We start from the raw sequence: 69,377 nt of genomic DNA on the forward strand, positions 1-69,377 counted from the left end.
CAGGGTCCCCCTGCTCTCCTGAAGGTGCTGACTCTCACTGGGGTACAGCTTGCCTCCTCTCCTGAAGGTGCTGACTCACACTGCGGTACAGGGTCCCCCTGCTCTCCTGAAGGTGCTGACTCTCACTGGGGTATAGGGTCCCCTGCTCTCCTGAAGGTGCTGACTCTCACTGGGGTACAGCTTGCCTCCTCTCCTCAAGGTGCGTAATCTCACTGGGGTACAGACTCCCCCTCCTTTCCTGACGGTGCTGACTTTCACTGGGGTACACACTCCCCTCCTCTCCTGAAGGTGCTGACTCTCACTGGGATACAGACTCTCCCTCCTCTCCTGAAGGTGCTGACTCTCACTGGGGTATAGGGTCCCCCTGATCTCCTGAAGGTGCTGACTCTCACTGGGGTACAGCTTGCCTCCTCTCCTGAAGGTGCTGACTCACACTGGGGTACAGGGTCCCCCTGCTCTCCTGAAGGTGCTGACTCTCACTGGGGTATAGGGTCCCCCTGCTCTCCTGAAGGTGCTGACTCTCAGTGGGGTACAGCTTGCCTCCTCTCCTCAAGGTGCGTAATCTCACTGGGGTACAGACTCCCCCTCCTTTCCTGACGGTGCTGACTTTCACTGGGGTACACACTCCCCTCCTCTCCTGAAGGTGCTGACTCTCACTGGGATACAGACTCCCCCCTCCTCTCCTGAAGGTGCTGACTCTCACTGGGGTACAGACTCCCGCTCCTCTCATGAAGGTGCTCTCACTGGGGTACAGACTCTTCCTCCCCTCCTGAAGGTGCTGACTCTCACTGGGGTACAGACTCCCCCTCCTCTCCTGAAGGTGCTGACTCTCAATGGGGTACAGACTCCCCCTCCTCTCCTGAAGGTGCAGACTCTCACTGGGATACAGGGACCCTCCTGAAGGTGCTGACTCTCACTGGGGTACAGACTCCCCCTCCTCTCCTGAAGGTGCAGACTCTCACTGGGATACAGGGTCCCCTCCTGAAGGTGCTGACTCTCACTGGGGTACAGACTCCCCCTCCTCTCCTGAAGGTGCTCTCACTGGGGTACAGACGCCCGCTCCTCTCCTGAAGGTGCTGACTCTCACTGGGGTACAGACACCCCCTCCTCTCCTGAAGGTGCTGACTCTCACTGGGGTACAGACTCCCCCCTCCTGAAGGTGCTGACTCTTACTGCGGTACAGGCTCCCGCTCCTCTCCTGAAGGTGCTGACTCTCAATGGGGTATACTCCCCCTCCTCTCCTGAAGGTGCTGACTCTCACTGGGGTACAGGGTCCCCCTGCTCTCCTGAAGGTGCTGACTCTCACTGGGGTATAGACTCTCCCTCCTCTCCTGAAGGTGCTGACTCTCACTGGGGGACCGACTCCCCCTCCTCTCGTGAAGGTGCCGACTCTCACTGGGGTACAGACTCCCCCTCCTCTCCTGAAGGTGCTGACTCTCACTGGGGTAGAAACCCCCTCTTCTCCTGAAGGTGCTTATTCTGACTGGGGTACAGGGTCCCCTCCTGAAGGTGCTGACTCTCAATGGGGTATACTCCCCCTCCTCTCCTGAAGGTGCTGACTCTCACTGGGGTACAGGGTCCCCCTCCTCTCCTGAAGGTGCTGACTCTCACTGGGGTACAGACTCCCCCTCCTATCCTGAAGGTGCTGACTCTCACTGGGGTACAGGGTCCCCCTCCTCTCCTCAAGGTGCTGACTCTCACTGGGGTACACACTCCCCCTCCTGTCCTGAAGGTGCTGATTCTCACTGGGGTACAGAGTCCCCTCCTGAAGGTGCTGACTCTCACTGGGGTACAGGCTCCCGCTCCTCTCCTGAAGATGCTGACTCTCACTGGGGTACAGACTCCGCCTCCTCTCCTGAAGGTGCTGACTCTCACTGGGGTACAGACTCCCCCTCCGCTCCTGAAGGTGCTGACTCTCACTGGGGTACAGACTCCCCCTCCTCTCCTGAAGGTGCTGACTCTCACTGGGGTACAGACTCCCCCTCCTCTCCTGAAGGTGCTGACTCTCACTGGGGTACAGGGTCCCCCTCCTCTCCTGAAGGTGCTGACTCCCACTGGGGTACAGACTCCCCCTCCTCTCCTGAAGCTGCTGACTCACACTGGGGTACAGGGTCCCCATCCTCTCCTGAAGGTGCTGACTCTCACTGGGGTACAGACTCCCCCCTCCTGAAGGTGCTGACCCTCACTGGGGTACAGTCCCACTCCTCTCCTGAAGGTGCTCTCACTGGGGTACAGGCTCCCGCTCCTCTCCTGAAGGTGCTCTCACTGGGGTACAGCTTGCCTCCTCTCCTGAAGGTGCTGACTTTCACTGGGGTACAGACTCCTCCTCCTGTCCTGAAGGTGCTGACTCTCTCTGGGGTACAGACTCCCCCATCTCTCCTGAAGGTGCTGCATCTCACTGGGGTACAGATCCCGCTCCTCTCACTGGGGTACAGACTCCCCCTCCACTCCTGAAGGTGCTGATTCTCACTGGGGCACAGACTCCCCTCCCCTGAAGGTGCTGACTCTCACTGGGGAACAGACTCCCCCCTCCTCTCCTGAAGGTGCTGCCTCTCACTGGTGTACAGACTCCCTCTCCTGAAGGTGCTGACTCTCACTGGGGTACAGGGTCCCCCTGCTCTCCTGAAGGTGCTGACTCTCACTGGGGTTTAGGGTCCCCCTGCTCTCCTGAAGGTGCTGACTCTCACTGGGGTACAGCTTGCCTCCTCTCCTGAAGGTGCTGACTCTCACTGGGGTACATGGTCCCCCTCCTCTCCTGAAGGTGCTGACTCTCACTGGGGTACAGACTCCCCCTCCTCTCCTGAAGGTGCTGACTCTCACTGGGGTACAGACTCCCCCTCCTCTCCTGAAGCTGCTGACTCACACTGGGGTACAGGGTCCCCCTCCTCTCCTGAAGGTGCTGACTCTCACTGGGGTACAGACTCCCCCCTCCTGAAGGTGCTGACCCTCACTGGGGTACAGTCCCACTCCTCTCCTGAAGGTGCTCTCACTGGGGTACAGGCTCCCCCTCCTCTCCTGAAGGTGCTCTCACTGGGGTACAGCTTGCCTCCTCTCCTGAAGGTGCTGACTTTCACTGGGGTACAGACTCCTCCTCCTGTCCTGAAGGTGCTGACTCTCTCTGGGGTACAGACTCCCCCATCTCTCCTGAAGGTGCTGCATCTCACTGGGGTACAGATCCCGCTCCTCTCACTGGGGTACAGACTCCCCCTCCACTCCTGAAGGTGCTGATTCTCACTGGGGCACAGACTCCCCCCATCTCTCCTGAAGGTGCTGACTCTCACTGGGGAACCGACTCCCCCCTCCTCTCCTGAAGGTGCTGCCTCTCACTGGTGTACAGACTCCCTCTCCTGAAGGTGCTGACTCTCACTGGGGTACAGGGTCCCCCTGCTCTCCTGAAGGTGCTGACTCTCACTGGGGTATAGGGTCCCCCTGCTCTCCTGAATGTGCTGACTCTCACTGGGGTACAGCTTGCCTCCTCTCCTGAAGGTGCTGACTCACACTGGGGAACAGACTCTCCCCTCCTCTCCTGAAGGTGCTGCCTCTCACTGGTGTACAGACTCCCTCTCCTGAAGGTGCTGACTCTCACTGGGGTACAGGGTCCCCCTGCTCTCCTGAAGGTGCTGACTCTCACTGGGGTATAGGGTCCCCCTGCTCTCCTGAAGGTGCTGACTCTCACTGGGGTACAGCTTGCCTCCTCTCCTCAAGGTGCGTAATCTCACTGGGGTACAGACTCCCCCTCCTTTCCTGACGGTGCTGACTTTCACTGGGGTACACACTCCCCTCCTCTCCTGAAGGTGCTGACTCTCACTGGGATACAGACTCTCCCTCCTCTCCTGAAGGTGCTGACTCTCACTGGGGTATAGGGTCCCCCTGCTCTCCTGAAGGTGCTGACTCTCACTGGGGTACAGCTTGCCTCCTCTCCTGAAGGTGCTGACTCTCACTGGGGTACATGGTCCCCCTCCTCTCCTGAAGGTGCTGACTTTCACTGGGGTACAGACTCCCCCTCCTCTCCTGAAGGTGCTCACTCTCACTGGGGTACAGACTCCCCCTCCTCTCCTGAAGCTGCTGACTCACACTGGGGTACAGGGTCCCCCTGCTCTCCTGAAGCTGCTGACTCACACTGGGGTACAGGGTCCCCCTCCTCTCCTGAAGGTGCTGACTCTCACTGGGGTACAGCGTCCCCCTCCTCTCCTGAAGCTGCTGACTCACACTGGGGTACAGGGTCCCCGTCCTCTCCTGAAGGTGCTGACTCTCACTGGGGTACAGACTCCCCCTCCTCTCCTGAAGCTGCTGACTCACACTGGGGTACAGGGTCCCCCTCCTCTCCTGAAGGTGCTGACTCTCACTGGGGTACAGACTCCCCCCTCCTGAAGGTGCTGACTCTCACTGGGGTACAGTCCCACTCGTCTCCTGAAGGTGCTCTCACTGGGGTACAGGCTCCCGCTCCTCTCCTGAAGGTGCTCTCACTGGGGTACAGCTTGCCTCCTCTCCTGAAGGTGCTGACTTTCACTGGGGTACAGACTCCTCCTCCTGTCCTGAAGGTGCTGACTCTCTCTGGGGTACAGACTCCCCCATCTCTCCTGAAGGTGCTGCATCTCACTGGGGTACAGATCCCGCTCCTCTCACTGGGGTACAGACTCCCCCTCCACTCCTGAAGGTGCTGATTCTCACTGGGGCACAGACTCCCCTCCCCTGAAGATGCTGACTCTCACTGGGGAACAGACTCCCCCCATCTCTCCTGAAGGTGCTGACTCTCACTGAGGAACAGACTCCCCCCTCCTCTCCTGAAGATGCTGACTCTCACTGGGGAACAGACTCCCCCCTCCTCTCCTGAAGGTGCTGCCTCTCACTGGTGTACAGACTCCCTCTCCTGAAGGTGCTGACTCTCACTGGGGTACAGGGTCCCCCTGCTCTCCTGAAGGTGCTGACTCTCACTGGGGTATAGGGTCCCCCTGCTCTCCTGAAGGTGCTGACTCTCACTGGGGTACAGCTTGCCTCCTCTCCTGAAGGTGCTGACTCACACTGGGGTACAGGGTCCCCCTGCTCTCCTGAAGGTGCTGACTCTCACTGGGGTATAGGGTCCCCCTGCTCTCCTGAAGGTGCTGACTCTCACTGGGGTACAGCTTGCCTCCTCTCCTCAAGGTGCGTAATCTCACTGGGGTACAGACTCCCCCTCCTTTCCTGACGGTGCTGACTTTCACTGGGGTACACACTCCCCTCCTCTCCTGAAGGTGCTGATTCTCACTGGGATACAGACTCTCCCTCCTCTCCTGAAGGTGCTGACTCTCACTGGGGTATAGGGTCCCCCTGCTCTCCTGAAGGTGCTGACTCTCACTGGGGTACAGCTTGCCTCCTCTCCTGAAGGTGCTGGCTCACACTGGGGTACAGGGTCCCCCTGCTCTCCTGAAGGTGCTGACTCTCACTGGGGTATAGGGTCCCCCTGCTCTCCTGAAGGTGCTGACTCTCACTGGGGTACAGCTTGCCTCCTCTCCTCAAGGTGCGTAATCTCACTGGGGTACAGACTCCCCCTCCTTTCCTGACGGTGCTGACTTTCACTGGGGTACACACTCCCCTCCTCTCCTGAAGGTGCTGACTCTCACTGGGATAGACTCCCCCCTCCTCTCCTGAAGGTGCTGACTCTCACTGGGGTACAGACTCCCGCTCCTCTCCTGAAGGTGCTCTCACTGGGGTACAGACTCTTCCTCCTCTCCTGAAGGTGCTGACTCTCACTGGGGTACAGACTCCCCCTCCTCTCCTGAAGATGCTGACTCTCAATGGGGTACAGACTCCCCCTCCTCTCCTGAAGGTGCAGACTCTCACTGGGATACATGGACCCTCCTGAAGGTGCTGACTCTCACTAGGGTACAGACTCCCCCTCCTCTCCTGAAGGTGCAGACTCTCACTGGGATACAGGGTCCCCTCCTGAAGGTGCTGACTCTCACTGGGGTACAGACTCCCCCTCCTCTCCTGAAGGTGCTCTCACTGGGGTACAGACTCCCGCTCCTCTCCTGAAGGTGCTGACTCTCACTGGGGTACAGACACCCCCTCCTCTCCTGAAGGTGCTGACTCTCACTGGGGTACAGACTCCCCCCTCCTGAAGGTGCTGACTCTCACTGCGGTACAGGCTCCCGCTCCTCTCCTGAAGGTGCTGACTCTCACTGGGGTACAGCTTGCCTCCTCTCCTGAAGGTGCTGACTCTCACTGGGGTACAGACTCCCCCTCTTCTCCTGAAGGTGCTGATTCTCACTGGGGTACAGGGTCCCCTCCTGAAGGTGCTGACTCTCACTGGGGTACAGACCCCCCCTCCTCTCCTGAAGGTGCTGACTCTCAATGGGGTATACTCCCCCTCCTCTCCTGAAGGTGCTGACTCTCACTGGGGTACAGGGTCCCCTGCTCTCCTGAAGATGCTGACTCTCACTGGGGTAGAGACTCTCCCTCCTCTCCTGAAGGTGCTGACTCTCACTGGGGTACCGACTCCCCCTCCTCTCGTGAAGGTGCCGACTCTCACTGGGGTACAGACTCCCCCTCCTCTCCTGAAGGTGCTGACTCTCACTGGGGTAGACACCCCCTCTTCTCCTGAAGGTGCTTATTCTCACTGGGGTACAGGGTCCCCTCCTGAAGGTGCTGACTCTCAATGGGGTATACTCCCCCTCCTCTCCTGAAGGTGCTGACTCTCACTGGGGTACAGACTCCCCCTCCTATCCTGAAGGTGCTGACTCTCACTGGGGTACAGGGTCCCCCTCCTCTCCTCAAGGTGCTGACTCTCACTGGGGTACACACTCCCCCTCCTCTCCTGAAGGTGCTGACTCTCACTGGGGAACAGAGTCCCCTCCTGAAGGTGCTGACTCTCACTGGGGTACAGGCTACCCCTCCTCTCCTGAAGGTGCTGACTCTCACTGGGGTACAGACTCCCCCTTCTCTCCTGAAGGTGCTGACTCTCACTGGGGTACAGGGTCCCCATCCTCTCCTGAAGGTGCTGACTCCCACTGGGGTACAGAATCCCCCTCCTCTCCTGAAGGTGCTGACTCACACTGGGGTACAGGGTCGCCCTCCTCTCCTGAAGGTGCTGACTCTCACTGGGGTACAGACTCCCCCCTCCTGAAGGTGCTGACTCTCACTGGGGTACAGTCCCACTCCTCTCCTGAAGGTGCTCTCACTGGGGTACAGGCTCCCGCTCCTCTCCTGAAGGTGCTCTCACTGGGGTACAGCTTGCCTCCTCTCCTGAAGGTGCTGACTTTCACTGGGGTACAGACTCCTCCTCCTGTCCTGAAGGTGCTGACTCACTGGGGTACAGACTCCCCCCTCCTCTCCTGAAGGTGCTGACTCTCTCTGGGGTACAGACTCCCCCATCTCTCCTGAAGGTGCTGCATCTCACTGGGGTACAGATCCCGCTCCTCTCACTGGGGTACAGACTCCCCCTCCACTCCTGAAGGTGCTGATTCTCACTGGGGCACAGACTCCCCTCCCCTGAAGATGCTGACTCTCACTGGGGAACAGACTCCCCCCTCCTCTCCTGAAGATGCTGACTCTCACTGGGGAACAGACTCCCCCCTCCTCTCCTGAAGGTGCTGCCTCTCACTGGTGTACAGACTCCCTCTCCTGAAGGTGCTGACTCTCACTGGGGTACAGGGTCCCCCTGCTCTCCTGAAGGTGCTGACTCTCAGTGGGGTATAGGGTCCCCCTGCTCTCCTGAATGTGCTGACTCTCACTGGGGTACAGCTTGCCTCCTCTCCTGAAGGTGCTGACTCACACTGGGGTACAGGGTCCCCCTGCTCTCCTGAAGGTGCTGACTCTCACTGGGGTATAGGGTCCCCCTGCTCTCCTGAAGGTGCTGACTCTCACTGGGGTACAGCTTGCCTCCTCTCCTCAAGGTGCGTAATCTCACTGGGGTACAGACTCCCCCTCCTTTCCTGACGGTGCTGACTTTCACTGGGGTACACACTCCCCTCCTCTCCTGAAGGTGCTGACTCTCACTGGGATACAGACTCCCCCCTCCTCTCCTGAAGGTGCTGACTCTCACTGGGGTACAGACTCCCGCTCCTCTCCTGAAGGTGCTCTCACTGGGGTACAGACTCTTCCTCCTCTCCTGAAGGTGCTGACTCTCACTGGGGTACAGACTCCCCCTCCTCTCCTGAAGGTGCTGACTCTCAATGGGGTACAGACTCCCCCTCCTCTCCTGAAGGTGCAGACTCTCACTGGGATACATGGACCCTCCTGAAGGTGCTGACTCTCACTAGGGTAGAGACTCCCCCTCCTCTCCTGAAGGTGCAGACTCTCACTGGGATACAGGGTCCCCTCCTGAAGGTGCTGACTCTCACTGGGGTACAGACTCCCCCTCCTCTCCTGAAGGTGCTCTCACTGGGGTACAGACTCCCGCTCCTCTCCTGAAGGTGCTGACTCTCACTGGGGTACAGACACCCCCTCCTCTCCTGAAGGTGCTGACTCTCACTGGGGTACAGACTCCCCCCTCCTGAAGGTGCTGACTCTCACTGCGGTACAGGCTCCCGCTCCTCTCCTGAAGATGCTGACTCTCACTGGGGTACAGCTTGCCTCCTCTCCTGAAGGTGCTGACTCTCACTGGGGTACAGACCCCCCTCCTCTCCTGAAGCTGCTGACTCTCAATGGGGTATACTCCCCCTCCTCTCCTGAAGGTGCTGACACTCACTGGGGTACAGGGTCCCCCTGCTCTCCTGAAGGTGCTGACTCTCACTGGGGTAGAGACTCTCCCCCCTCTCCTGAAGGTGCTGACTCTCACTGGGGTACCGACTCCCCCTCCTCTCGTGAAGGTGCCGACTCTCACTGGGGTACAGACTCCCCCTCCTCTCCTGAAGGTGCTGACTCTCACTGGGGTAGACACCCCCTCTTCTCCTGAAGGTGCTTATTCTCACTGGGGTAGAGGGTCCCCTCCTGAAGGTGCTGACTCTCAATGGGGTATACTCCCCCTCCTCTCTTGAAGGTGCTGACTCTCACTGGGGAACAGAGTCCCCTCCTGAAGGTGCTGACTCTCACTGGGGTACAGGCTCCCGCTCCTCTCTTGAAGGTGCTGACTCTCACTGGGGTACAGGGTCCCCCTCCTCTCCTGAAGGTGCTGACTCTCACTGGGGTACAGACTCCCCCTCCTCTCCTGAAGGTGCTGACTCTCACTGGGGTACAGACTCCTCCTCCACTCGTGAAGGTGCTGACTCTCACTGGGGTACAGGGTCCCCCTCCTCTCCTGAAGGTGCTGACTCCCACTGAGGTACAGACTCCCTCTCCTCTCCTGAAGGTGCTGACTCACACTGGGGTACAGGGTCCCCCTCCTCTCCTGAAGGTGCTGACTCTCACTGGGGTACAGACTCCCCCCTCCTGAAGGTGCTGACTCTCACTGGGGTACAGTCCCACTCCTCTCCTGAAGGTGCTCTCACTGGGGTACAGGCTCCCGCTCCTCTCCTGAAGGTGCTCTCACTGGGGTACAGCTTGCCTCCTCTCCTGAAGGTGCTGACTTTCACTGGGGTACAGACTCCTCCTCCTGTCCTGAAGGTGCTGACTCTGGGGTACAGACTCCCCCATCTCTCCTGAAGGTGCTGCATCTCACTGGGGTACAGATCCCGCTCCTCTCACTGGGGTACAGACTCCCCCTCCACTCCTGAAGGTGCTGATTCTCACTGGGGCACAGACTCCCCTCCCCTGAAGATGCTGACTCTCACTGGGGAACAGACTCCCCCCTCCTCTCCTGAAGATGCTGACTCTCACTGGGGAACAGACTCCCCCCTCCTCTCCTGAAGGTGCTGCCTTTCACTGGTGTACAGACTCCCTCTCCTGAAGGTGCTGACTCTCACTGGGGTACAGGGTCCCCCTGCTCTCCTGAAGGTGCTGACTCTCACTGGGGTATAGGGTCCCCCTGCTCTCCTGAATGTGCTGACTCTCACTGGGGTACAGCTTGCCTCCTCTCCTGAAGGTGCTGACTCACACTGGGGTACAGGGTCCCCCTGCTCTCCTGAAGGTGCTGACTCTCACTGGGGTATAGGGTCCCCCTGCTCTCCTGAAGGTGCTGACTCTCACTGGGGTACAGCTTGCCTCCTCTCCTCAAGGTGCGTAATCTCACTGGGGTACAGACTCCCCCTCCTTTCCTGACGGTGCTGACTTTCACTGGGGTACACACTCCCCTCCTCTCCTGAAGGTGCTGACTCTCACTGGGATACAGACTCTCCCTCCTCTACCGAAGGAGCTGACTCTCACTGGGGTATAGGGTCCCCCTGCTCTGAAGGTGCTGACTCTCACTGGGGTACAGCTTGCCTCCTCTCCTGAAGGTGCTGACTCTCACTGGGGTACAGGGTCCCCCTCCTCTCCTGAAGGTGCTGACTCTCACTGGGGTACAGACTCCCCCTCCTCTCCTGAAGGTGCTGACTCTCACTGGGGTACAGACTCCCCCTCCTCTCCTGAAGGTGCTGACTCTCACTGGGGTACAGACTCCCCCTCCTCTCCTGAAGCTGCTGACTCACACTGGGGTACAGGGTCCCCCTCCTCTCCTGAAGGTGCTGACTCTCACTGGGGTACAGACTCCCCCCTCCTGAAGGTGCTGACTCTCACTGGGGTACAGTCCCACTCCTCTCTTGAAGGTGCTCTCACTGGGGTACAGGCTCCCGCTCCTCTCCTGAAGGTGCTCTCACTGGGGTACAGCTTGCCTCCTCTCCTGAAGGTGCTGACTTTCACTGGGGTACAGACTCCTCCTCCTGTCCTGAAGGTGCTGACTCTCTCTGGGGTACAGACTCCCCCATCTCTCCTGAAGGTGCTGCATCTCACTGGGGTACAGATCCCGTTCCTCTCACTGGGGTACAGACTCCCCCTCCACTCCTGAAGGTGCTGACTCTCTCTGGGGTACAGACTCCCCCATCTCTCCTGAAGGTGCTGACTCTCACTGGGGAACAGACTCCCCCCTCCTCTCCTGAAGGTGCTGCCTCTCACTGGTGTACAGACTCCCTCTCCTGAAGGTGCTGACTCTCACTGGGGTACAGGGTCCCACTGCTCTCCTGAAGGTGCTGACTCTCACTGGGGTATAGGGTCCCCCTGCTCTCCTGAAGGTGCTGACTCTCACTGGGGTACAGCTTGCCTCCTCTCCTGAAGGTGCTGACTCACACTGGGGTACAGGGTCCCCCTGCTCTCCTGAAGGTGCTGACTCTCACTGGGGTATAGGGTCCCCCTGCTCTCCTGAAGGTGCTGACTCTCACTGGGGTACAGCTTGCCTCCTCTCCTCAAGGTGCGTAATCTCACTGGGGTACAGACTCCCCCTCCTTTCCTGACGGTGCTGACTTTCACTGGGGTACACACTCCCCTCCTCTCCTGAAGGTGCTGACTCTCACTGGGATACAGACTCTCCCTCCTCTCCTGAAGGTGCTGACTCTCACTGGGGTATAGGGTCCCCCTGCTCTCCTGAAGGTGCTGACTCTCACTGGGGTACAGCTTGCCTCCTCTCCTGAAGGTGCTGACTCACACTGGGGTACAGGGTCCCCCTGCTCTCCTGAAGGTGCTGACTCTCACTGGGGTATAGGGTCCCCCTGCTCTCCTGAAGGTGCTGACTCTCACTGGGGTACAGCTTGCCTCCTCTCCTCAAGGTGCGTAATCTCACTGGGGTACAGACTCCCCCTCCTTTCCTGACGGTGCTGACTTTCACTGGGGTACACACTCCCCTCCTCTCCTGAAGGTGCTGACTCTCACTGGGATACAGACTCCCCCCTCCTCTCCTGAAGGTGCTGACTCTCACTGGGGTACAGACTCCCGCTCCTCTCCTGAAGGTGCTCTCACTGGGGTACAGATTCTTCCTCCTCTCCTGAAGGTGCTGACTCTCACTGGGGTACAGACTCCCCCTCCTCTCCTGAAGGTGCTGACTCTCAATGGGGTACAGACTCCCCCTCCTTTCCTGAAGGTGCTGCATCTCACTGGGGTACAGACTCGCCCCTCCTCTCCTGAAGGTGCAGACTCTCACTGGGATACAGGGACCCTCCTGAAGGTGCTGACTCTCACTGGGGTACAGACTGCCCCTCCTCTCCTGAAGGTGCAGACTCTCACTGGGATACAGGGTCCCCTCCTGAAGGTGCTGACTCTCACTGGGGTACAGACTCCCCCTCCTATCCTGACGGAGCCGATCCCAAGGGAAGAGATAGGACAGGGAGAGGGAGAGTCCAGATACTCAGTGGAAACAGCAATTGGCAGGGTGATTACCCTGGTGCCGTCGCTGTGTCGGGACAGAGCCTGGTACCCAGTGCATTGCTCACAAACCTCCCCCCCCACACACACACACTCACGCGTGCTCGCCCTCCACCAGCAGAGTGTCCGCTGAAGGAATATTTACACCATAAATAACGGCAGCAGCAACATGGCTGGTTTATTTGCAGCTATAAGCACAGTTTCAGCAGTCAGTACCCCCCCCCCCCCCCCACCCTCTCACACAGGAAGCATGTTGAACGTTGACAGGGCACCAGCTGAACTTCAGCACCTTCAGGAGAGATGGGGGAACCCTGTACCCCAGTACCGGGGCGGCACGGTAGCACAGTGGTTAGCACAATTGCTTCACAGCTCCAGGGTCCCAGGTTCGATTCCGCCTTGGGTCACTGCCTGTGCGGAGTCTGCACATCCTCCCCGTGTCTGCGTGGATTTCCTCCGGGTGCTCCGGTTTCCTCCCACAGTCCAAAGACGTGCAGGTCAGGTGGATTGGCCAATGATAAATTGCCCTTAGTGTCTGTCGTCTCCGGGTGGAAGGGCAGATACCGCGACAGGCAGCCTTGTCTGTGTCTCTGCGGAGGACCACACACCCACCCCCACCAATCACAGCTGGAGTCTCCGAGGACCCATCTCGCCCTCAGGGGCCACCCCGCTCCCCGCACCCCCCCCCCACCCACCCACCCATCACCACCTGACCAGGGCTCCACGGCTCGAGCCTCATTGCTTCCCCCGCCAGGCCGGGGATCATTCTGCCTGCCTGTGTAACTGTTCCCACAGGCAGGCATTCCCCCCGGCCGCTGCGGCAGAGAGAGAGAGACAGAGAGAGAGAGAGGGACAGAGAGACAGAGAGAGAGGGACAGAGAGAGTGGGAGAAAGAGAGAGAGAGAGAGACAGAGAGTGTGGGAGAGAGAGAGAGAGACAGAGAGAGAGAGTGGGAGAGAGAGAGAGAGAGAGAGACAGAGACACAGAGAGTGGGAGAGAGAGAGAGAGAGACAGACAGAGAGAGAGAGAGTGGGAGAGAGAGAGAGAGAGTGGGAGAGAGAGAGAGAGGCAGACAGACAGAGTGGGAGAGAGAGAGACAGAGACAGAGAGAGAGACAGAGAGAGTGGGAGAGAGAGAGAGACAGAGAGAGAGAGAGAGAGAGACAGAGAGAGAGAGACAGCGAGAGCGAGAGACAGAGAGAGTGGGAGAGAGGGAGAGAGAGAGAGAGACAGAGAGTGTGGGAGAGAGAGAGAGAGAGAGTGGGAGAGAGACAGAGAGAGAGAGACAGAGAGAGTGGGAGAGAGAGAGAGAGACAGCGAGAGAGAGAGACAGAGAGAGTGGGAGAGAGAGAGACAGAGAGAGTGGGAGAGAGAGAGAGACAGAGAGAGAGAGAGAGTGGGAGAGAAAGAGAGAGACCGAGAGAGTGGGAGAGAGAGACAGAGAGAGTGGGAGAGAGACAGCGAGAGAGAGAGACCGAGAGAGTGGGAGAGAGAGAGAGCGAGAGAGTGGGAGAGAGAGAGAGGGAGAGAGAGAGAGACCGAGAGAGTGGGGGAGAGAGAGAGAGAGAGAGACCGAGAGAGTGGGAGAGAGAGAGAGAGAGAGAGAGACAGAGAGAGAGAGTGGGAGAGAGAGAGAGCGAGAGAGAGACAGAGACAGTGGGAGAGAGAGACAGACAGACAGAGTGGGAGAGACAGAGCGAGAGAGAGACAGAGAGAGAGAGAGAGGGAGAGAGAGAGAGACAGAGAGAGTGGGGGAGAGAGAGAGAGAGAGAGACCGAGAGAGTGGGAGAGAGAGAGAGAGAGAGACAGAGAGAGTGGGAGAGAGAGAGAGACTTCACGGACGCACAGGCTGCTGCAGAACCTAAATCCTGAACATGGACCAGTACCGTCCGAAACAAAGGGAACTAAAGTCTTATAAACCACGGGGGCACCTTCAGAGTGAGACGGGTGTCCTGCAAAACCTCCCCCCCCCCCCCCCCCCGGCTGACACGGGCCCGGGGGGGAGTGGAGCGTGAGGGCAGGTGTGGGGAGCAGGTGTGCCATCACGTGCAGTGCTCCCCCCTGGCCCAGCAATTTGAGCTGGGCATTGGGAATGCCTCCAGTCCTTGTGCCGTCCTTGGGTGGGTGGGGGGGGGGGGCACGGACCTGGGCAAGAGGGCTGAATAGCCTCCTCCTGCACTGTCGGGATCCCCCGCCCCCTCACCAGGACCAGACCCCCAGCTCCCTCTCCACCCGAAGCCTGGATTTAACACAATGACAAACCAAACCCGGGACTGGTGGCCACGATGGGGAAATGCCTTTCCGTGGCCCTCGAGAGCGTGGCGATCCCCCCCCCCCCCCAACACTGTCACACACTAAACCCCACCGTCCCACCCTCCACCGCCCCAAACCAAACTTTCCGACGGGATCATACATTCCAACCGGAAACAATATTTCCTCTTCCCGGCCGCTGGTCTGTTTTGCCCCGACCCAGTTCCCACTCCTGGCTGTCTCGCCACATTGCCCAGTGTTAAATACTATCATATTTACAGGGTGTCCGTGGGTGCGACACCCGCAGTGCAATTTCCAACGGAAAATCTATGTACACGGGAGAAATTCGGACAGTGGCCTCCACTCAAAACCCGGCACCGGCTGGATCAACATTCCAACAGCGCTCCAAAGGTTTTCCGACAGTCGATGGCCTTCGCACTCGGAGGCAGGACACGTTCCTGTTTGAGCTGCTCCGAGCCCCGGGAGCTGGATAAGCGGGTACAGGCAGCACGGTACCGCTTGTCAAATATACCTGAGAGACGGGGTGGGAGGGAGAGAGAGAGAGGAAGGGAGGGAGGGAGAGAGAGGAAGGGAGGGAGGGAGAGAGAGGAAGGGAGGGAGGGAGAGACGGGGAGGAAGGGAGGGACAGAGAGAGACAGGGAGGGAGGAAGGGAGGAAAAGAGAGAGAGATGGGGAGTTAGGGAGAGAGAGAGATGGGGAGTTAGGGAGAGAGAGAGACGGGGAGGGAGGGAGAGAGAGACAGGGAGGGAGAGAGAGACAGGGAGGGAGGGAGAGAGAGACAGGGAGGGAGGGAGAGAGAGACGGGGTGGGAGGGAAAGAGGCGGAGAGGGAGGGAGAGAGAGAGAGCGAGATGGGGAGAGAGGGAGGGAGGGAGGGAGAGAGAGAAAGAGAGACGGGGAGGGAGGGACGGAGAGAGAGGGAGAGACGGGGAGGTAGAGAGAGAGAGACGGGGGGAGAGAGAGAGAGATGGGGAGAGAGGGAGACAGAGAGACGGGGAGGGAGAGAGAGAGACGGGGATAGAGGGAGAGAGAGAGAGAGACGGGGAGGAAGAGAGAGAGAGAGAGACCGGGGGGGAGGGAGTGAGAGAGACGGGAAGGGAGGGACGGAGAGAGAGAGAGACGGGGAGGGAGAGAGAGAGAGAGAGATGGGGGGGAGGGAGAGAGACAGGCAGGGAGAGAGAGACGGGGAGGAAGAGAGAGACGGGGAGAAAGGGAGAGACGGGGAGTGAGGGAGAGACCGGTGGGAGGGAGAGACCGGGAGGGAGGGAGAGAGAGATGGGGAGGAAATGTTACTTCTGAAGATGGTCCAGATAAGCCCTCAATATCCCCAACAAATTAAAGACATCAGTGAGTGGAGAACATCCTCCTATAAATCATATCCCTGAATACAAAACTGGACAGAAAAACCAGTGGAGAGAGTGAGACAGGGAGCTTTACTATGTATCTAACCCCGTGCTGTACCTGTCCTGGGAGTGTTTGATGGGGACAGTGTAGAGGGAGCTTTACTCTGTGTCTAACCCCGTGCTGTCCCTGTCCTGGGAGTGTTTGATGGGGACAGTGTAGAGGGAGCTTTACTATGTATCTAACCCCGTGCTGTACCTGTCCTGGGAGTGTTTGATGGGGACAGTGTAGAGGGAGCTTTACTATGTATCTAACCCCGTGCTGTACCTGTCCTGGGAGTGTTTGATGGGGACAGTGTAGAGGGAGCTTTACACTGTATCTAACCCCGTGCTGTACCTGTCCTGGGAGTGTTTGATGGGGACAGTGTAGAGGGAGATTTACTCTGTATTTAACCTCGTGCTGTACCTGTCCTTGGAATGTTTGATGGGGACAGTGTAGAGGGAGCTTTACTTGGTATCTAACCCCGTGCTGTACCTGTCCTGGGAGTGTTTGATGGGGATAGTGTAGAGGGAGCTTTACACTGTATCTAACCCCGTGCTGTACCTGTACTGGGAGTGTTTGATGGGGACAGTGTAGAGGGAGCTTTACTCTGTATCTAACCCCGTGCTGTACCTGTCCTGGGAGTGTTTGATGGGGACAGTGTAAAGGGAGCTTTACTCTGTATCTAACCCCGTGCTGTACCTGTCCTGGGAGTGTTTGGTGGGGACAGTGTATAGGGAGCTTTACTCTGTATCTAACCCCGTGCTGTACCTGTCCTGGGAGTGTTTGATGGGGACAGTGTAGAGGGAGCTTTACTTGGTATCTAATCCCGTGCTGTACCTGTCCTCGGAGTGTTTGATGGGGACAGTGTAGAGGGAGCTTTACTTGGTATCTAACCCCGTGCTGTACCTGTCCTGGGAGTGTTTGATGTGGACAGTGTAGAGGGAGCTTTACTCTGTATCTAACCCCGTGCTGTACCTGTCCTGGGAGTGTTTGATGGGGGACAGTGTAGAGGGAGCGTTACTCTGTATCTAACCCCGTGCTGTACCTGTCCAGGGAGTGTTTGATGGGGACAGTGTAGAGGGAGCTTTACTCTGTATCTAACCCCGTGCTGTGCCTGTCCTTGGAATGTTTGATGGGCACAGTGCAGAGGGAGCTGTACTCTGTATCTAACCCCGTGCTGTACCTGTCCTGGGAGTGTTTGATGGGGACAGTGTAGAGGGAGCTTTACTCTGTATCTAACCACGTACTGTACCTGTCCTGGGAGTGTTTGATGGGGACAGTGGAGAGGGAGCTTTACTCTGTATCTAACCCCGTGCTGTACCTGTCCTGGGAGTGTTTGATGGGGACAGTGTAGAGGGAGATTTACTCTGTATTTAACCTCGTGCTGTACCTGTCCTTGGAATGTTTGATGGGGACAGTGTAGAGGGAGCTTTACTTGGTATCTAACCCCGTGCTGTACCTGTCCTGGGAGTGTTTGATGGGGATAGTGTAGAGGGAGCTTTACACTGTATCTAACCCCGTGCTGTACCTGTACTGGGAGTGTTTGATGGGGACAGTGTAAAGGGAGCTTTACTCTGTATCTAACCCCGTGCTGTACCTGTCCTGGGAGTGTTTGGTGGGGACAGTGAATAGGGAGCTTTACTCTGTATCTAACCCCGTGCTGTACCTGTCCTGGGATTGTTTGATGGGGACAGTGTAGAGGGAGCTTTACTTGGTATCTAATCCCGTGCTGTACCTGTCCTCGGAGTGTTTGATGGGGACAGTGTAGAGGGAGCTTTACTTGGTATCTAACCCCGTGCTGTACCTGTCCTGGGAGTGTTTGATGTGGACAGTGTAGAGGGAGCTTTACTCTGTATCTAACCCCGTGCTGTACCTGTCCTGGGAGTGGTTGATGGGGGACAGTGTAGAGGGAGCGTTACTCTGTATCTAACCCCGTGCTGTACCTGTCCGGGGAGTGTTTGATGGGGACAGTGTAGAGGGAGCTTTACTCTGTATCTAACCCCGTGCTGTGCCTGTCCTTGGAATGTTTGATGGGCACAGTGCAGAGGGAGCTGTACTCTGTATCTAACCCCGTGCTGTACCTGTCCTGGGAGTGTTTGATGGGGACAGTGTAGAGGGAGCTTTACTCTGTATCTAACCACGTACTGTACCTGTCCTGGGAGTGTTTGATGGGGACAGTGGAGAGGGAGCTTTACTCTGTATCTAACCCCGTGCTGTACCTGTCCTGGGAGTGTTTGATGGGGACAGTGTAGAGGGAGATTTACTTTGTATTTAACCTCGTGCTGTACCTGTCCTTGGAATGTTTGATGGGGACAGTGTAGAGGGAGCTTTACTTGGTATCTAACCCCGTGCTGTACCTGTCCTGGGAGTGTTTGATGGAGATAGTGTAGAGGGAGCTTTACACTGTATCTAACCCCGTGCTGTACCTGTCCTGGGAGTGTTTGATGGGGACAGTGTAGAGGGAGCTTTACTCTGTATCTAACCCCGTGCTGTACCTGTCCTGGGAGTGTTTGATGGGAACAGTGTAGAGGGAGCTTTACTTGGTATCTAATCCCGTGCTGTACCTGTCCTCGGAGTGTTTGATGGGGACAGTGTAGAGGGAGCTTTACTCTGTATCTAACCCCGTGCTGTACCTGTCCTGGGAGTGTTTGATGTGGACAGTGTAGAGGGAGCTTTACTCTGTATCTAACCCCGTGCTGTATCTGTCCTGGGAGTGTTTGATGGGGGACAGTGTAGAGGGAGCGTTACTCTGTATCTAACCCCGTGCTGTACCTGTCCTGGGAGTGTTTGATGGGGACAGTGTAGAGGGAGCTTTACTCTGTATCTAACCCCGTGCTGTACCTGTCCTGGGAGTGTTTGATGGGGAAAGTGTAGAGGGAGCTTTACTCTGTATCTAACCCCGTGCTGTACCTGTCCTGGGAGTGTTTGATGGGGACAGTGTAGAGGGAGCTTTACTCTGTATCTAACCCCGTGCTGTACCTGTCCTTGGAATGTTTGATGGGCACAGTGTAGAGGGAGCTTTACTCTGTATCTAACCCCGTGCTGTACCTGTCCTGGGAGTGTTTGGTGGGGACAGTGTAGAGGGAGCTTTACTCTGTATCTAACCACGTACTGTACCTGTCCTGGGAGTGTTTGATGGGGACAGTGTAGAGGGAGATTTACTCTGTATTTAACCTCGTGCTGTACCTGTCCTTGGAATGTTTGATGGGGACAGTGTAGAGGGAGCTTTACTTGGTATCTAACCCCGTGCTGTACCTGTCCTGGGAGTGTTTGATGGGGACAGTGTAGAGGGAGATTTACTCTGTATTTAACCTCGTGCTGTACCTGTCCTTGGAATGTTTGATGGGGACAGTGTAGAGGGAGCTTTACTTGGTATCTAACCCCGTGCTGTACCTGTCCTGGGAGTGTTTGATGGGGACAGTGTAGAGGGAGCTTTACACTGTATCTAACCCCGTGCTGTACCTGTCCTGGGAGTGTTTGATGGTGACAGTGTAGAGGGAGCTTTACTCTGTATCTAACCCCGTGCTGTACCTGTCCTGGGAGTGTTTGATGGGGACAGTGTAGAGGGAGCTTTACTCTGTATCTAACCCCGTGCTGTACCCATCCTGGGAATGTTTGATGGGGACAGTGTAGAGGGAGCTTTACTCTGTATCTAACCCCGTGCTGTACCTGTCCTGGGAGTGTTTGATGGGGACAGTGTAGAGGGAGCTTTACTCTGTATCTAACCCCGTGCTGTACCTATCCTGGGAGTGTTTGATGGGGACAGTGTAGAGGGAGCTTTACTCTGTATCTAACCCCGTGCTGTACCTGTCCTTGAAATGTTTGATGGGGACAGTGTAGAGGGAGCTTTACTCTGTATCTAACCCCATGCTGTACCTGTCCTGGGAGTGTTTGATGGGGACAGTGTAGAGGGAGCTTTACTCTGTATCTAACCCCGTGCTGTACCTGTCCTGGGAGTGTTTGATGGGGACAGTGTAGAGGGAGCTTTACTCTGTATCTAACCCCGTGCTGTACCTGTCCTTGGAATGTTTGATGGGGACAGTGTAGAGGGAGCTTTACTCTGTATCTAACCCCGTGCTGTACCTGCCCTGGATTGTTTGATGGGGACAGTGTAGAGGGAGCTTTACTCTGTATCTAACCCCATGCTGTACCTGTCCTGGGAGTGTTTGATGGGGACAGTGTAGAGGGAGCTTTACTCTGTATCTAACCCCGTGCTGTACCTGTCCTTGGAATGTTTGATGGGCACAGTGTAGAGGGAGCTGTACTCTGTATCTAACCCCGTGCTGTACCTGTCCTGGGAGTGTTTGAAGGGGACAGTGTAGAGGGAGCTTTACTCTGTATCTAACCACGTACTGTACCTGTCCTGGGAGTGTTTGATGGGGACAGTGGAGAGGGAGCTTTACTCTGTATCTAACCCCGTGCTGTACCTGTCCGGGGAGTGTTTGATGGGGACAGTGTAGAGGGAGCTTTACTCTGTATTTAACCTCGTGCTGTACCTGTCCTTGGAATGTTTGATGGGGACAGTGTAGAGGGAGCTTTACTTGGTATCTAACCCCGGGCTGTACCTGTCCTGGGAGTGTTTGATGGGGATAGTGTAGAGGGAGCTTTACACTGTATCTAACCCCGTGCTGTACCTGTCCTGGGAGTGTTTGATGGGGACAGTGTAGAGGGAGCTTTACTCTGTATCTAACCCCGTGCTGTACCTGTCCTTGGAATGTTTGATGGGCACAGTGTAGAGGGAGCTTTACTCTGTATCTAACCCCGTGCTGTACCTGTCCTGGGAGTGTTTGGTGGGGACAGTGTAGAGGGAGCTTTACTCTGTATCTAACCACGTACTGTACCTGTCCTGGGAGTGTTTGATGGGGACAGTGTAGAGGGAGATTTACTCTGTATTTAACCTCGTGCTGTACCTGTCCTTGGAATGTTTGATGGGGACAGTGTAGAGGGAGCTTTACTTGGTATCTAACCCCGTGCTGTACCTGTCCTGGGAGTGTTTGATGGGGACAGTGTAGAGGGAGATTTACTCTGTATTTAACCTCGTGCTGTACCTGTCCTTGGAATGTTTGATGGGGACAGTGTAGAGGGAGCTTTACTTGGTATCTAACCCCGTGCTGTACCTGTCCTGGGAGTGTTTGATGGGGACAGTGTAGAGGGAGCTTTACACTGTATCTAACCCCGTGCTGTACCTGTCCTGGGAGTGTTTGATGGGGACAGTGTAGAGGGAGCTTTACTCTGTATCTAACCCCGTGCTGTACCTGTCCTGGGAGTGTTTGATGGGGACAGTGTAGAGGGAGCTTTACTCTGTATCTAACCCCGTGCTGTACCCATCCTGGGAATGTTTGATGGGGACAGTGTAGAGGGAGCTTTACTCTGTATCTAACCCCGTGCTGTACCTGTCCTGGGAGTGTTTGATGGGGACAGTGTAGAGGGAGCTTTACTCTGTATCTAACCCCGTGCTGTACCTATCCTGGGAGTGTTTGATGGGGACAGTGTAGAGGGAGCTTTACTCTGTATCTAACCCCGTGCTGTACCTGTCCTTGAAATGTTTGATGGGGACAGTGTAGAGGGAGCTTTACTCTGTATCTAACCCCATGCTGTACCTGTCCTGGGAGTGTTTGATGGGGACAGTGTAGAGGGAGCTTTACTCTGTATCTAACCCCGTGCTGTACCTGTCCTGGGAGTGTTTGATGGGGACAGTGTAGAGGGAGCTTTACTCTGTATCTAACCCCGTGCTGTACCTGTCCTTGGAATGTTTGATGGGGACAGTGTAGAGGGAGCTTTACTCTGTATCTAACCCCGTGCTGTACCTGCCCTGGATTGTTTGATGGGGACAGTGTAGAGGGAGCTTTACTCTGTATCTAACCCCATGCTGTACCTGTCCTGGGAGTGTTTGATGGGGACAGTGTAGAGGGAGCTTTACTCTGTATCTAACCCCGTGCTGTACCTGTCCTTGGAATGTTTGATGGGCACAGTGTAGAGGGAGCTGTACTCTGTATCTAACCCCGTGCTGTACCTGTCCTGGGAGTGTTTGATGGGGACAGTGTAGAGGGAGCTTTACTCTGTATCTAACCCCGTGCTGTACCTGTCCTTGGAATGTTTGATGGGCACAGTGTAGAGGGAGCTTTACTCTGTATCTAACCCCGTGCTGTACCTGTCCTGGGAGTGTTTGGTGGGGACGGTGTAGAGGGAGCTTTACTCTGTATCTAACCACGTACTGTACCTGTCCTGGGAGTGTTTGATGGGGACAGTGTAGAGGGAGATTTACTCTGTATTTAACCTCGTGCTGTACCTGTCCTTGGAATGTTTGATGGGGACAGTGTAGAGGGAGCTTTACTTGGTATCTAACCCCGTGCTGTACCTGTCCTGGGAGTGTTTGATGGGGACAGTGTAGAGGGAGATTTACTCTGTATTTAACCTCGTGCTGTACCTGTCCTTGGAATGTTTGATGGGGACAGTGTAGAGGGAGCTTTACTTGGTATCTAACCCCGTGCTGTACCTGTCCTGGGAGTGTTTGATGGGGACAGTGTAGAGGGAGTTTTACACTGTATCTAACCCCGTGCTGTACCTGTCCTGGGAGTGTTTGATGGGGACAGTGTAGAGGGAGCTTTACTCTGTATCTAACCCCGTGCTGTACCTGTCCTGGGAGTGTTTGATGGGGACAGTGTAGAGGGAGCTTTACTCTGTATCTAACCCCGTGCTGTACCCATCCTGGGAATGTTTGATGGGGACAGTGTAGAGGGAGCTTTACTCTGTATCTAACCCCGTGCTGTACCTGTCCTGGGAGTGTTTGATGGGGACAGTGTAGAGGGAGCTTTACTCTGTATCTAACCCCGTGCTGTACCTATCCTGGGAGTGTTTGATGGGGACAGTGTAGAGGGAGCTTTACTCTGTATCTAACCCCGTGCTGTACCTGTCCTTGAAATGTTTGATGGGGACAGTGTAGAGGGAGCTTTACTCTGTATCTAACCCCATGCTGTACCTGTCCTGGGAGTGTTTGATGGGGACAGTGTAGAGGGAGCTTTACTCTGTATCTAACCCCGTGCTGTACCTGTCCTGGGAGTGTTTGATGGGGACAGTGTAGAGGGAGCTTTACTCTGTATCTAACCCCGTGCTGTACCTGTCCTTGGAATGTTTGATGGGGACAGTGTAGAGGGAGCTTTACTCTGTATCTAACCCCGTGCTGTACCTGCCCTGGATTGTTTGATGGGGACAGTGTAGAGGGAGCTTTACTCTGTATCTAACCCCATGCTGTACCTGTCCTGGGAGTGTTTGATGGGGACAGTGTAGAGGGAGCTTTACTCTGTATCTAACCCCGTGCTGTACCTGTCCTTGGAATGTTTGATGGGCACAGTGTAGAGGGAGCTGTACTCTGTATCTAACCCCGTGCTGTACCTGTCCTGGGAGTGTTTGATGGGGACAGTGTAGAGGGAGCTTTACTCTGTATCTAACCACGTACTGTACCTGTCCTGGGAGTGTTTGATGGGGACAGTGGAGAGGGAGCTTTACTCTGTATCTAACCCCGTGCTGTACCTGTCGGGGGAGTGTTTGATGGGGACAGTGTAGAGGGAGCTTTACTCTGTATTTAACCTCGTGCTGTACCTGTCCTTGGAATGTTTGATGGGGACAGTGTAGAGGGAGCTTTACTTGGTATCTAACCCCGGGCTGTACCTGTCCTGGGAGTGCTTGATGGGGATAGTGTAGAGGGAGCTTTACACTGTATCTCACCCCGTGCTGTACCTGTCCTGGGAGTGTTTGATGGGGACAGTGTAGAGGGAGCTTTACTCTGTATCTAACCCCGTGCTGTACCTGTCCTGGGAGTGTTTGATGGGGACAGTGTAAAGGGAGCTTTACTCTGTATCTAACCCCGTGCTGTACCTGTCCTGGGAGTGTTTGATGGGGACAGTGTATAGGGAGCTTTACTCTGTATCTAACCCCGTGCTGTACCTGTCCTGGGAGTGTTTGATGGGGACAGTGTAGAGGGAGCTTTACTTGGTATCTAATCCCGTGCTGTACCTGTCCTCGGAGTGTTTGATGGGGACAGTGTAGAGGGAGCTTTACTCTGTATCTAACCCCGTGCTGTACCTGTCTTGGGAGTGTTTGATGTGGACAGTGTAGAGGGAGCTTTACTCTGTATCTAACCCCGTGCTGTACCTGTCCTGGGAGTGTTTGATGGGGGACAGTGTAGAGGGAGCGTTACTCTGTATCTAACCCCGTGCTGTACCTGTCCGGGGAGTGTTTGATGGGGACAGTGTAGAGGGAGCTTTACTCTGTATCTAACCCCGTGCTGTACCTGTCCTTGGAATGTTTGATGGGCACAGTGTAGAGGGAGCTGTACTCTGTATCTAACCCCGTGCTGTACCTGTCCTGGGAGTGTTTGATGGGGACAGTGTAGAGGGAGCTTTACTTGGTATCTAACCCCGTGCTGTACCTGTCCTGGGAGTGTTTGATGGGGACAGTGTAGAGGGAGATTTACTCTGTATTTAACCTCGTGCTGTACCTGTCCTTGGAATGTTTGATGGGGACAGTGTAGAGGGAGCTTTACTTGGTATCTAACCCCGTGCTGTACCTGTCCTGGGAGTGTTTGATGGGGACAGTGTAGAGGGAGTTTTACACTGTATCTAACCCCGTGCTGTACCTGTCCTGGGAGTGTTTGATGGGGACAGTGTAGAGGGAGCTTTACTCTGTATCTAACCCCGTGCTGTACCTGTCCTGGGAGTGTTTGATGGGGACAGTGTAGAGGGAGCTTTACTCTGTATCTAACCCCGTGCTGTACCCATCCTGGGAATGTTTGATGGGGACAGTGTAGAGGGAGCTTTACTCTGTATCTAACCCCGTGCTGTACCTGTCCTGGGAGTGTTTGATGGGGACAGTGTAGAGGGAGCTTTACTCTGTATCTAACCCCGTGCTGTACCTGTCCTGGGAGTGTTTGATGGGGACAGTGTAGAGGGAGCTTTACTCTGTATCTAACCCCGTGCTGTACCTGTCCTGGGAGTGTTTGATGGGGGACAGTGTAGAGGGAGCGTTACTCTGTATCTAACCCCGTGCTGTACCTGTCCGGGGAGTGTTTGATGGGGACAGTGTAGAGGGAGCTTTACTCTGTATCTAACCCCGTGCTGTACCTGTCCTTGGAATGTTTGATGGGCACAGTGTAGAGGGAGCTGTACTCTGTATCTAACCCCGTGCTGTACCTGTCCTGGGAGTGTTTGATGGGGACAGTGTAGAGGGAGCTTTACTTGGTATCTAACCCCGTGCTGTACCTGTCCTGGGAGTGTTTGATGGGGACAGTGTAGAGGGAGATTTACTCTGTATTTAACCTCGTGCTGTACCTGTCCTTGGAATGTTTGATGGGGACAGTGTAGAGGGAGCTTTACTTGGTATCTAACCCCGTGCTGTACCTGTCCTGGGAGTGTTTGATGGGGACAGTGTAGAGGGAGTTTTACACTGTATCTAACCCCGTGCTGTACCTGTCCTGGGAGTGTTTGATGGGGACAGTGTAGAGGGAGCTTTACTCTGTATCTAACCCCGTGCTGTACCTGTCCTGGGAGTGTTTGATGGGGACAGTGTAGAGGGAGCTTTACTCTGTATCTAACCCCGTGCTGTACCCATCCTGGGAATGTTTGATGGGGACAGTGTAGAGGGAGCTTTACTCTGTATCTAACCCCGTGCTGTACCTGTCCTGGGAGTGTTTGATGGGGACAGTGTAGAGGGAGCTTTACTCTGTATCTAACCCCGTGCTGTACCTATCCTGGGAGTGTTTGATGGGGACAGTGTAGAGGGAGCTTTACTCTGTATCTAACCCCGTGCTGTACCTGTCCTTGAAATGTTTGATGGGGACAGTGTAGAGGGAGCTTTACTCTGTATCTAACCCCATGCTGTACCTGTCCTGGGAGTGTTTGATGGGGACAGTGTAGAGGGAGCTTTACTCTGTATCTAACCCCGTGCTGTACCTGTCCTGGGAGTGTTTGATGGGGACAGTGTAGAGGGAGCTTTACTCTGTATCTAACCCCGTGCTGTACCTGTCCTTGGAATGTTTGATGGGGACAGTGTAGAGGGAGCTTTACTCTGTATCTAACCCCGTGCTGTACCTGCCCTGGATTGTTTGATGGGGACAGTGTAGAGGGAGCTTTACTCTGTATCTAACCCCATGCTGTACCTGTCCTGGGAGTGTTTGATGGGGACAGTGTAGAGGGAGCTTTACTCTGTATCTAACCCCGTGCTGTACCTGTCCTTGGAATGTTTGATGGGCACAGTGTAGAGGGAGCTGTACTCTGTATCTAACCCCGTGCTGTACCTGTCCTGGGAGTGTTTGATGGGGACAGTGTAGAGGGAGCTTTACTCTGTATCTAACCCCGTGCTGTACCTGTCCTTGGAATGTTTGATGGGCACAGTGTAGAGGGAGCTTTACTCTGTATCTAACCCCGTGCTGTACCTGTCCTGGGAGTGTTTGGTGGGGACGGTGTAGAGGGAGCTTTACTCTGTATCTAACCACGTACTGTACCTGTCCTGGGAGTGTTTGATGGGGACAGTGTAGAGGGAGATTTACTCTGTATTTAACCTCGTGCTGTACCTGTCCTTGGAATGTTTGATGGGGACAGTGTAGAGGGAGCTTTACTTGGTATCTAACCCCGTGCTGTACCTGTCCTGGGAGTGTTTGATGGGGACAGTGTAGAGGGAGATTTACTCTGTATTTAACCTCGTGCTGTACCTGTCCTTGGAATGTTTGATGGGGACAGTGTAGAGGGAGCTTTACTTGGTATCTAACCCCGTGCTGTACCTGTCCTGGGAGTGTTTGATGGGGACAGTGTAGAGGGAGTTTTACACTGTATCTAACCCCGTGCTGTACCTGTCCTGGGAGTGTTTGATGGGGACAGTGTAGAGGGAGCTTTACTCTGTATCTAACCCCGTGCTGTACCTGTCCTGGGAGTGTTTGATGGGGACAGTGTAGAGGGAGCTTTACTCTGTATCTAACCCCGTGCTGTACCCATCCTGGGAATGTTTGATGGGGACAGTGTAGAGGGAGCTTTACTCTGTATCTAACCCCGTGCTGTACCTGTCCTGGGAGTGTTTGATGGGGACAGTGTAGAGGGAGCTTTACTCTGTATCTAACCCCGTGCTGTACCTATCCTGGGAGTGTTTGATGGGGACAGTGTAGAGGGAGCTTTACTCTGTATCTAACCCCGTGCTGTACCTGTCCTTGAAATGTTTGATGGGGACAGTGTAGAGGGAGCTTTACTCTGTATCTAACCCCATGCTGTACCTGTCCTGGGAGTGTTTGATGGGGACAGTGTAGAGGGAGCTTTACTCTGTATCTAACCCCGTGCTGTACCTGTCCTGGGAGTGTTTGATGGGGACAGTGTAGAGGGAGCTTTACTCTGTATCTAACCCCGTGCTGTACCTGTCCTTGGAATGTTTGATGGGGACAGTGTAGAGGGAGCTTTACTCTGTATCTAACCCCGTGCTGTACCTGCCCTGGATTGTTTGATGGGGACAGTGTAGAGGGAGCTTTACTCTGTATCTAACCCCATGCTGTACCTGTCCTGGGAGTGTTTGATGGGGACAGTGTAGAGGGAGCTTTACTCTGTATCTAACCCCGTGCTGTACCTGTCCTTGGAATGTTTGATGGGCACAGTGTAGAGGGAGCTGTACTCTGTATCTAACCCCGTGCTGTACCTGTCCTGGGAGTGTTTGATGGGGACAGTGTAGAGGGAGCTTTACTCTGTATCTAACCACGTACTGTACCTGTCCTGGGAGTGTTTGATGGGGACAGTGGAGAGGGAGCTTTACTCTGTATCTAACCCCGTGCTGTACCTGTCCGGGGAGTGTTTGATGGGGACAGTGTAGAGGGAGCTTTACTCTGTATTTAACCTCGTGCTGTACCTGTCCTTGGAATGTTTGATGGGGACAGTGTAGAGGGAGCTTTACTTGGTATCTAACCCCGGGCTGTACCTGTCCTGGGAGTGCTTGATGGGGATAGTGTAGAGGGAGCTTTACACTGTATCTCACCCCGTGCTGTACCTGTCCTGGGAGTGTTTGATGGGGACAGTGTAGAGGGAGCTTTACTCTGTATCTAACCCCGTGCTGTACCTGTCCTGGGAGTGTTTGATGGGGACAGTGTAAAGGGAGCTTTACTCTGTATCTAACCCCGTGCTGTACCTGTCCTGGGAGTGTTTGATGGGGACAGTGTATAGGGAGCTTTACTCTGTATCTAACCCCGTGCTGTACCTGTCCTGGGAGTGTTTGATGGGGACAGTGTAGAGGGAGCTTTACTTGGTATCTAATCCCGTGCTGTACCTGTCCTCGGAGTGTTTGATGGGGACAGTGTAGAGGGAGCTTTACTCTGTATCTAACCCCGTGCTGTACCTGTCTTGGGAGTGTTTGATGTGGACAGTGTAGAGGGAGCTTTACTCTGTATCTAACCCCGTGCTGTACCTGTCCTGGGAGTGTTTGATGGGGGACAGTGTAGAGGGAGCGTTACTCTGTATCTAACCCCGTGCTGTACCTGTCCGGGGAGTGTTTGATGGGGACAGTGTAGAGGGAGCTTTACTCTGTATCTAACCCCGTGCTGTACCTGTCCTTGGAATGTTTGATGGGCACAGTGTAGAGGGAGCTGTACTCTGTATCTAACCCCGTGCTGTACCTGTCCTGGGAGTGTTTGATGGGGACAGTGTAGAGGGAGCTTTACTCTGTATCTAACCCCGTGCTGTACCTGTCCTGGGAGTGTTTGATGGGGACAGTGGAGAGGGAGCTTTACTCTGTATCTAACCCCGTGCTGTACCTGTCCTGGGAGTGTTTGATGGGGACAGTGTAGAGGGAGATATACTCTGTATTTAACCTCGTGCTGTACCTGTCCTTGGAATGTTTGATGGGGACAGTGTAGAGGGAGCTTTACTTGGTATCTAACCCCGTGCTGTACCTGTCCTGGGAGTGTTTGATGGGGATAGTGTAGAGGGAGCTTTACACTGTATCTAACCCCGTGCTGTACCTGTCCTGGGAGTGTTTGATGGGGACAGTGTAGAGGGAGCTTTACTCTGTATCTAAGCCTGTGCTGTACCTGTCCTGGGAGTGTTTGATGGGGACAGTGTAAAGGGAGCTTTACTCTGTATCTAACCCCGTGCTGTACCTGTCCTGGGAGTGTTTGATGGGGACAGTGTAGAGGGAGCTTTACTTGGTATCTAATCCCGTGCTGTACCTGTCCTCGGAGTGTTTGATGGGGACAGTGTAGAGGGAGCTTTACTCTGTATCTAACCCCGTGCTGTACCTGTCCTGGGAGTGTTTGATGTGGACAGTGTAGAGGGAGCTTTACTCTGTATCTAACCCCGTGCTGTATCTGTCCTGGGAGTGTTTGTTGGGGGACAGTGTAGAGGGAGCGTTACTCTGTATCTAACCCCGTGCTGTACCTGTCCTGGGAGTGTTTGATGGGGACAGTGTAGAGGGAGCTTTACTCTGTATCTAACCCCGTGCTGTACCTGTCCTGGGAGTGTTTGATGGGGAAAGTGTAGAGGGAGCTTTACTCTGTATCTAACCCCGTGCTGTACCTGTCCTGGGAGTGTTTGATGGGGACAGTGTATAGGGAGCTTTACTCTGTATCTAACCCCGTGCTGTACCTGTCCTGGGAGTGTTTGATGGGGACAGTGTAGAGGGAGCTTTACTCTGTATCTAACCCCGTGCTGTGCCTGTCCTTGGAATGTTTGATGGGCACAGTGCAGAGGGAGCTGTACTCTGTATCTAACCCCGTGCTGTACCTGTCCTGGGAGTGTTTGATGGGGACAGTGTAGAGGGAGCTTTACTCTGTATCTAACCACGTACTGTACCTGTCCTGGGAGTGTTTGATGGGGACAGTGGAGAGGGAGCTTTACTCTGTATCTAACCCCGTGCTGTACCTGTCCTGGGAGTGTTTGATGGGGACAGTGTAGAGGGAGATTTACTCTGTATTTAACCTCGTGCTGTACCTGTCCTTGGAATGTTTGATGGGGACAGTGTAGAGGGAGCTTTACTTGGTATCTAACCCCGTGCTATACCTGTCCTGGGAGTGTTTGATGGAGATAGTGTAGAGGGAGCTTTACACTGTATCTAACCCCGTGCTGTACCTGTCCTGGGAGTGTTTGATGGGGACAGTGTAGAGGGAGCTTTACTCTGTATCTAACCCCGTGCTGTACCTGTCCTGGGAGTGTTTGATGGGAACAGTGTAGAGGGAGCTTTACTTGGTATCTAATCCCGTGCTGTACCTGTCCTCGGAGTGTTTGATGGGGACAGTGTAGAGGGAGCTTTACTCTGTATCTAACCCCGTGCTGTACCTGTCCTGGGAGTGTTTGATGTGGACAGTGTAGAGGGAGCTTTACTCTGTATCTAACCCCGTGCTGTATCTGTCCTGGGAGTGTTTGATGGGGGACAGTGTAGAGGGAGCGTTACTCTGTATCTAACCCCGTGCTGTACCTGTCCTGGGAGTGTTTGATGGGGACAGTGTAGAGGGAGCTTTACTCTGTATCTAACCCCGTGCTGTACCTGTCCTGGGAGTGTTTGATGGGGAAAGTGTAGAGGGAGCTTTACTCTGTATCTAACCCCGTGCTGTACCTGTCCTGGGAGTGTTTGATGGGGACAGTGTAGAGGGAGCTTTACTCTGTATCTAACCCCGTGCTGTACCTGTCCTTGGAATGTTTGATGGGCACAGTGTAGAGGGAGCTTTACTCTGTATCTAACCCCGTGCTGTACCTGTCCTGGGAGTGTTTGGTGGGGACAGTGTAGAGGGAGCTTTACTCTGTATCTAAGCACGTACTGTACCTGTCCTGGGAGTGTTTGATGGGGACAGTGTAGAGGGAGATTTACTCTGTATTTAACCTCGTGCTGTACCTGTCCTTGGAATGTTTGATGGGGACAGTGTAGAGGGAGCTTTACTTGGTATCTAACCCCGTGCTGTACCTGTCCTGGGAGTGTTTGATGGGGACAGTGTAGAGGGAGATTTACTCTGTATTTAACCTCGTGCTGTACCTGTCCTTGGAATGTTTGATGGGGACAGTGTAGAGGGAGCTTTACTTGGTATCTAACCCCGTGCTGTACCTGTCCTGGGAGTGTTTGATGGGGACAGTGTAGAGGGAGCTTTACACTGTATCTAACCCCGTGCTGTACCTGTCCTGGGAGTGTTTGATGGGGACAGTGTAGAGGGAGCTTTACTCTGTATCTAACCCCGTGCTGTACCTGTCCTGGGAGTGTTTGATGGGGACAGTGTAGAGGGAGCTTTACTCTGTATCTAACCCCGTGCTGTACCCATCCTGGGAATGTTTGATGGGGACAGTGTAGAGGGAGCTTTACTCTGTATCTAACCCCGTGCTGTACCTGTCCTGGGAGTGTTTGATGGGGACAGTGTAGAGGGAGCTTTACTCTGTATCTAACCCCGTGCTGTACCTATCCTGGGAGTGTTTGATGGGGACAGTGTAGAGGGAGCTTTACTCTGTATCTAACCCCGTGCTGTACCTGCCCTGGATTGTTTGATGGGGACAGTTTAGAGGGAGCTTTACTCTGTATCTAACCCCATGCTGTACCTGTCCTGGGAGTGTTTGATGGGGACAGTGTAGAGGGAGCTTTACTCTGTATCTAACCCCGTGCTGTACCTGTCCTTGGAATGTTTGATGGGCACAGTGTAGAGGGAGCTGTACTCTGTATCTAACCCCGTGCTGTACCTGTCCTGGGAGTGTTTGATGGGGACAGTGTAGAGGGAGCTTTACTCTGTATCTAACCACGTACTGTACCTGTCCTGGGAGTGTTTGATGGGGACAGTGGAGAGGGAGCTTTACTCTGTATCTAACCCCGTGCTGTACCTGTCCGGGGAGTGTTTGATGGGGACAGTGTAGAGGGAGCTTTACTCTGTATTTAACCTCGTGCTGTACCTGTCCTTGGAATGTTTGATGGGGACAGTGTAGAGGGAGCTTTACTTGGTATCTAACCCCGGGCTGTACCTGTCCTGGGAGTGTTTGATGGGGATAGTGTAGAGGGAGCTTTACACTGTATCTAACCCCGTGCTGTACCTGTCCTGGGAGTGTTTGATGGGGACAGTGTAGAGGGAGCTTTACTCTGTATCTAACCCCGTGCTGTACCTGTCCTGGGAGTGTTTGATGGGGACAGTGTAAAGGGAGCTTTACTCTGTATCTAACCCCGTGCTGTACCTGTCCTGGGAGTGTTTGATGGGGACAGTGTATAGGGAGCTTTACTCTGTATCTAACCCCGTGCTGTACCTGTCCTGGGAGTGTTTGATGGGGGACAGTGTAGAGGGAGCGTTACTCTGTATCTAACCCCGTGCTGTACCTGTCCGGGGAGTGTTTGATGGGGACAGTGTAGAGGGAGCTTTACTCTGTATCTAACCCCGTGCTGTACCTGTCCTTGGAATGTTTGATGGGCACAGTGTAGAGGGAGCTGTACTCTGTATCTAACCCCGTGCTGTACCTGTCCTGGGAGTGTTTGATGGGGACAGTGTAGAGGGAGCTTTACTCTGTATCTAACCCCGTGCTGTACCTGTCCTGGGAGTGTTTGATGGGGACAGTGGAGAGGGAGCTTTACTCTGTATCTAACCCCGTGCTGTACCTGTCCTGGGAGTGTTTGATGGGGACAGTGTAGAGGGAGATATACTCTGTATTTAACCTCGTGCTGTACCTGTCCTTGGAATGTTTGATGGGGACAGTGTAGAGGGAGCTTTACTTGGTATCTAACCCCGTGCTGTACCTGTCCTGGGAGTGTTTGATGGGGATAGTGTAGAGGGAGCTTTACACTGTATCTAACCCCGTGCTGTACCTGTCTTGGGAGTGTTTGATGGGGACAGTGTAGAGGGAGCTTTACTCTGTATCTAAGCCTGTGCTGTACCTGGCCTGGGAGTGTTTGATGGGGACAGTGTAAAGGGAGCTTTACTCTGTATCTAACCCCGTGCTGTACCTGTCCTGGGAGTGTTTGATGGGGACAGTGTAGAGGGAGCTTTACTTGGTATCTAATCCCGTGCTGTACCTGTCCTCGGAGTGTTTGATGGGGACAGTGTAGAGGGAGCTTTACTCTGTATCTAACCCCGTGCTGTACCTGTCCTGGGAGTGTTTGATGTGGACAGTGTAGAGGGAGCTTTACTCTGTATCTAACCCCGTGCTGTATCTGTCCTGGGAGTGTTTGATGGGGGACAGTGTAGAGGGAGCGTTACTCTGTATCTAACCCCGTGCTGTACCTGTCCTGGGAGTGTTTGATGGGGACAGTGTAGAGGGAGCTTTACTCTGTATCTAACCCCGTGCTGTACCTGTCCTGGGAGTGTTTGATGGGGAAAGTGTAGAGGGAGCTTTACTCTGTATCTAACCCCGTGCTGTACCTGTCCTGGGAGTGTTTGATGGGGACAGTGTATAGGGAGCTTTACTCTGTATCTAACCCCGTGCTGTACCTGTCCTGGGAGTGTTTGATGGGGACAGTGTAGAGGGAGCTTTACTTGGTATCTAATCCCGTGCTGTACCTGTCCTCGGAGTGTTTGATGGGGACAGTGTAGAGGGAGCTTTACTCTGTATCTAACCCCGTGCTGTACCTGTCTTGGGAGTGTTTGATGTGGACAGTGTAGAGGGAGCTTTACTCTGTATCTAACCCCGTGCTGTACCTGTCCTGGGAGTGTTTGATGGGGGACAGTGTAGAGGGAGCGTTACTCTGTATCTAACCCCGTGCTGTACCTGTCCAGGGAGTGTTTGATGGGGACAGTGTAGAGGGAGCTTTACTCTGTATCTAACCCCGTGCTGTACCTGTCCTTGGAATGTTTGATGGGCACAGTGTAGAGGGAGCTGTACTCTGTATCTAACCCCGTGCTGTACCTGTCCTGGGAGTGTTTGATGGGGACAGTGTAGAGGGAGCTTTACTCTGTATCTAACCCCGTGCTGTACCTGTCCTGGGAGTGTTTGATGGGGACAGTGGAGAGGGAGCTTTACTCTGTATCTAACCCCGTGCTGTACCTGTCCTGGGAGTGTTTGATGGGGACAGTGTAGAGGGAGATATACTCTGTATTTAACCTCGTGCTATACCTGTCCTTGGAATGTTTGATGGGGACAGTGTAGAGGGAGCTTTACTTGGTATCTAACCCCGTGCTGTACCTGTCCTGGGAGTGTTTGATGGGGATAGTGTAGAGGGAGCTTTACACTGTATCTAACCCCGTGCTGTACCTGTCCTGGGAGTGTTTGATGGGGACAGTGTAGAGGGAGCTTTACTCTGTATCTAAGCCTGTGCTGTACCTGTCCTGGGAGTGTTTGATGGGGACAGTGTAGAGGGAGCTTTACTTGGTATCTAATCCCGTGCTGTACCTGTCCTCGGAGTGTTTGATGGGGACAGTGTAGAGGGAGCTTTACTCTGTATCTAACCCCGTGCTGTACCTGTCCTGGGAGTGTTTGATGTGGACAGTGTAGAGGGAGCTTTACTCTGTATCTAACCCCGTGCTGTATCTGTCCTGGGAGTGTTTGATGGGGGACAGTGTAGAGGGAGCGTTACTCTGTATCTAACCCCGTGCTGTACCTGTCCTGGGAGTGTTTGGTGGGGACAGTGTAGAGGGAGCTTTACTCTGTATCTAACCCCGTGCTGTACCTGTCCTGGGAGTGTTTGATGGGGAAAGTGTAGAGGGAGCTTTACTCTGTATCTAACCCCGTGCTGTACCTGTCCTGGGAGTGTTTGATGGGGACAGTGTAGAGGGAGCTTTACTCTGTATCTAACCCCGTGCTGTACCTGTCCTTGGAATGTTTGATGGGCACAGTGTAGAGGGAGCTTTACTCTGTATCTAACCCCGTGCTGTACCTGTCCTGGGAGTGTTTGATGGGGACAGTGTAGAGGGAGCTTTACTCTGTATCTAACCCCGTGCTGTACCTGTCCTTGGAATGTTTGATGGGCACAGTGTAGAGGGAGCTTTACTCTGTATCTAACCCCGTGCTGTACCTGTCCTGGGAGTGTTTGATGGGGACAGTGTAGAGGGAGCTTTACTCTGTATCTAACCCCGTGCTGTACCTGTCCTGGGAGTGTTTGATGTGGACAGTGTAGAGGGAGCTTTACTCTGTATCTAACCCCGTGCTGTACCTGTCCTGGGAGTGTTTGATGGGGACAGTGTGGAGGGAGCTTTACTCTGTATCTAACCCCGTGCTGTACCTGTCCTGGGAGTGTTTGATGGGGACAGTGTAGAGGGAGTTTTACTCTGTATTTAACCCCGTGCTGTACCTGTCCTGGGAGTGTTTGATGGGGACAGTGTAGAGGGAGCTTTACTCTGTATCTAACCCCGTGCTGTACCTGTCCTGGGAGTGTTTGATGGGGACAGTGTAGAGGGAGCTTTACTCTGTATCTAACCCCGTGCTGTACCTGTCCTGGGAGTGTTTGATGGGGACAGTGTAGAGGGAGCTTGACTTGGTATCTAACCCCGTGCTGTACCTGTCCTGGGAGTGTTTGATGGGGACAGTGTAGAGGGAGCTTTACTCTGTATCTAACCCCGTGCTGTACCTGTCCTGGGAGTGTTTGATGTGGACAGTGTAGAGGGAGCTTTACTCTGTATCTAACCCCGTGCTGTACCTGTCCTGGGAGAGTTTGATGGGGGACAGTGTAGAGGGAGCGTTACTCTGTATCTAACCCCGTGCTGTAACTGTCCTGGGAGTGTTTGATGGGGACAGTGTAGAGGGAGCTTTACTCTGTATCTAACCCCATGCTGTACCTGTCCTGGGAGTGTTTGATGGGACAGTGTAGAGGGAGCTTTACTCTGTATCTAACCCCGTGCTGTACCTGTCCTTGGAATGTTTGATGGGGACAGTGTAGAGGGAGCTTTACTCTGTATCTAACCCCGTGCTGTACCTGCCCTGGATTGTTTGATGGGGACAGTTTAGAGGGAGCTTTACTCTGTATCTAACCCCATGCTGTACCTGTCCTGGGAGTGTTTGATGGGGACAGTGTAGAGGGAGCTTTACTCTGTATCTAACCCCGTGCTGTACCTGTCCTTGGAATGTTTGATGGGCACAGTGTAGAGGGAGCTGTACTCTGTATCTAACCCCGTGCTGTACCTGTCCTGGGAGTGTTTGATGGGGACAGTGTAGAGGGAGCTTTACTCTGTATCTAATCACGTACTGTACCTGTCCTGGGAGTGTTTGATGGGGACAGTGGAGAGGGAGCTTTACTCTGTATCTAACCCCGTGCTGTACCTGTCCGGGGAGTGTTTGATGGGGACAGTGTAGAGGGAGCTTTACTCTGTATTTAACCTCGTGCTGTACCTGTCCTTGGAATGTTTGATGGGGACAGTGTAGAGGGAGCTTTACTTGGTATCTAACCCCGGGCTGTACCTGTCCTGGGAGTGTTTGATGGGGATAGTGTAGAGGGAGCTTTACACTGTATCTAACCCCGTGCTGTACCTGTCCTGGGAGTGTTTGATGGGGACAGTGTAGAGGGAGCTTTACTCTGTATCTAACCCCGTGCTGTACCTGTCCTGGGAGTGTTTGATGGGGACAGTGTAAAGGGAGCTTTACTCTGTATCTAACCCCGTGCTGTACCTGTCCTGGGAGTGTTTGATGGGGACAGTGTATAGGGAGCTTTACTCTGTATCTAACCCCGTGCTGTACCTGTCCTGGGAGTGTTTGATGGGGACAGTGTAGAGGGAGCTTTACTTGGTATCTAATCCCGTGCTGTACCTGTCCTCGGAGTGTTTGATGGGGACAGTGTAGAGGGAGCTTTACTCTGTATCTAACCCCGTGCTGTACCTGTCTTGGGAGTGTTTGATGTGGACAGTGTAGAGGGAGCTTTACTCTGTATCTAACCCCGTGCTGTACCTGTCCTGGGAGTGTTTGATGGGGGACAGTGTAGAGGGAGCGTTACTCTGTATCTAACCCCGTGCTGTACCTGTCCGGGGAGTGTTTGATGGGGACAGTGTAGAGGGAGCTTTACTCTGTATCTAACCCCGTGCTGTACCTGTCCTTGGAATGTTTGATGGGCACAGTGTAGAGGGAGCTGTACTCTGTATCTAACCCCGTGCTGTACCTGTCCTGGGAGTGTTTGATGGGGACAGTGTAGAGGGAGCTTTACTCTGTATCTAACCCCGTGCTGTACCTGTCCTGGGAGTGTTTGATGGGGACAGTGGAGAGGGAGCTTTACTCTGTATCTAACCCCGTGCTGTACCTGTCCTGGGAGTGTTTGATGGGGACAGTGTAGAGGGAGATATACTCTGTATTTAACCTCGTGCTGTACCTGTCCTTGGAATGTTTGATGGGGACAGTGTAGAGGGAGCTTTACTTGGTATCTAACCCCGTGCTGTACCTGTCCTGGGAGTGTTTGATGGGGATAGTGTAGAGGGAGCTTTACACTGTATCTAACCCCGTGCTGTACCTGTCCTGGGAGTGTTTGATGGGGACAGTGTAGAGGGAGCTTTACTCTGTATCTAAGCCTGTGCTGTACCTGTCCTGGGAGTGTTTGATGGGGACAGTGTAAAGGGAGCTTTACTCTGTATCTAACCCCGTGCTGTACCTGTCCTGGGAGTGTTTGATGGGGACAGTGTAGAGGGAGCTTTACTTGGTATCTAATCCGGTGCTGTACCTGTCCTCGGAGTGTTTGATGGGGACAGTGTAGAGGGAGCTTTACTCTGTATCTAACCCCGTGCTGTACCTGTCCTGGGAGTGTTTGATGTGGACAGTGTAGAGGGAGCTTTACTCTGTATCTAACCCCGTGCTGTATCTGTCCTGGGAGTGTTTGATGGGGGACAGTGTAGAGGGAGCGTTACTCTGTATCTAACCCCGTGCTGTACCTGTCCTGGGAGTGTTTGATGGGGAAAGTGTAGAGGGAGCTTTACTCTGTATCTAACCCCGTGCTGTACCTGTCCTGGGAGTGTTTGATGGGGACAGTGTATAGGGAGCTTTACTCTGTATCTAACCCCGTGCTGTACCTGTCCTGGGAGTGTTTGATGGGGACAGTGTAGAGGGAGCTTTACTTGGTATCTAATCCCGTGCTGTACCTGTCCTCGGAGTGTTTGATGGGGACAGTGTAGAGGGAGCTTTACTCTGTATCTAACCCCGTGCTGTACCTGTCTTGGGAGTGTTTGATGTGGACAGTGTAGAGGGAGCTTTACTCTGTATCTAACCCCGTGCTGTACCTGTCCTGGGAGTGTTTGATGGGGGACAGTGTAGAGGGAGCGTTACTCTGTATCTAACCCCGTGCTGTACCTGTCCGGGGAGTGTTTGATGGGGACAGTGTAGAGGGAGCTTTACTCTGTATCTAACCCCGTGCTGTACCTGTCCTTGGAATGTTTGATGGGCACAGTGTAGAGGGAGCTGTACTCTGTATCTAACCCCGTGCTGTACCTGTCCTGGGAGTGTTTGATGGGGACAGTGTAGAGGGAGCTTTACTCTGTATCTAACCCCGTGCTGTACCTGTCCTGGGAGTGTTTGATGGGGACAGTGGAGAGGGAGCTTTACTCTGTATCTAACCCCGTGCTGTACCTGTCCTGGGAGTGTTTGATGGGGACAGTGTAGAGGGAGATATACTCTGTATTTAACCTCGTGCTGTACCTGTCCTTGGAATGTTTGATGGGGACAGTGTAGAGGGAGCTTTACTTGGTATCTAACCCCGTGCTGTACCTGTCCTGGGAGTGTTTGATGGGGATAGTGTAGAGGGAGCTTTACACTGTATCTAACCCCGTGCTGTACCTGTCCTGGGAGTGTTTGATGGGGACAGTGTAGAGGGAGCTTTACTCTGTATCTAAGCCTGTGCTGTACCTGTCCTGGGAGTGTTTGATGGGGACAGTGTAAAGGGAGCTTTACTCTGTATCTAACCCCGTGCTGTACCTGTCCTCGAAGTGTTTGATGGGGACAGTGTAGAGGGAGCTTTACTTGGTATCTAATCCCGTGCTGTACCTGTCCTCGGAGTGTTTGATGGGGACAGTGTAGAGGGAGCTTTACTCTGTATCTAACCCCGTGCTGTACCTGTCCTGGGAGTGTTTGATGTGGACAGTGTAGAGGGAGCTTTACTCTGTATCTAACCCCGTGCTGTATCTGTCCTGGGAGTGTTTGATGGGGGACAGTGTAGAGGGAGCGTTACTCTGTATCTAACCCCGTGCTGTACCTGTCCTGGGAGTGTTTGATGGGGACAGTGTAGAGGGAGCTTTACTCTGTATCTAACCCCGTGCTGTACCTGTCCTGGGAGTGTTTGATGGGGAAAGTGTAGAGGGAGCTTTACTCTGTATCTAACCCCGTGCTGTACCTGTCCTGGGAGTGTTTGATGGGGACAGTGTAGAGGGAGCTTTACTCTGTATCTAACCCCGTGCTGTACCTGTCCTTGGAATGTTTGATGGGCACAGTGTAGAGGGAGCTTTACTCTGTATCTAACCCCGTGCTGTACCTGTCCTGGGAGTGTTTGATGGGGACAGTGTAGAGGGAGCTTTACTCTGTATCTAACCCCGTGCTGTACCTGTCCTGGGAGTGTTTGATGTGGACAGTGTAGAGGGAGCTTTACTCTGTATCTAACCCCGTGCTGTACCTGTCCTGGGAGTGTTTGATGGGGACAGTGTGGAGGGAGCTTTACTCTGTATCTAACCCCGTGCTGTACCTGTCCTGGGAGTGTTTGATGGGGACAGTGTAGAGGGAGTTTTACTCTGTATTTAACCCCGTGCTGTACCTGTCCTGGGAGTGTTTGATGGGGACAGTGTAGAGGGAGCTTTACTCTGTATCTAACCCCGTGCTGTACCTGTCCTGGGAGTGTTTGATGGGGACAGTGTAGAGGGAGCTTTACTCTGTATCTAACCCCGTGCTGTACCTGTCCTGGGAGTGTTTGATGGGGACAGTGTAGAGGGAGCTTGACTTGGTATCTAACCCCGTGCTGTACCTGTCCTGGGAGTGTTTGATGGGGACAGTGTAGAGGGAGCTTTACTCTGTATCTAACCCCGTGCTGTACCTGTCCTGGGAGTGTTTGATGTGGACAGTGTAGAGGGAGCTTTACTCTGTATCTAACCCCGTGCTGTACCTGTCCTGGGAGAGTTTGATGGGGGACAGTGTAGAGGGAGCGTTACTCTGTATCTAACCCCGTGCTGTAACTGTCCTGGGAGTGTTTGATGGGGACAGTGTAGAGGGAGCTTTACTCTGTATCTAACCCCATGCTGTACCTGTCCTGGGAGTGTTTGATGGGACAGTGTAGAGGGAGCTTTACTCTGTATCTAACCCCGTGCTGTATCTGTCCTGGGAGTGTTTGATGGGGGACAGTGTAGAGGGAGCGTTACTCTGTATCTAACCCCGTGCTGTACCTGTCCTGGGAGTGTTTGATGGGGACAGTGTAGAGGGAGCTTTACTCTGTATCTAACCCCGTGCTGTACCTGTCCTGGGAGTGTTTGATGGGGAAAGTGTAGAGGGAGCTTTACTCTGTATCTAACCCCGTGCTGTACCTGTCCTGGGAGTGTTTGATGGGGACAGTGTATAGGGAGCTTTACTCTGTATCTAACCCCGTGCTGTACCTGTCCTGGGAGTGTTTGATGGGGACAGTGTAGAGGGAGCTTTACTTGGTATCTAATCCCGTGCTGTACCTGTCCTCGGAGTGTTTGATGGGGACAGTGTAGAGGGAGCTTTACTCTGTATCTAACCCCGTGCTGTACCTGTCTTGGGAGTGTTTGATGTGGACAGTGTAGAGGGAGCTTTACTCTGTATCTAACCCCGTGCTGTACCTGTCCTGGGAGTGTTTGATGGGGGACAGTGTAGAGGGAGCGTTACTCTGTATCTAACCCCGTGCTGTACCTGTCCGGGGAGTGTTTGATGGGGACAGTGTAGAGGGAGCTTTACTTGGTATCTAATCCCGTGCTGTACCTGTCCTCGGAGTGTTTGATGGGGACAGTGTAGAGGGAGCTTTACTCTGTATCTAACCCCGTGCTGTACCTGTCTTGGGAGTGTTTGATGTGGACAGTGTAGAGGGAGCTTTACTCTGTATCTAACCCCGTGCTGTACCTGTCTTGGGAGTGTTTGATGTGGACAGTGTAGAGGGAGCTTTACTCTGTATCTAACCCCGTGCTGTACCTGTCCTGGGAGTGTTTGATGGGGGACAGTGTAGAGGGAGCGTTACTCTGTATCTAACCCCGTGCTGTACCTGTCCGGGGAGTGTTTGATGGGGACAGTGTAGAGGGAGCTTTACTCTGTATCTAACCCCGTGCTGTACCTGTCCTTGGAATGTTTGATGGGCACAGTGTAGAGGGAGCTGTACTCTGTATCTAACCCCGTGCTGTACCTGTCCTGGGAGTGTTTGATGGGGACAGTGTAGAGGGAGCTTTACTCTGTATCTAACCCCGTGCTGTACCTGTCCTGGGAGTGTTTGATGGGGACAGTGGAGAGGGAGCTTTACTCTGTATCTAACCCCGTGCTGTACCTGTCCTGGGAGTGTTTGATGGGGACAGTGTAGAGGGAGATATACTCTGTATTTAACCTCGTGCTGTACCTGTCCTTGGAATGTTTGATGGGGACAGTGTAGAGGGAGCTTTACTTGGTATCTAACCCCGTGCTGTACCTGTCCTGGGAGTGTTTGATGGGGATAGTGTAGAGGGAGCTTTACACTGTATCTAACCCCGTGCTGTACCTGTCCTGGGAGTGTTTGATGGGGACAGTGTAGAGGGAGCTTTACTCTGTATCTAAGCCTGTGCTGTACCTGTCCTGGGAGTGTTTGATGGGGACAGTGTAAAGGGAGCTTTACTCTGTATCTAACCCCGTGCTGTACCTGTCCTGGGAGTGTTTGATGGGGACAGTGTAGAGGGAGCTTTACTTGGTATCTAATCCCGTGCTGTACCTGTCCTCGGAGTGTTTGATGGGGACAGTGTAGAGGGAGCTTTACTCTGTATCTAACCCCGTGCTGTACCTGTCCTGGGAGTGTTTGATGTGGACAGTGTAGAGGGAGCTTTACTCTGTATCTAACCCCGTGCTGTATCTGTCCTGGGAGTGTTTGATGGGGGACAGTGTAGAGGGAGCGTTACTCTGTATCTAACCCCGTGCTGTACCTGTCCTGGGAGTGTTTGATGGGGACAGTGTAGAGGGAGCTTTACTCTGTATCTAACCCCGTGCTGTACCTGTCCTGGGAGTGTTTGATGGGGAAAGTGTAGAGGGAGCTTTACTCTGTATCTAACCCCGTGCTGTACCTGTCCTGGGAGTGTTTGATGGGGACAGTGTATAGGGAGCTTTACTCTGTATCTAACCCCGTGCTGTACCTGTCCTGGGAGTGTTTGATGGGGACAGTGTAGAGGGAGCTTTACTTGGTATCTAATCCCGTGCTGTACCTGTCCTCGGAGTGTTTGATGGGGACAGTGTAGAGGGAGCTTTACTCTGTATCTAACCCCGTGCTGTACCTGTCTTGGGAGTGTTTGATGTGGACAGTGTAGAGGGAGCTTTACTCTGTATCTAACCCCGTGCTGTACCTGTCCTGGGAGTGTTTGATGGGGGACAGTGTAGAGGGAGCGTTACTCTGTATCTAACCCCGTGCTGTACCTGTCCGGGGAGTGTTTGATGGGGACAGTGTAGAGGGAGCTTTACTCTGTATCTAACCCCGTGCTGTACCTGTCCTTGGAATGTTTGATGGGCACAGTGTAGAGGGAGCTGTACTCTGTATCTAACCCCGTGCTGTACCTGTCCTGGGAGTGTTTGATGGGGACAGTGTAGAGGGAGCTTTACTCTGTATCTAACCCCGTGCTGTACCTGTCCTGGGAGTGTTTGATGGGGACAGTGGAGAGGGAGCTTTACTCTGTATCTAACCCCGTGCTGTACCTGTCCTGGGAGTGTTTGATGGGGACAGTGTAGAGGGAGATATACTCTGTATTTAACCTCGTGCTGTACCTGTCCTTGGAATGTTTGATGGGGACAGTGTAGAGGGAGCTTTACTTGGTATCTAACCCCGTGCTGTACCTGTCCTGGGAGTGTTTGATGGGGATAGTGTAGAGGGAGCTTTACACTGTATCTAACCCCGTGCTGTACCTGTCCTGGGAGTGTTTGATGGGGACAGTGTAGAGGGAGCTTTACTCTGTATCTAAGCCTGTGCTGTACCTGTCCTGGGAGTGTTTGATGGGGACAGTGTAAAGGGAGCTTTACTCTGTATCTAACCCCGTGCTGTACCTGTCCTGGGAGTGTTTGATGGGGACAGTGTAGAGGGAGCTTTACTTGGTATCTAATCCCGTGCTGTACCTGTCCTCGGAGTGTTTGATGGGGACAGTGTAGAGGGAGCTTTACTCTGTATCTAACCCCGTGCTGTACCTGTCCTGGGAGTGTTTGATGTGGACAGTGTAGAGGGAGCTTTACTCTGTATCTAACCCCGTGCTGTATCTGTCCTGGGAGTGTTTGATGGGGGACAGTGTAGAGGGAGCGTTACTCTGTATCTAACCCCGTGCTGTACCTGTCCTGGGAGTGTTTGATGGGGACAGTGTAGAGGGAGCTTTACTCTGTATCTAACCCCGTGCTGTACCTGTCCTGGGAGTGTTTGATGGGGAAAGTGTAGAGGGAGCTTTACTCTGTATCTAACCCCGTGCTGTACCTGTCCTGGGAGTGTTTGATGGGGACAGTGTAGAGGGAGCTTTACTCTGTATCTAACCCCGTGCTGTACCTGTCCTTGGAATGTTTGATGGGCACAGTGTAGAGGGAGCTTTACTCTGTATCTAACCCCGTGCTGTACCTGTCCTGGGAGTGTTTGATGGGGACAGTGTAGAGGGAGCTTTACTCTGTATCTAACCCCGTGCTGTACCTGTCCTGGGAGTGTTTGATGTGGACAGTGTAGAGGGAGCTTTACTCTGTATCTAACCCCGTGCTGTACCTGTCCTGGGAGTGTTTGATGGGGACAGTGTGGAGGGAGCTTTACTCTGTATCTAACCCCGTGCTGTACCTGTCCTGGGAGTGTTTGATGGGGACAGTGTAGAGGGAGTTTTACTCTGTATTTAACCCCGTGCTGTACCTGTCCTGGGAGTGTTTGATGGGGACAGTGTAGAGGGAGCTTTACTCTGTATCTAACCCCGTGCTGTACCTGTCCTGGGAGTGTTTGATGGGGACAGTGTAGAGGGAGCTTTACTCTGTATCTAACCCCGTGCTGTACCTGTCCTGGGAGTGTTTGATGGGGACAGTGTAGAGGGAGCTTGACTTGGTATCTAACCCCGTGCTGTACCTGTCCTGGGAGTGTTTGATGGGGACAGTGTAGAGGGAGCTTTACTCTGTATCTAACCCCGTGCTGTACCTGTCCTGGGAGTGTTTGATGTGGACAGTGTAGAGGGAGCTTTACTCTGTATCTAACCCCGTGCTGTACCTGTCCTGGGAGAGTTTGATGGGGGACAGTGTAGAGGGAGCGTTACTCTGTATCTAACCCCGTGCTGTAACTGTCCTGGGAGTGTTTGATGGGGACAGTGTAGAGGGAGCTTTACTCTGTATCTAACCCCATGCTGTACCTGTCCTGGGAGTGTTTGATGGGACAGTGTAGAGGGAGCTTTACTCTGTATCTAACCCCGTGCTGTATCTGTCCTGGGAGTGTTTGATGGGGGACAGTGTAGAGGGAGCGTTACTCTGTATCTAACCCCGTGCTGTACCTGTCCTGGGAGTGTTTGATGGGGACAGTGTAGAGGGAGCTTTACTCTGTATCTAACCCCGTGCTGTACCTGTCCTGGGAGTGTTTGATGGGGAAAGTGTAGAGGGAGCTTTACTCTGTATCTAACCCCGTGCTGTACCTGTCCTGGGAGTGTTTGATGGGGACAGTGTATAGGGAGCTTTACTCTGTATCTAACCCCGTGCTGTACCTGTCCTGGGAGTGTTTGATGGGGACAGTGTAGAGGGAGCTTTACTTGGTATCTAATCCCGTGCTGTACCTGTCCTCGGAGTGTTTGATGGGGACAGTGTAGAGGGAGCTTTACTCTGTATCTAACCCCGTGCTGTACCTGTCTTGGGAGTGTTTGATGTGGACAGTGTAGAGGGAGCTTTACTCTGTATCTAACCCCGTGCTGTACCTGTCCTGGGAGTGTTTGATGGGGGACAGTGTAGAGGGAGCGTTACTCTGTATCTAACCCCGTGCTGTACCTGTCCGGGGAGTGTTTGATGGGGACAGTGTAGAGGGAGCTTTACTCTGTATCTAACCCCTTGCTGTACCTGTCCTTGGAATGTTTGATGGGCACAGTGTAGAGGGAGCTGTACTCTGTATCTAACCCCGTGCTGTACCTGTCCTGGGAGTGTTTGATGGGGACAGTGTAGAGGGAGCTTTACTCTGTATCTAACCCCGTGCTGTACCTGTCCTGGGAGTGTTTGATGGGGACAGTGGAGAGGGAGCTTTACTCTGTATCTAACCCCGTGCTGTACCTGTCCTGGGAGTGTTTGATGGGGACAGTGTAGAGGGAGATATACTCTGTATTTAACCTCGTGCTGTACCTGTCCTTGGAATGTTTGATGGGGACAGTGTAGAGGGAGCTTTACTTGGTATCTAACCCCGTGCTGTACCTGTCCTGGGAGTGTTTGATGGGGATAGTGTAGAGGGAGCTTTACACTGTATCTAACCCCGTGCTGTACCTGTCCTGGGAGTGTTTGATGGGGACAGTGTAGAGGGAGCTTTACTCTGTATCTAAGCCTGTGCTGTACCTGTCCTGGGAGTGTTTGATGGGGACAGTGTAAAGGGAGCTTTACTCTGTATCTAACCCCGTGCTGTACCTGTCCTGGGAGTGTTTGATGGGGACAGTGTAGAGGGAGCTTTACTTGGTATCTAATCCCGTGCTGTACCTGTCCTCGGAGTGTTTGATGGGGACAGTGTAGAGGGAGCTTTACTCTGTATCTAACCCCGTGCTGTACCTGTCCTGGGAGTGTTTGATGTGGACAGTGTAGAGGGAGCTTTACTCTGTATCTAACCCCGTGCTGTATCTGTCCTGGGAGTGTTTGATGGGGGACAGTGTAGAGGGAGCGTTACTCTGTATCTAACCCCGTGCTGTACCTGTCCTGGGAGTGTTTGATGGGGACAGTGTAGAGGGAGCTTTACTCTGTATCTAACCCCGTGCTGTACCTGTCCTGGGAGTGTTTGATGGGGAAAGTGTAGAGGGAGCTTTACTCTGTATCTAACCCCGTGCTGTACCTGTCCTGGGAGTGTTTGATGGGGACAGTGTAGAGGGAGCTTTACTCTGTATCTAACCCCGTGCTGTACCTGTCCTTGGAATGTTTGATGGGCACAGTGTAGAGGGAGCTTTACTCTGTATCTAACCCCGTGCTGTACCTGTCCTGGGAGTGTTTGATGGGGACAGTGTAGAGGGAGCTTTACTCTGTATCTAACCCCGTGCTGTACCTGTCCTGGGAGTGTTTGATGTGGACAGTGTAGAGGGAGCTTTACTCTGTATCTAACCCCGTGCTGTACCTGTCCTGGGAGTGTTTGATGGGGACAGTGTGGAGGGAGCTTTACTCTGTATCTAACCCCGTGCTGTACCTGTCCTGGGAGTGTTTGATGGGGACAGTGTAGAGGGAGTTTTACTCTGTATTTAACCCCGTGCTGTACCTGTCCTGGGAGTGTTTGATGGGGACAGTGTAGAGGGAGCTTTACTCTGTATCTAACCCCGTGCTGTACCTGTCCTGGGAGTGTTTGATGGGGACAGTGTAGAGGGAGCTTTACTCTGTATCTAACCCCGTGCTGTACCTGTCCTGGGAGTGTTTGATGGGGACAGTGTAGAGGGAGCTTGACTTGGTATCTAACCCCGTGCTGTACCTGTCCTGGGAGTGTTTGATGGGGACAGTGTAGAGGGAGCTTTACTCTGTATCTAACCCCGTGCTGTACATGTCCTGGGAGTGTTTGATGTGGACAGTGTAGAGGGAGCTTTACTCTGTATCTAACCCCGTGCTGTACCTGTCCTGGGAGTGTTTGATGGGGGACAGTGTAGAGGGAGCTTTACTCTGTATCTAACCCCGTGCTGTACCTGTCCTGGGAGTGTTTGATGGGGACAGTGTAGAGGGAGCTTTACTCTGTATCTAACCCCGTGCTGTACCTGTCCTGGGAGTGTTTGATGTGGACAGTGTAGAGGGAGCTTTACTCTGTATCTAACCCCGTGCTGTACCTGTCCTGGGAGAGTTTGATGGGGGACAGTGTAGAGGGAGCTTTACTCTGTATCGAACCCCGTGCTGTACCTGTCCTGGGAGTGTTTGATGGGGACAGTGTAGAGGGAGCTTTACTCTGTATCTAACCCCGTGCTGTACCTGTCCTGGGAGTGTTTGATGTGGACAGTGTAGAGGGAGCTTTACTCTGTATCTAACCCCGTGCTGTACCTGTCCTGGGAGAGTTTGATGGGGGACAGTGTAGAGGGAGCGTTACTCTGTATCTAACCCCGTGCTGTAACTGTCCTGGGAGTGTTTGATGGGGACAGTGTAGAGGGAGCTTTACTCTGTATCTAACCCCATGCTGTACCTGTCCTGGGAGTGTTTGATGGGACAGTGTAGAGGGAGCTTTACTCTGTATCTAACCCCGTGCTGTACCTGTCCTTGGAATGTTTGATGGGGACAGTGTAGAGGGAGCTTTACTCTGTATCTAACCCCGTGCTGTACCTGCCCTGGATTGTTTGATGGGGACAGTTTAGAGGGAGCTTTACTCTGTATCTAACCCCATGCTGTACCTGTCCTGGGAGTGTTTGATGGGGACAGTGTAGAGGGAGCTTTACTCTGTATCTAACCCCGTGCTGTACCTGTCCTTGGAATGTTTGATGGGCACAGTGTAGAGGGAGCTGTACTCTGTATCTAACCCCGTGCTGTACCTGTCCTGGGAGTGTTTGATGGGGACAGTGTAGAGGGAGCTTTACTCTGTATCTAATCACGTACTGTACCTGTCCTGGGAGTGTTTGATGGGGACAGTGGAGAGGGAGCTTTACTCTGTATCTAACCCCGTGCTGTACCTGTCCGGGGAGTGTTTGATGGGGACAGTGTAGAGGGAGCTTTACTCTGTATTTAACCTCGTGCTGTACCTGTCCTTGGAATGTTTGATGGGGACAGTGTAGAGGGAGCTTTACTTGGTATCTAACCCCGGGCTGTACCTGTCCTGGGAGTGTTTGATGGGGATAGTGTAGAGGGAGCTTTACACTGTATCTAACCCCGTGCTGTACCTGTCCTGGGAGTGTTTGATGGGGACAGTGTAGAGGGAGCTTTACTCTGTATCTAACCCCGTGCTGTACCTGTCCTGGGAGTGTTTGATGGGGACAGTGTAAAGGGAGCTTTACTCTGTATCTAACCCCGTGCTGTACCTGTCCTGGGAGTGTTTGATGGGGACAGTGTATAGGGAGCTTTACTCTGTATCTAACCCCGTGCTGTACCTGTCCTGGGAGTGTTTGATGGGGACAGTGTAGAGGGAGCTTTACTTGGTATCTAATCCCGTGCTGTACCTGTCCTCGGAGTGTTTGATGGGGACAGTGTAGAGGGAGCTTTACTCTGTATCTAACCCCGTGCTGTACCTGTCTTGGGAGTGTTTGATGTGGACAGTGTAGAGGGAGCTTTACTCTGTATCTAACCCCGTGCTGTACCTGTCCTGGGAGTGTTTGATGGGGGACAGTGTAGAGGGAGCGTTACTCTGTATCTAACCCCGTGCTGTACCTGTCCGGGGAGTGTTTGATGGGGACAGTGTAGAGGGAGCTTTACTCTGTATCTAACCCCGTGCTGTACCTGTCCTTGGAATGTTTGATGGGCACAGTGTAGAGGGAGCTGTACTCTGTATCTAACCCCGTGCTGTACCTGTCCTGGGAGTGTTTGATGGGGACAGTGTAGAGGGAGCTTTACTCTGTATCTAACCCCGTGCTGTACCTGTCCTGGGAGTGTTTGATGGGGACAGTGGAGAGGGAGCTTTACTCTGTATCTAACCCCGTGCTGTACCTGTCCTGGGAGTGTTTGATGGGGACAGTGTAGAGGGAGATATACTCTGTATTTAACCTCGTGCTGTACCTGTCCTTGGAATGTTTGATGGGGACAGTGTAGAGGGAGCTTTACTTGGTATCTAACCCCGTGCTGTACCTGTCCTGGGAGTGTTTGATGGGGATAGTGTAGAGGGAGCTTTACACTGTATCTAACCCCGTGCTGTACCTGTCCTGGGAGTGTTTGATGGGGACAGTGTAGAGGGAGCTTTACTCTGTATCTAAGCCTGTGCTGTACCTGTCCTGGGAGTGTTTGATGGGGACAGTGTAAAGGGAGCTTTACTCTGTATCTAACCCCGTGCTGTACCTGTCCTGGGAGTGTTTGATGGGGACAGTGTAGAGGGAGCTTTACTTGGTATCTAATCCCGTGCTGTACCTGTCCTCGGAGTGTTTGATGGGGACAGTGTAGAGGGAGCTTTACTCTGTATCTAACCCCGTGCTGTACCTGTCCTGGGAGTGTTTGATGTGGACAGTGTAGAGGGAGCTTTACTCTGTATCTAACCCCGTGCTGTATCTGTCCTGGGAGTGTTTGATGGGGGACAGTGTAGAGGGAGCGTTACTCTGTATCTAACCCCGTGCTGTACCTGTCCTGGGAGTGTTTGATGGGGACAGTGTAGAGGGAGCTTTACTCTGTATCTAACCCCGTGCTGTACCTGTCCTGGGAGTGTTTGATGGGGAAAGTGTAGAGGGAGCCTTACTCTGTATCTAACCCCGTGCTGTACCTGTCCTGGGAGTGTTTGATGGGGACAGTGTATAGGGAGCTTTACTCTGTATCTAACCCCGTGCTGTACCTGTCCTGGGAGTGTTTGATGGGGACAGTGTAGAGGGAGCTTTACTTGGTATCTAATCCCGTGCTGTACCTGTCCTCGGAGTGTTTGATGGGGACAGTGTAGAGGGAGCTTTACTCTGTATCTAACCCCGTGCTGTACCTGTCTTGGGAGTGTTTGATGTGGACAGTGTAGAGGGAGCTTTACTCTGTATCTAACCCCGTGCTGTACCTGTCCTGGGAGTGTTTGATGGGGGACAGTGTAGAGGGAGCGTTACTCTGTATCTAACCCCGTGCTGTACCTGTCCGGGGAGTGTTTGATGGGGACAGTGTAGAGGGAGCTTTACTCTGTATCTAACCCCGTGCTGTACCTGTCCTTGGAATGTTTGATGGGCACAGTGTAGAGGGAGCTGTACTCTGTATCTAACCCCGTGCTGTACCTGTCCTGGGAGTGTTTGATGGGGACAGTGTAGAGGGAGCTTTACTCTGTATCTAACCCCGTGCTGTACCTGTCCTGGGAGTGTTTGATGGGGACAGTGGAGAGGGAGCTTTACTCTGTATCTAACCCCGTGCTGTACCTGTCCTGGGAGTGTTTGATGGGGACAGTGTAGAGGGAGATATACTCTGTATTTAACCTCGTGCTGTACCTGTCCTTGGAATGTTTGATGGGGACAGTGTAGAGGGAGCTTTACTTGGTATCTAACCCCGTGCTGTACCTGTCCTGGGAGTGTTTGATGGGGATAGTGTAGAGGGAGCTTTACACTGTATCTAACCCCGTGCTGTACCTGTCCTGGGAGTGTTTGATGGGGACAGTGTAGAGGGAGCTTTACTCTGTATCTAAGCCTGTGCTGTACCTGTCCTGGGAGTGTTTGATGGGGACAGTGTAAAGGGAGCTTTACTCTGTATCTAACCCCGTGCTGTACCTGTCCTGGGAGTGTTTGATGGGGACAGTGTAGAGGGAGCTTTACTTGGTATCTAATCCCGTGCTGTACCTGTCCTCGGAGTGTTTGATGGGGACAGTGTAGAGGGAGCTTTACTCTGTATCTAACCCCGTGCTGTACCTGTCCTGGGAGTGTTTGATGTGGACAGTGTAGAGGGAGCTTTACTCTGTATCTAACCCCGTGCTGTATCTGTCCTGGGAGTGTTTGATGGGGGACAGTGTAGAGGGAGCGTTACTCTGTATCTAACCCCGTGCTGTACCTGTCCTGGGAGTGTTTGATGGGGACAGTGTAGAGGGAGCTTTACTCTGTATCTAACCCCGTGCTGTACCTGTCCTGGGAGTGTTTGATGGGGAAAGTGTAGAGGGAGCTTTACTCTGTATCTAACCCCGTGCTGTACCTGTCCTGGGAGTGTTTGATGGGGACAGTGTAGAGGGAGCTTTACTCTGTATCTAACCCCGTGCTGTACCTGTCCTTGGAATGTTTGATGGGCACAGTGTAGAGGGAGCTTTACTCTGTATCTAACCCCGTGCTGTACCTGTCCTGGGAGTGTTTGATGGGGACAGTGTAGAGGGAGCTTTACTCTGTATCTAACCCCGTGCTGTACCTGTCCTGGGAGTGTTTGATGTGGACAGTGTAGAGGGAGCTTTACTCTGTATCTAACCCCGTGCTGTACCTGTCCTGGGAGTGTTTGATGGGGACAGTGTGGAGGGAGCTTTACTCTGTATCTAACCCCGTGCTGTACCTGTCCTGGGAGTGTTTGATGGGGACAGTGTAGAGGGAGTTTTACTCTGTATTTAACCCCGTGCTGTACCTGTCCTGGGAGTGTTTGATGGGGACAGTGTAGAGGGAGCTTTACTCTGTATCTAACCCCGTGCTGTACCTGTCCTGGGAGTGTTTGATGGGGACAGTGTAGAGGGAGCTTTACTCTGTATCTAACCCCGTGCTGTACCTGTCCTGGGAGTGATTGATGGGGACAGTGTAGAGGGAGCTTGACTTGGTATCTAACCCCGTGCTGTACCTGTCCTGGGAGTGTTTGATGGGGACAGTGTAGAGGGAGCTTTACTCTGTATCTAACCCCGTGCTGTACCTGTCCTGGGAGTGTTTGATGTGGACAGTGTAGAGGGAGCTTTACTCTGTATCTAACCCCGTGCTGTACCTGTCCTGGGAGAGTTTGATGGGGGACAGTGTAGAGGGAGCGTTACTCTGTATCTAACCCCGTGCTGTAACTGTCCTGGGAGTGTTTGATGGGGACAGTGTAGAGGGAGCTTTACTCTGTATCTAACCCCATGCTGTACCTGTCCTGGGAGTGTTTGATGGGACAGTGTAGAGGGAGCTTTACTCTGTATCTAACCCCGTGCTGTATCTGTCCTGGGAGTGTTTGATGGGGGACAGTGTAGAGGGAGCGTTACTCTGTATCTAACCCCGTGCTGTACCTGTCCTGGGAGTGTTTGATGGGGACAGTGTAGAGGGAGCTTTACTCTGTATCTAACCCCGTGCTGTACCTGTCCTGGGAGTGTTTGATGGGGAAAGTGTAGAGGGAGCTTTACTCTGTATCTAACCCCGTGCTGTACCTGTCCTGGGAGTGTTTGATGGGGACAGTGTATAGGGAGCTTTACTCTGTATCTAACCCCGTGCTGTACCTGTCCTGGGAGTGTTTGATGGGGACAGTGTAGAGGGAGCTTTACTTGGTATCTAATCCCGTGCTGTACCTGTCCTCGGAGTGTTTGATGGGGACAGTGTAGAGGGAGCTTTACTCTGTATCTAACCCCGTGCTGTACCTGTCTTGGGAGTGTTTGATGTGGACAGTGTAGAGGGAGCTTTACTCTGTATCTAACCCCGTGCTGTACCTGTCCTGGGAGTGTTTGATGGGGGACAGTGTAGAGGGAGCGTTACTCTGTATCTAACCCCGTGCTGTACCTGTCCGGGGAGTGTTTGATGGGGACAGTGTAGAGGGAGCTTTACTTGGTATCTAATCCCGTGCTGTACCTGTCCTCGGAGTGTTTGATGGGGACAGTGTAGAGGGAGCTTTACTCTGTATCTAACCCCGTGCTGTACCTGTCTTGGGAGTGTTTGATGTGGACAGTGTAGAGGGAGCTTTACTCTGTATCTAACCCCGTGCTGTACCTGTCTTGGGAGTGTTTGATGTGGACAGTGTAGAGGGAGCTTTACTCTGTATCTAACCCCGTGCTGTACCTGTCCTGGGAGTGTTTGATGGGGGACAGTGTAGAGGGAGCGTTACTCTGTATCTAACCCCGTGCTGTACCTGTCCGGGGAGTGTTTGATGGGGACAGTGTAGAGGGAGCTTTACTCTGTATCTAACCCCGTGCTGTACCTGTCCTTGGAATGTTTGATGGGCACAGTGTAGAGGGAGCTGTACTCTGTATCTAACCCCGTGCTGTACCTGTCCTGGGAGTGTTTGATGGGGACAGTGTAGAGGGAGCTTTACTCTGTATCTAACCCCGTGCTGTACCTGTCCTGGGAGTGTTTGATGGGGACAGTGGAGAGGGAGCTTTACTCTGTATCTAACCCCGTGCTGTACCTGTCCTGGGAGTGTTTGATGGGGACAGTGTAGAGGGAGATATACTCTGTATTTAACCTCGTGCTGTACCTGTCCTTGGAATGTTTGATGGGGACAGTGTAGAGGGAGCTTTACTTGGTATCTAACCCCGTGCTGTACCTGTCCTGGGAGTGTTTGATGGGGATAGTGTAGAGGGAGCTTTACACTGTATCTAACCCCGTGCTGTACCTGTCCTGGGAGTGTTTGATGGGGACAGTGTAGAGGGAGCTTTACTCTGTATCTAAGCCTGTGCTGTACCTGTCCTGGGAGTGTTTGATGGGGACAGTGTAAAGGGAGCTTTACTCTGTATCTAACCCCGTGCTGTACCTGTCCTGGGAGTGTTTGATGGGGACAGTGTAGAGGGAGCTTTACTTGGTATCTAATCCCGTGCTGTACCTGTCCTCGGAGTGTTTGATGGGGACAGTGTAGAGGGAGCTTTACTCTGTATCTAACCCCGTGCTGTACCTGTCCTGGGAGTGTTTGATGTGGACAGTGTAGAGGGAGCTTTACTCTGTATCTAACCCCGTGCTGTATCTGTCCTGGGAGTGTTTGATGGGGGACAGTGTAGAGGGAGCGTTACTCTGTATCTAACCCCGTGCTGTACCTGTCCTGGGAGTGTTTGATGGGGACAGTGTAGAGGGAGCTTTACTCTGTATCTAACCCCGTGCTGTACCTGTCCTGGGAGTGTTTGATGGGGAAAGTGTAGAGGGAGCTTTACTCTGTATCTAACCCCGTGCTGTACCTGTCCTGGGAGTGTTTGATGGGGACAGTGTATAGGGAGCTTTACTCTGTATCTAACCCCGTGCTGTACCTGTCCTGGGAGTGTTTGATGGGGACAGTGTAGAGGGAGCTTTACTTGGTATCTAATCCCGTGCTGTACCTGTCCTCGGAGTGTTTGATGGGGACAGTGTAGAGGGAGCTTTACTCTGTATCTAACCCCGTGCTGTACCTGTCTTGGGAGTGTTTGATGTGGACAGTGTAGAGGGAGCTTTACTCTGTATCTAACCCCGTGCTGTACCTGTCCTGGGAGTGTTTGATGGGGGACAGTGTAGAGGGAGCGTTACTCTGTATCTAACCCCGTGCTGTACCTGTCCGGGGAGTGTTTGATGGGGACAGTGTAGAGGGAGCTTTACTCTGTATCTAACCCCGTGCTGTACCTGTCCTTGGAATGTTTGATGGGCACAGTGTAGAGGGAGCTGTACTCTGTATCTAACCCCGTGCTGTACCTGTCCTGGGAGTGTTTGATGGGGACAGTGTAGAGGGAGCTTTACTCTGTATCTAACCCCGTGCTGTACCTGTCCTGGGAGTGTTTGATGGGGACAGTGGAGAGGGAGCTTTACTCTGTATCTAACCCCGTGCTGTACCTGTCCTGGGAGTGTTTGATGGGGACAGTGTAGAGGGAGATATACTCTGTATTTAACCTCGTGCTGTACCTGTCCTTGGAATGTTTGATGGGGACAGTGTAGAGGGAGCTTTACTTGGTATCTAACCCCGTGCTGTACCTGTCCTGGGAGTGTTTGATGGGGATAGTGTAGAGGGAGCTTTACACTGTATCTAACCCCGTGCTGTACCTGTCCTGGGAGTGTTTGATGGGGACAGTGTAGAGGGAGCTTTACTCTGTATCTAAGCCTGTGCTGTACCTGTCCTGGGAGTGTTTGATGGGGACAGTGTAAAGGGAGCTTTACTCTGTATCTAACCCCGTGCTGTACCTGTCCTGGGAGTGTTTGATGGGGACAGTGTAGAGGGAGCTTTACTTGGTATCTAATCCCGTGCTGTACCTGTCCTCGGAGTGTTTGATGGGGACAGTGTAGAGGGAGCTTTACTCTGTATCTAACCCCGTGCTGTACCTGTCCTGGGAGTGTTTGATGTGGACAGTGTAGAGGGAGCTTTACTCTGTATCTAACCCCGTGCTGTATCTGTCCTGGGAGTGTTTGATGGGGGACAGTGTAGAGGGAGCGTTACTCTGTATCTAACCCCGTGCTGTACCTGTCCTGGGAGTGTTTGATGGGGACAGTGTAGAGGGAGCTTTACTCTGTATCTAACCCCGTGCTGTACCTGTCCTGGGAGTGTTTGATGGGGAAAGTGTAGAGGGAGCTTTACTCTGTATCTAACCCCGTGCTGTACCTGTCCTGGGAGTGTTTGATGGGGACAGTGTAGAGGGAGCTTTACTCTGTATCTAACCCCGTGCTGTACCTGTCCTTGGAATGTTTGATGGGCACAGTGTAGAGGGAGCTTTACTCTGTATCTAACCCCGTGCTGTACCTGTCCTGGGAGTGTTTGATGGGGACAGTGTAGAGGGAGCTTTACTCTGTATCTAACCCCGTGCTGTACCTGTCCTGGGAGTGTTTGATGTGGACAGTGTAGAGGGAGCTTTACTCTGTATCTAACCCCGTGCTGTACCTGTCCTGGGAGTGTTTGATGGGGACAGTGTGGAGGGAGCTTTACTCTGTATCTAACCCCGTGCTGTACCTGTCCTGGGAGTGTTTGATGGGGACAGTGTAGAGGGAGTTTTACTCTGTATTTAACCCCGTGCTGTACCTGTCCTGGGAGTGTTTGATGGGGACAGTGTAGAGGGAGCTTTACTCTGTATCTAACCCCGTGCTGTACCTGTCCTGGGAGTGTTTGATGGGGACAGTGTAGAGGGAGCTTTACTCTGTATCTAACCCCGTGCTGTACCTGTCCTGGGAGTGTTTGATGGGGACAGTGTAGAGGGAGCTTGACTTGGTATCTAACCCCGTGCTGTACCTGTCCTGGGAGTGTTTGATGGGGACAGTGTAGAGGGAGCTTTACTCTGTATCTAACCCCGTGCTGTACCTGTCCTGGGAGTGTTTGATGTGGACAGTGTAGAGGGAGCTTTACTCTGTATCTAACCCCGTGCTGTACCTGTCCTGGGAGAGTTTGATGGGGGACAGTGTAGAGGGAGCGTTACTCTGTATCTAACCCCGTGCTGTAACTGTCCTGGGAGTGTTTGATGGGGACAGTGTAGAGGGAGCTTTACTCTGTATCTAACCCCATGCTGTACCTGTCCTGGGAGTGTTTGATGGGACAGTGTAGAGGGAGCTTTACTCTGTATCTAACCCCGTGCTGTATCTGTCCTGGGAGTGTTTGATGGGGGACAGTGTAGAGGGAGCGTTACTCTGTATCTAACCCCGTGCTGTACCTGTCCTGGGAGTGTTTGATGGGGACAGTGTAGAGGGAGCTTTACTCTGTATCTAACCCCGTGCTGTACCTGTCCTGGGAGTGTTTGATGGGGAAAGTGTAGAGGGAGCTTTACTCTGTATCTAACCCCGTGCTGTACCTGTCCTGGGAGTGTTTGATGGGGACAGTGTATAGGGAGCTTTACTCTGTATCTAACCCCGTGCTGTACCTGTCCTGGGAGTGTTTGATGGGGACAGTGTAGAGGGAGCTTTACTTGGTATCTAATCCCGTGCTGTACCTGTCCTCGGAGTGTTTGATGGGGACAGTGTAGAGGGAGCTTTACTCTGTATCTAACCCCGTGCTGTACCTGTCTTGGGAGTGTTTGATGTGGACAGTGTAGAGGGAGCTTTACTCTGTATCTAACCCCGTGCTGTACCTGTCCTGGGAGTGTTTGATGGGGGACAGTGTAGAGGGAGCGTTACTCTGTATCTAACCCCGTGCTGTACCTGTCCGGGGAGTGTTTGATGGGGACAGTGTAGAGGGAGCTTTACTCTGTATCTAACCCCTTGCTGTACCTGTCCTTGGAATGTTTGATGGGCACAGTGTAGAGGGAGCTGTACTCTGTATCTAACCCCGTGCTGTACCTGTCCTGGGAGTGTTTGATGGGGACAGTGTAGAGGGAGCTTTACTCTGTATCTAACCCCGTGCTGTACCTGTCCTGGGAGTGTTTGATGGGGACAGTGGAGAGGGAGCTTTACTCTGTATCTAACCCCGTGCTGTACCTGTCCTGGGAGTGTTTGATGGGGACAGTGTAGAGGGAGATATACTCTGTATTTAACCTCGTGCTGTACCTGTCCTTGGAATGTTTGATGGGGACAGTGTAGAGGGAGCTTTACTTGGTATCTAACCCCGTGCTGTACCTGTCCTGGGAGTGTTTGATGGGGATAGTGTAGAGGGAGCTTTACACTGTATCTAACCCCGTGCTGTACCTGTCCTGGGAGTGTTTGATGGGGACAGTGTAGAGGGAGCTTTACTCTGTATCTAACCCCGTGCTGTACCTGTCCTGGGAGAGTTTGATGGGGGACAGTGTAGAGGGAGCTTTACTCTGTCTCTAACCCCGTGCTGTACCTGTCCTGGGAGTGTTTGATGGGGACAGTGTAGAGGGAGCTTTACTCTGTATCTAACCCCGTGCTGTACCTGTCCTTGGAATGTTTGATGGGGACAGTGTCGAGGGAGCTTTACTCTGTATCTAACCCCGTGCTGTACCTGTACTGGGAGTGTTTGATGGGGACAGTGTAGAGGGAGCTTTACTCTGTATCTAACCCCGTGCTGTACCTGTCCTGGGAGTGTTTGATGGGGACAGTGTAGAGGGAGCTTTACTCTGTATCTAACCCCGTGCTGTACCTGTTCTGGGAGTGTTTGATGGGGACAGTGTAGAGGGAGCTTTACTCTGTATCTAACCCCGTGCTGTACCTGTCCTGGGAGTGTTTGATGGGGACAGTGTAGAGGGAGCTTTACTCTGTATCTAACCCTGTGCTGTACCTGTCCTGGGAGTGTTTGATGGGGACAGTGTAGAGGGAGCTTTACTCTGTATCTAACCCTGTGCTGTACCTGTCCTGGGAGTGTTTGATGGGGACAGTGCAGAGGGAGCTTTACTCTGTATCTAACCCTGTGCTGTACCTGTCCTGGGAGTGTTTGATGGGGACAGTGTAGAGGGAGCTTTACTCTGTATCTAACCCTGTGCTGTACCTGTCCTGGGAGTGTTTGATGGGGACAGTGTAGAGGGAGCTTTACTTGGTATCTAACCCCGTGCTGTACCTGTCCTGGGAGTGTTTGATGGGGACAGTGTCGAGGGAGCTTTACTCTGTATCTAACCCCGTGCTGTACCTGTCCTGGGAGTGTTTGATGGGGACAGTGTAGAGGGAGCTTTACTCTGTATCTAACCCCGTGCTGTACCTGTCCTGGGAGTGTTTGATGGGGACAGTGTAGAGGGAGCTTTACTCTGTATCTAACCCCGTGCTGTACCTGTCCTGGGAGTGTTTGATGGGGACAGTGTAGAGGGAGCTTTACTCTGTATCTAACCCCGTGCTGTACCTGTTCTGGGAGTGTTTGATGGGGACAGTGTAGAGGGAGCTTTACTATGTATCTAACCCCGTGCTGTACCTGTCCTGGGAGTGTTTGATGGGGACAGTGTAGAGGATGTGTTTGATGGGGACAGTGTAGAGGATGTGTTTGATGGGGACAGTGTAGAGGATGTGTTTGATGGGAACAGTGTAGAGGATGTGTTTGATGGGGACAGTGTAGAGGGAGCTTTACTCTGTATCTAACCCCGTGCTGTACCTGTCCTGGGAGGGTTTGATGGGGACAGTGTAGGGGATGTGTTTGATGGGGACAGTGTAGGGGATGTGTTTGATGGGGACGGTGTAGAGGATGTGTTTGATGGGGACCGTGGAGAGGATGTGTTTGATGGGGACAGTGTAGGGGATGTGTTTGATGGGGACAGTGTAGAGGATGTGTTTGATGGGGACGGTGTAGAGGATGTGTTTGATGGGGACCGTGGAGAGGATGTGTTTGATGGGGACAGTGTAGGGGATGTGTTTGATGGGGACAGTGTAGAGGATGTGTTTGATGGGGACAGTGTAGAGCGAGCTTTACTCTGTATCTATCCCCGTGCTGTACCTGTTCTGGGAGTGTTTGATGGGGACAGTGTAGAGGGAGCTTTACTCTGTATCTAACCCCGTGCTGTACCTGTCCTGGGAGTGTTTGATGGGGACAGTGTAGAGGGAGCTTTACTCTGTATCTAACCCCGTGCTGTACCTGTCCTGGGAGTGTTTGATGGGGACAGTGTAGAGGATGTGTTTGATGGGGACGGTGTAGAGGATGTGTTTGATGGGGACGGTGTAGAGGATGTGTTTGATGGGGACGGTGTAGAGGATGTGTTTGATGGGGACGGTGTAGAGGATGTGTTTGATGGGGACGGTGTAGAGGATGTGTTTGATGGGGACAGTGTAGGGGATGTGTTTGATGGGGACGGTGTAGAGGATGTGTTTGATGGGGACGGTGTAGAGGATGTGTTTGATGGGGACGGTGTAGAGGATGTGTTTGATGGGGACAGTGTAGAGGATGTGTTTGATGGGGAATCAGCGTATTTGCATGTTGGAAGTGGATGAGATTTCCCCGGGATAAAATTCCGATTGGAACGACCAGCCGACTAATGATTTTTGTACGGACAGGTGGAGGTTTTGCTCATGTCACAATGTCGACTGTACGGACCCTCACCGATATCCATGTTGTCCTTGCCCAATGCAGCCATGGTCAAGAAGAGAATCTCTCTGTACAGACTCCTAACGGAGGGAAGAGAGAGGAACAGGTTAAACATCTTCATCTCGACCGAGAGCACTGACCTGATCTCAGCCCCTATTTCCCTGGAGTTGGGAAACCTCATCAATGCTCCAGCCCAGGGTGCAACCTCCCCGACCACCAAGCACACCCGCTCAAATCACCCAATCACAGGACAGGGGCACAGGGCAGTCACACAGGCAGGACAGAGGGAGGTGACCCACACACACACGTACAGACACAGCAGACGCACGCGTAGATGCATGCGTGCACAGCCGCGAGCACACAGACACACGTGTGCACAGACACACAGACACACACACATATTCACATGGACACACACAGGCACACACATGCAGGAACACACACACAGGCACAGACACACGCAGGCATAGACACACATGGACACAGACACACATGCACACAGAGAAACGCACACGCAGGCACAGAGACACATGCACAGACATGCAGACGGCACAGACACACGCACACATGGACACAGGACAGACACACAGACAGGCACAAACACATGGACACAGGCACAGACGTGCACACATGGACACAGGCACAGACACACGGACACAGGCACAGACACATGGACAGACATGCACACAGGCACAGGCACATAGACACAGGCACACGGACACGGACACAGGCACAGACACACGGACACAGGCACAGACACACGGACACAGGCACAGACACACGGACACAGGCACAGACACACGGACACAGGCACAGACACACGCACACAGGCACAGACACACGGACACAGGCACAGACACAGACACACGCAGAGGCAGCAGGGCTGGTTAAGTCGAAGAGGAAGCCTCTCATCCATTGTACTGAGGCCTACCCGCCTACCTCTGTAGCGGGAGTTGAGTTGGTTCTTGACCCAGTGTCTCCACGATCATGTTGATGGCTTTATGCACCTCATTTAAGCCGACATATCTGACCAGCTCTTCCAAATAGCTGAGAGTGAAGGGCTGGTTCACTGTCCTCCATTGGTGCATGGGGAGCTGACCTGCAAAAGACACACAGGCTGAGCTGTACCTTTGGGGCCACACACCATGAACAGGAACGTGGCCACGGCAAACCCTCAGGAACGTGGCCACGGCAAACCCTCAGGAACGTGGCCACGGCAAACCCTCAGGAACGTGGCCACGGCAAACCCTCAGGAACGTGGCCACGGCAAACCCTCAGGAACGTGGCCACGGCAAACCCTCAGGAACGTGGCCACGGCAAACCCTCAGGAACGTGGCCACGGCAAACCCTCAGGAACGTGGCCACGGCAAACCCTCAGGAACGTGGCCACGGCAAACCCTCAGGAACGTGGCCACGGCAAACCCTCAGGAACGTGGCCTCCTCACCATTCCCATGTCTGGCATCCGTAAGACCCCAAACCATCCAACTACCCCATCCCAATCAGGAGACCCCCCTCCATATCCCACACTCTTTAACACTCACTCACACTCCCCCATTCAACCACAGGCCCACTGACACAATCACTCACTCCCCCGCACCCACTCTCACACCGACACACTGGTGAATCTTTATTGAATTCCCACTTTGTCAACTATACCTGTCCTTTGATAAGGAGAGAAGAATACACCTGATCCCAGGCGCAGTCTCTCCAAGGTTCTGTGCGGTGTGACCTAACTGAGGTCATTCAGATTGTGAAACTTAGGCTTAGTGGGGGGAATGTGGGACTCGCTCCCACGGGGATGTGGGGGAGAATGTGGGACTCGTTCCCACGGGGAGTGGGGAGAATGTGGGACTCGCTCCCACAGGGAGTGGGGAGAATGTGGGACTCGCTCCCACGGGGAGTGGGGAGAATGTGGGACTCGCTCTCACGGGGAGTGGGGAGAATGTGGGACTCGCTACCACGGGGAGTGGGGGAGAATGTGGAACTCGCTCCCACGGGGAGTGGGGAGAATGTGGGACTCGCTCCCACGGGGAGTGGGGGAGAATGTGGGACTCGCTCTCACGGGGAGTGGGGGAGAATGTGGGACTCGCTCCCAAGGGGAGTGGGGGAGAATGTGGGACTCGCTCCCACGGGGAGTGGGGGAGAATGTGGGACTCGCTCCCCACGGGGAGTGGGGGAGAATGTGGGACTCGCTCCCACGGGGAGTGGGGGAGAATGTGGGACTCGCTCCCACGGGGAGTGGGGGAGAATGTGGGACTCGCTCCCACGGGGATGTGGGGGAGAATGTGGGACTCGCTCCCACGGGGAGTGGGGGAGAATGTGGGACTCGCTCCCACGGGGAGTGGGGGAGAATGTGGGACTCGCTCCCACGGGGAGTGGGGGAGAGTGTGGGACTCGCTCTCACGGGGAGTGGGGGAGAATGTGGGACTCGCTCCCACGGGGAGTGGGGGGAGAATGTGGGGCTCACTCCCACGGGGAGTGGGGGAGAATGTGGAACTCGCTCCCACGGGGAGTGGGGGAGAATGTGGAACTCGCTCCCACGGGGAGGGGGGGGAATGTGGGACTCGCTCCCAAGGGGAGTGGGGGAGAATGTGGGTCTCGCTCCCACGGGGAGTGGGGAGAATGTGGGACTCACTCCCACGGGGAGTGGGGAGAATGTGGGACTCGCTCCCACAGGGAGTGGGGGGAATGTGGAACTCGCTCCCACAGGGAGTGGGGGGAATGTGGAACTCGCTCCCACAGGGAGGGGGGGGGAATGTGGGACTCGCTCCCACGGGGAGTGGGGAGAATGTGGGACTCGCTCCCACGGGGAGTGGGGGGAATGTGGGACTCGCTCCCACAGGGAGTGGGGGGAATGTGGAACTCGCTCCCACGGGGAGTGGGGGAGAATGTGGGACTCGCTCCCACAGGGAGTGGGGGAGAATGTGGGACTCGCTCCCACGGGGAGTGGGGGAGAATGTGGGACTCGCTCCCACGGGGAGTGGGGGAATGTGGGACTCGCTCCCACGGGGAGGGGGGGGAATGTGGGACTCGCTCCCAAGGGGAGTGGGGGAGAATGTGGGTCTCGCTCCCACGGGGAGTGGGGAGAATGTGGGACTCACTCCCACGGGGAGTGGGGAGAATGTGGGACTCGCTCCCACAGGGAGTGGGGGAGAATGTGGGACTCGCTCCCACGGGGAGGGGGGGAGAATGTGGGACTTGCTCCCACGGGGAGGGGGGGGAATGTGGGACTCGCTCCCACGGGGAGGGGGGGGGGGAATGTGGGACTCGCTCCCATGGGGAGTGGGGGGAATGTGGAACTCGCTCCCACGGGGAGGGGGGGGAATATGGGACTCGCTCCCACGGGGAGTGGGGGGAATGTGGAACTCGCTCCCACGGGGAGTGGGGGGAATGTGGAACTCGCTCCCACGGGGAGTGGGGAGAATGTGGGACTCGCTCCCACGGGGAGGGGGGGGGAATGTGGGACTCGCTCCCACAGGGAGTGGGGGAGAATGTGGGACTCGCTCCCACGGGGATGTGGGGGAGAATGTGGGACTCGCTCCCACAGGGAGTGGGGGGAATGTGGAACTCGCTCCCACAGGGAGTGGGGGGGAATGTGAACTCGCTCCCACAGGGAGGGGGGGGAATGTGGGACTCGCTCCCACGGGAGTGGGGAGAATGTGGGACTCGCTCCCACGGGGAGTGGGGGGAATGTGGGACTCGCTCCCACGGGAGGGGGGGGGAATGTGGAACTCGCTCCCACGGGGAGGGGGGGGAATGTGGGACTTGCTCCCACGGGGAGGGGGGGGGGAATGTGGAACTCGCTCCCACGGGGAGGGGGGGGAATGTGGGACTCGCTCCCACGGGGAGTGGGGGGAATGTGGAACTCGCTCCCACGGGGAGTGGGGGGAATGTGGGACTCGCTCCCACAGGGAGTGGGGGGAATGTGGAACTCGCTCCCACAGGGAGTGGGGGAATGTGGAACTCGCTCCCACGGGGAGGGGGGGGAATGTGGGACTCGCTCCCACGGGGAGTGGGGAGAATGTGGGACTCGCTCCCACGGGGAGTGGGGGGAATGTGGAACTCGCTCCCACGGGGAGGGGGGGGGAATGTGGAACTCGCTCCCACGGGGAGGGGGGGGGAATGTGGGACTCGCTCCCACGGGGAGTGGGGGGAATGTGGAACTCGCTCCCACGGGGAGTGGGGGGAATGTGGGACTCGCTCCCACAGGGAGTGGGGGGAATGTGGAACTCGCTCCCACAGGGAGTGGGGGGAATGTGGAACTCGCTCCCACGGGGAGGGGGGGGGAATGTGGGACTCGCTCCCATGGGGAGTGGGGGAGAATGTGGGACTCGCTCCCACGGGGAGTGGGGGGGAATGTGGAACTCGCTCCCACGGGGAGGGGGGGGAATGTGGGACTCGCTCCCATGGGGAGTGGGGGGAATGTGGAACTCGCTCCCACGGGGAGTGGGGGAGAATGTGGGACTCGCTCCCACGGGGAGTGGGGGGAATGTGGAACTCGCTCCCACGGGGAGTGGGGGAGAATGTGGGACTCGCTCCCACGGGGAGTGGGGGGAATGTGGAACTCGCTCCCACGGGGAGTGGGGGGAATGTGGGACTCGCTCCCACGGGGAGGGGGGGGGAATGTGGAACTCGCTCCCCACGGGGAGGGGGGGGAATGTGGGACTCGCTCCCACGGGGAGTGGGGGGAATGTGGAACTCGCTCCCACGGGGAGTGGGGGGAATGTGGGACTCGCTCCCACAGGGAGTGGGGGGAATGTGGAACTCGCTCCCACAGGGAGTGGGGAGAATGTGGGACTCGCTCCCACGGGGAGTGGGGGGGAATGTGGAACTCGCTCCCACGGGGAGGGGGGGGAATGTGGGACTCGCTCCCATGGGGAGTGGGGGGAATGTGGAACTCGCTCCCACGGGGAGGGGGGGGGGAATATGGGACTCGCTCCCACGGGGAGTGGGGGGAATGTGGAACTCGCTCCCACGGGGAGTGGGGGGAATGTGGGACTCGCTCCCACGGGGAGTGGGGGAGAATGTGGGACTCGCTCCCACGGGGAGTGGGGAGAATGTGGGACTCGCTCCCACGGGGAGTGGGGGGAATGTGGAACTCGCTCCCACAGGGAGTGGGGAGAATGTGGGACTCGCTCCCACGGGGAGTGGGGGAGAATGTGGGACTCGCTCCCACGGGGAGTGAGGGAGAATGTGGGACTCGCTCCCACGGGGAGTGGGGGAGAATGTGGGACTCGCTCCCACGGGGAGTGGGGAGAATGTAGGACTCGCTCCTACAGGGAGTGGGGGAGAATGTGGGACTCGCTCCCACGGGGAGTGGGGGAGAATGTGGGACTCGCTCCCACGGGGAGTGGGGGGAATGTGGGACTCGCTCCCACGGGGAGTGGGGGGAATGTGGGACTCGCTCCCGCGGGGAGTGGGGAGAATGTGGGACTCGCTTCCACGGGGAGTGGGGAGAATGTGGGACTCGCTCCCACGGGGAGTGGGGGGAATGTGGAACTCGCTCCCACAGGGAGTGGGGAGAATGTGGGACTCGCTCCCACGGGGAGAATGTGGGACTTGCTCCCACGGGGAGTGGGGGGAATGTGGGACTCGCTCCCACGGGGAGTGGGGGGGAATGTGGGACTCGCTCCCACGGGGAGTGGGGGGAATGTGGGACTCGCTCCCACGGGGAGTGGGGGGAATGTGGAACTCGCTCCCACGGGGAGGGGGGGGAATATGGGACTCGCTCCCACGGGGAGTGGGGGGAATGTGGAACTCGCTCCCACGGGGAGTGGGGGAATGTGGGACTCGCTCCCACGGGGAGTGGGGAGAATGTGGGACTCGCTCCCACGGGGAGTGGGGAGAATGTGGGACTCGCTCCCACGGGGAGTGGGGGGAATGTGGAACTCGCTCCCACAGGGAGTGGGGAGAATGTGGGACTCGCTCCCACGGGGAGTGGGGGAGAATGTGGGACTCGCTCCCACGGGGAGTGGGGGAGAATGTGGGACTCGCTCCCACGGGGAGTAGGGAGTGGGGAGAATGTGGGACTCGCTCCCACGGGGAGTGAGGGAGAATGTGGGACTCGCTCCCACGGGGAGTGGGGGAGAATGTGGGACTCGCTCCCACGGGGAGTGGGGAGAATGTAGGACTCGCTCCTACAGGGAGTGGGGGAGAATGTGGGACTCGCTCCCACGGGGAGTGGGGGAGAATGTGGGACTCGCTCCCACGGGGAGTAGGGAGTGGGGAGAATGTGGGACTCGCTCCCACGGGGAGTGGGGAGAATGTAGGACTCGCTCCCACAGGGAGTGGGGGAGAATGTGGGTCTCGCTCCCACGGGGAGTGGGGAGAATGTGGGACTTGCTCCCACGGGGAGGGGGGGGGAATATGGGACTCGCTCCCACGGGGAGTGGGGGGAATGTGGAACTCGCTCCCACGGGGAGTGGGGGAGAATGTGGAACTCGCTCCCACGGGGAGGGGGGGGAATGTGGGACTCGCTCCCAAGGGGAGTGGGGGAGAATGTGGGTCTCGCTCCCACGGGGAGTGGGGAGAATGTGGGACTCACTCCCACGGGGAGTGGGGGAGAATGTGGGACTCGCTCCCACAGGGAGTGGGGGAGAATGTGGGACTCGCTCCCACGGGGAGGGGGGGGAGAATGTGGGACTTGCTCCCACGGGGAGGGGGGGGAATGTGGGACTTCGCTCCCACGGGGAGGGGGGGGGGGAATGTGGGACTCGCTCCCATGGGGAGTGGGGGGAATGTGGAACTCGCTCCCACGGGGAGGGGGGGGAATATGGGACTCGCTCCCACGGGGAGTGGGGGGAATGTGGAACTCGCTCCCACGGGGAGTGGGGGGAATGTGGAACTCGCTCCCACGGGGAGTGGGGAGAATGTGGGACTCGCTCCCACGGGGAGGGGGGGGAATGTGGGACTCGCTCCCACAGGGAGTGGGGGAGAATGTGGGACTCGCTCCCACGGGGATGTGGGGGAGAATGTGGGACTCGCTCCCACAGGGAGTGGGGGGAATGTGGAACTCGCTCCCACAGGGAGTGGGGGGAATGTGGAACTCGCTCCCACAGGGAGTGGGGGGAATGTGGAACTCGCTCCCACGGGGAGGGGGGGGAATGTGGGACTCGCTCCCACGGGGAGTGGGGAGAATGTGGGACTCGCTCCCACGGGGAGTGGGGGGGAATGTGGGACTCGCTCCCACGGGGAGGGGGGGGGAATGTGGAACTCGCTCCCACGGGGAGGGGGGGGAATGTGGGACTTGCTCCCACGGGGAGGGGGGGGGGAATGTGGAACTCGCTCCCACGGGGAGGGGGGGGAATGTGGGACTCGCTCCCACGGGGAGTGGGGGGAATGTGGAACTCGCTCCCACGGGGAGTGGGGGGAATGTGGGACTCGCTCCCACAGGGAGTGGGGGGAATGTGGAACTCGCTCCCACAGGGAGTGGGGGGAATGTGGAACTCGCTCCCCACGGGGAGGGGGGGGAATGTGGGACTCGCTCCCACGGGGAGTGGGGAGAATGTGGGACTCGCTCCCACGGGGAGTGGGGGGAATGTGGAACTCGCTCCCACGGGGAGGGGGGGGGAATGTGGAACTCGCTCCCACGGGGAGGGGGGGGAATGTGGGACTCGCTCCCACGGGGAGTGGGGGAATGTGGAACTCGCTCCCACGGGGAGTGGGGGGAATGTGGGACTCGCTCCCACAGGGAGTGGGGGGAATGTGGAACTCGCTCCCACAGGGAGTGGGGGGAATGTGGAACTCGCTCCCACGGGGAGGGGGGGGAATGTGGGACTCGCTCCCATGGGGAGTGGGGGAGAATGTGGGACTCGCTCCCACGGGGAGTGGGGGGGAATGTGGAACTCGCTCCCACGGGGAGGGGGGGGAATGTGGGACTCGCTCCCATGGGGAGTGGGGGGAATGTGGAACTCGCTCCCACGGGGAGTGGGGGAGAATGTGGGACTCGCTCCCACGGGGAGTGGGGGGAATGTGGAACTCGCTCCCACGGGGAGTGGGGGAGAATGTGGGACTCGCTCCCACGGGGAGTGGGGGGAATGTGGAACTCGCTCCCACGGGGAGTGGGGGGAATGTGGGACTCGCTCCCACGGGGAGGGGGGGGGAATGTGGAACTCGCTCCCACGGGGAGGGGGGGGAATGTGGGACTCGCTCCCACGGGGAGTGGGGGGAATGTGGAACTCGCTCCCACGGGGAGTGGGGGGAATGTGGGACTCGCTCCCACAGGGAGTGGGGGGAATGTGGAACTCGCTCCCACAGGGAGTGGGGAGAATGTGGGACTCGCTCCCACGGGGAGTGGGGGGGAATGTGGAACTCGCTCCCACGGGGAGGGGGGGGAATGTGGGACTCGCTCCCATGGGGAGTGGGGGGAATGTGGAACTCGCTCCCACGGGGAGGGGGGGGGGAATATGGGACTCGCTCCCACGGGGAGTGGGGGGAATGTGGAACTCGCTCCCACGGGGAGTGGGGGGAATGTGGGACTCGCTCCCACGGGGAGTGGGGAGAATGTGGGACTCGCTCCCACGGGGAGTGGGGAGAATGTGGGACTCGCTCCCACGGGGAGTGGGGGGAATGTGGAACTCGCTCCCACAGGGAGTGGGGAGAATGTGGGACTCGCTCCCACGGGGAGTGGGGGAGAATGTGGGACTCGCTCCCACGGGGAGTGAGGAGAATGTGGGACTCGCTCCCACGGGGAGTGGGGGAGAATGTGGGACTCGCTCCCACGGGGAGTGGGGAGAATGTAGGACTCGCTCCTACAGGGAGTGGGGGAGAATGTGGGACTCGCTCCCACGGGGAGTGGGGGAGAATGTGGGACTCGCTCCCACGGGGAGTGGGGGGAATGTGGGACTCGCTCCCACGGGGAGTGGGGGGAATGTGGGACTCGCTCCCGCGGGGAGTGGGGAGAATGTGGGACTCGCTTCCACGGGGAGTGGGGAGAATGTGGGACTCGCTCCCACGGGGAGTGGGGGGAATGTGGAACTCGCTCCCACAGGGAGTGGGGAGAATGTGGGACTCGCTCCCACGGGGAGAATGTGGGACTTGCTCCCACGGGGAGTGGGGGGAATGTGGGACTCGCTCCCACGGGGAGTGGGGGGAATGTGGGACTCGCTCCCACGGGGAGTGGGGGAATGTGGGACTCGCTCCCCACGGGGAGTGGGGGGAATGTGGAACTCGCTCCCACGGGGAGGGGGGGGGAATATGGGACTCGCTCCCACGGGGAGTGGGGGGAATGTGGAACTCGCTCCCACGGGGAGTGGGGGGAATGTGGGACTCGCTCCCACGGGGAGTGGGGAGAATGTGGGACTCGCTCCCACGGGGAGTGGGGAGAATGTGGGACTCGCTCCCACGGGGAGTGGGGGGAATGTGGAACTCGCTCCCACAGGGAGTGGGGAGAATGTGGGACTCGCTCCCACGGGGAGTGGGGGAGAATGTGGGACTCGCTCCCACGGGGAGTGGGGGAGAATGTGGGACTCGCTCCCACGGGGAGTAGGGAGTGGGGAGAATGTGGGACTCGCTCCCACGGGGAGTGAGGGAGAATGTGGGACTCGCTCCCACGGGGAGTGGGGGAGAATGTGGGACTCGCTCCCACGGGGAGTGGGGAGAATGTAGGACTCGCTCCTACAGGGAGTGGGGGAGAATGTGGGACTCGCTCCCACGGGGAGTGGGGGAGAATGTGGGACTCGCTCCCACGGGGAGTAGGGAGTGGGGAGAATGTGGGACTCGCTCCCACGGGGAGTGGGGAGAATGTAGGACTCGCTCCCACAGGGAGTGGGGGAGAATGTGGGTCTCGCTCCCACGGGGAGTGGGGAGAATGTGGGACTTGCTCCCACGGGGAGTGGGGGGAATGTGGAACTCGCTCCCACGGGGAGGGGGGGGAATATGGGACTCGCTCCCACGGGGAGTGGGGGGAATGTGGAACTCGCTCCCACGGGGAGTGGGGGAGAATGTGGAACTCGCTCCCACGGGGAGGGGGGGGAATGTGGGACTCGCTCCCAAGGGGAGTGGGGGAGAATGTGGGTCTCGCTCCCACGGGGAGTGG

The 69,377-nt window shown here is 55.0% G+C and overlaps 1 long non-coding RNA gene across 1 annotated transcript; it reads right to left on the bottom strand.

Annotated features, from left to right (window-relative positions):
* Positions 1-14,544: 14,544 nt before the first annotated feature.
* Positions 14,545-60,458, bottom strand: LOC140406582 (uncharacterized). Its single transcript, XR_011939206.1, has 3 exons — positions 60,280-60,458; positions 59,356-59,420; positions 14,545-14,961 (listed from the first exon to the last, which is right to left on the bottom strand). It is a non-coding gene; the product is annotated as an uncharacterized lncRNA (long non-coding RNA).
* Between the last annotated feature and the right edge of the window lie 8,919 nt (positions 60,459-69,377).

Source organism: Scyliorhinus torazame, unplaced genomic scaffold (assembly GCF_047496885.1).
Source record: "Scyliorhinus torazame isolate Kashiwa2021f unplaced genomic scaffold, sScyTor2.1 scaffold_672, whole genome shotgun sequence".
NCBI lineage: Eukaryota > Metazoa > Chordata > Chondrichthyes > Carcharhiniformes > Scyliorhinidae > Scyliorhinus > Scyliorhinus torazame.